The sequence below is a fragment of the Benincasa hispida genome, chromosome 5 (assembly GCF_027475165.1).
Source record: "Benincasa hispida cultivar pf3 chromosome 5, pf3_genome.v1.1, whole genome shotgun sequence".
In the NCBI taxonomy this organism is placed as follows: Eukaryota; Viridiplantae; Streptophyta; class Magnoliopsida; order Cucurbitales; family Cucurbitaceae; genus Benincasa; species Benincasa hispida.
The window spans coordinates 9,883,854-9,955,942 of NC_143482.1; the positions used below are offsets into that span (position 1 = coordinate 9,883,854).

The 72,089-nt window shown below is 31.2% G+C and overlaps 2 protein-coding genes across 6 annotated transcripts; both read left to right on the forward strand.

Annotated features, from left to right (window-relative positions):
• The first annotated feature begins 6,539 nt into the window (after nt 1–6,539).
• LOC120077488 (NAD(P)-binding Rossmann-fold superfamily protein) lies at nt 6,540–9,749 on the forward strand. Its single transcript, XM_039031386.2, has 7 exons — nt 6,540–6,937; nt 7,110–7,212; nt 7,296–7,384; nt 7,468–7,523; nt 8,657–8,803; nt 8,958–9,083; nt 9,276–9,749. The coding sequence occupies exons 1-7, from the start codon at nt 6,843–6,845 to the stop codon at nt 9,554–9,556; spliced, it is 897 nt and encodes a 298-aa protein (XP_038887314.1). The 5' UTR covers nt 6,540–6,842; the 3' UTR covers nt 9,557–9,749.
• Nucleotides 9,750–12,911: 3,162 nt separating this feature from the next.
• On the forward strand, nt 12,912–23,526 carry LOC120077812 (inactive poly [ADP-ribose] polymerase RCD1). Of its 5 annotated transcripts, none has more exons than XM_039031872.2 (8): nt 12,912–13,359; nt 13,627–13,735; nt 17,982–19,223; nt 19,594–19,841; nt 20,159–20,202; nt 21,324–21,509; nt 21,615–21,710; nt 23,250–23,526. In XM_039031872.2, the coding sequence occupies exons 3-8, from the start codon at nt 18,103–18,105 to the stop codon at nt 23,301–23,303; spliced, it is 1,749 nt and encodes a 582-aa protein (XP_038887800.1). In that variant the 5' UTR covers nt 12,912–13,359; nt 13,627–13,735; nt 17,982–18,102; the 3' UTR covers nt 23,304–23,526. The 5 variants fall into 5 exon arrangements, with proteins under 5 accessions (XP_038887800.1, XP_090169887.1, XP_090169889.1 ...); XM_090313761.1 differs by having other exon boundaries at nt 13,197–13,359; nt 16,866–19,223; XM_090313763.1 differs by having other exon boundaries at nt 13,197–13,359; nt 16,970–19,223.
• Nucleotides 23,527–72,089: the final 48,563 nt, after the last annotated feature.

The following is a 72,089-nucleotide window of genomic DNA, read 5'->3' on the forward strand; positions in this document are numbered from 1 at the left end:
TATATTTTGCGTCCATATCAACCAATCAACAGTGCGATAATCCTTCACAAATTGCTCGTAAGTACAGTTGGGCCAATTTACCGTTATGCCCCTGTAGTTACATACAACTCCTTAAGTACCACTGATTTCTCTAATGAACATAAGTCATTGTCCTACTTTGACTGAGTCCTCTCTTCCAAAGAGAGATCGTGGCCACTATGTTCAAGACCCGGAATTAGCCTTTAAGGGAGCAATCTATCTACTTACCCCTGCTTCGAGGAGGAGTGAATTCCATCTTGTGTAAATGAGTTCCCAATTCCCCAATCAGATAAATCCCCAAAAAGGTAGGCTTGTTAAGTTGGCAATCTGGCCACTCTCACCCATACTAATTAAATGACCGCCCTCAAAGGCAGGAGTTCTCAAAACACTCAGGATTAAGGTCATGTCACTTATGGTCATTTAGGTGAGATGTAAGTCTCAAGTATCAACGACATTATATAAAGAGACGAATCATCTCGTGGTCTGGTCTTATACAAATTCTTTGTATAGGACACCCTCGCTCGCATGTCTCCACATGAATGGTTAGGATCAACCAACTGTAGTAGTTCATAACACTTGTAAACCTCTACAGAGCGGGCCGTATCCGTAGTGTCACCAGGATCATGTATCCCTCCTTAATCTTTATACTACAGACCTTTTTAGATTATCGCTTAAGGCATGATCCACTTGTATACCTCATATACATGCTAAGTTTACATACATTAACCATGGAGCTTTGTTTATTGGATATGATTAAATGCAAAATAAAATAACTCTTATTTTATTCATAACAAGGTGTACAATGTTTACAAACTACGAGACTCTGGAGAAATTAGGACACCAATCCCAACACCTCATATCAAGAGGAACTTAATCTCGGTTTCTTGTCTGATTGAACAAGGTTATACTGTCTCCTTTTCTAAGAGTAAAGTGTTTATTTTCAAGAATGGTATAGAGATTGGTTTTTCAAGAATGGTATAGAGATTGGTTTTGGTTCAATAGAAATTAACTTATATATAGTAAGGCCATTAGTCATAAAAGCCTTACTTAAAACTGAAATGCTCAAAATAGAAACAACTGTAAAAAGACCAAAAATTTCTCCTAAGAAAAATGCCCATCTTTGATATCTAAGGTTAGGTCACATCAACCTCAATAGGATTGAGAAGTTGGTGCAATGTAAACTTCTAAAGGTTTAGAAGAAAACTCCTTGTCGGTATGTGAATCATGCCTTGAAGGCAAGATGACCAAATGACCTTTTATTGGAAAAGGTTATAGAGCCAAGGAAACCTTTGAGCTTATACATTTAGACCTCTGTAGTCCAATGAGTGTTAAAGCTCGAGGTGGGTATGAATATTTCATCTCTTTCAATGATGATTATTCAAGATATGGGTATCTATACCTAATGCAACATAAGTCAGACGCTCTTGACAAATTCAAGGAGTAGGATGAGGTAAGAAGATAAAGACACTACGATCTGATCGTGGTGGAGAGTATATGGATCTTGAACTCCATAACTATATGATAAAACATGGAATCAATTCCTAACTCTCGACCTCCGGTACACCTCAATAGAATGGTGTATCACAAAAGAGAAACAGAACCCTGTTAGACATGGTTTGGTCTATGATGAGTTATGCTTATCTTCCAGACTCGTTTTGGGGATTTAAAGTGGAGACTGCATGTTACATTTTGAACAACGTTCCTTCGAAAAGTATTTCTGAAACGCTTTTTGAGTTGTGGAGAGGCCGTAAAGGTAGTTTACACCACTTCAGAATTTGGGGAGTCCGGCCCACGTGCTTGTGGCTAACCATAAAAAGTTGTAACTGCGTTCGAAAGTTTGCCTCTTTGTAGGCTACCCCAAGGAAATGAGGAGTGGATACTTCTATAATCCGAGTGGGAATAAGGTGTTTGTATTGACAAATGCTATCTTCTTGGAAGAAGACCACATCAGGGATCATAAGCCACGAAGCAAACTTGTTTTACATGAGATTTCTAGTGAGACTACTAAGAGTTCAACAAGAGTTGTTGTACAGACTAATAGATCAACAAGAGTTGTTGATGTCGGTACATCTAGTCAACCATATCAAGAGTTGAGACTGCCTCGATATAGTGGGAGGGTTGCGAACCCACCAGAACGCTACATGGGGTTTGACTGAAGCCTAAAATATCATGTATGATGATGAAGTTGAGGATCCATTGTCTTATAAGTAAGCAATGGAGGATGTTGACAAAGATGAGTGGATTAAAGCCATGAATCAAGAAATGGAGTCTATGTAATTTAATTTTGTCTGGGAACTTGTGGATCAGCCTGATAGGTTTTGTGGATCTACAAGAGAAAACGAGGTGTAGATGGAAAGGTGCAGACCTTTAAGGCTAGACTCATGGCAAAGGGTTTTATCCAGGTCGAGGGAGTGGACTATGAGGAAACTTTCTCACCTGTTGTCATGTTGAAGTCTATCAGGATTCTCCTGTCCATGGCCACATTTTATGATTTGAGATATGGCAAATGGACGTCAAGACTGCATTTCTAAATGGTATTCTTGAGGAGACCATCTACATGGCTTAACCAGAAGGATTCGTTGTTCCAGATCAAGAGCAAAGAGTTTGCAAGCTTAATAGGTCCATTTATGGGCTGAAACAGGTGTCTAGATCGTGGAACATTAGATTTGACAGTGCGATCAAATCGTTTGGCTTTGATTAAAATGTTGATGAGCCTCGTGTTTACAAGAAAATCATCAACAACTCAGTAGCTTTTCTAGTGCTGTATGTGGATGATATTCTACTCATTGGGAATGATGTAGGTTTTCTGATTGACATCAAATCGTGGCTAGCCACCCAATTACAAATGAAAGATTTGGGAGAGGCGCAGTATATTCTAGGGATTCATATCATTCGGGATCGTAAGAACAAGAGGTTGACCTTGTCTCAGGCATCATACATTGATAAGATGTTGATCAGGTACTCAATGCAGAATTCCAAGAGGGGTTTACTAACCTTCAAGCATGGAATTGTTTTGTCTAAGGAGCAATGTCCTAAGACACCTCAAGAGGTTGAAGAAATGAGACGGATTCCCTATGCTTCGACTGTTAGAAGCCTTATGTACGCAATGTTATGTACTAAACCTGACATTTGTTATGCAGTAGGGATTGTCAGTCGCTATCAGTCCAATCTAGGATTAGATCACTGGACGACAGTCAAAACGATCCTCAAGTATCTTCAAAGAACGAGGGACTATATGCTCGTGTATGGAGATAAGGATTTGATCCTTATAGAATACACAAACTCTGACTTTCAAACTGATAGAGATTCTCGGAAATCAACATCAGGGTCAGTGTTCACTCTGAATGGAGGGATTGTAGTTTAGCAAAGCATCAAGCAAGGATGCATCACGGACTCCACTATGGAAGCCGAATATGTAGTCGTTTGTGAAGCTACTAAAGAGGCTATTTGGCTTAGGAAGTTCCTTACAGATTTGGAATTTGTTCCAAATATGTCTTTGTTGATCACTCTCTATTGTGATAACAGCGAGGCTGTGGCAAATTCTAAGGAACCTTAGAGTCACCGAAGAGGCAAGCATATTGAACGGAAATATCATTTGATCGGGGAGATTTTGCATCACGGTGATGTGATAGTCACGAAGATCGCATCGGAGCACAATGTTGTTGATCCTTTACAAAGGCTCTCATGGCTAAAGTGTTCAAGGGTTATCTGGAGAGTCTGGGTCTACGGGACATGCGACACCTTGTCTAGGGCAAGTGGGAGATGATACTGTGGTATAAAGTATGCCCTAGTTTATTGTATATTAGACTGTTTTATGTATTATACATTAGTCTCCCGAGGTATTAGGACAAGTGGGAGATTGTTGGGATTGGTGTCCTAATTCTCCCGGTGGTTTCATAGTTGGTAAACTTGTTGTACACAATGTTATTAATAAAATAAGTGTTATTTTATTTGCATTTACTCATATCCAATAAATTAATATCCGTGGTTATTTCATGTAACTTAAGCATGTATGTGAGACATACAAGTGGATCATGCCTTAAGTAATAACCTAAATGGTCTGTAGTATAAGAATAAATGAGAGATTCCTTATCCTGGTGACACTACGAATACGACCCGCTTTGTAGATATTTACAAGTGTTGTAAAGTGTTACAAATGATCTAATCCTGACCATTCATGTGGAGACATGCGAGCGGGGGTGTCCTATACAAAGAGTTTGTATAAGCGAGATGATTAGTCTCTTTATATAATTTCGTTGATAATTGAGACTTACATTTCATTAAAATGACTATAGATGACATGACCTTAATCCTGAGTGTTTTGGGAACTTCTGTCTATGAGGGCAGTTCTTTGACTAGTATGGGTGAGAGTGGTCATATTGCAAACTCAACAAGCCTACTTTTTTAGGGATTCATCTGATTGAGGAGCTGAAAACTCAGTTACATAAGACGGAATTCACTCCTTCCCCGAAGCAGGGGTAAGTAGATAAATTGCTTCTGTAAGGGTTGATTCCGAGTCTTAAACATAGTGGCCACACCCTCTCTTTGGAAGAGAAGACTCAGTCATAGTAGGACTATAACTTATTGTTCATTAGAGAAATCAGTGGTACTTAAGGAGTTAGATGTAATTACAGGGGAAAATGGTAAATTGGCTCAGCTGTACTTACGAGTGGTTTGTGAAGGATTATCGCACTATTGATTGGTTATATGGGAGAATAGTGCAGCTGTCGATCTTTAGTGGAGTGCCCGACAGTTAACGATGATTGATCTCGTGACTAAAGAGTTTACTCAATTATTCACGTACCGTTGGAGCTTCAAATACAGGTCCATGAGGTCCCCTTGGTAGCTCAATGAGTTCAAGTTGAGAATCAGATTTTGGGTTAGTTTGAATTATTCAAGTTAACAAGAAGAAATTCAATTATATGTGATATAATTGGTGTGATGTATTAGATACATTAATTGGAAGAATTAATATAAATATTATTTATATTAAGTACCATAAAATAGAAAAAGAACTATGGTTTATATGTTTCATATGATGAAATATAAAAACTATAAGTTATAAATATAATATGATAAGTTGGTTATCATATTTATTTATAATATGTTAATTATATGATAATTAATTCTTTTTCTCTAATAACCGATTGAATGAGATTTATTGGAAGTTTTATGGTAACCGTGAGATAAAAAGAAATTTTTTTTCCAAAATTAGTAGTTGATTGATTCAGAAAAATACTCACGAAAATAGGCTACCAAGTAAAAAGAGTTTTTACTAAGCGATAGCTGTTGAAAGCTAAACGATTGCTTAGAGTTGACTATACGATACTTACTCAGTTAATCGTTGCCACACAATCGAGTAGCAAAGTCCATGCGATAGGCTTGCGTTTTCTAAACGATCGAGTACATCGTCTATGTAATAGACAGTGTTTATATCTCCCACTTACTCGATCACATACCTCCTTTCTTCCTAAATCCAAGATCATACAGAGCCCACAACTCCTAGATTCTCACACTGAGAATACCAAGGTAACCATTGTGGTGGTGTCTTTACTTTATTCGTGAATCAAGTTGGACTCGATTGGGTTCGAGGAGCATCAAGTTGGTGGTCCGTTTGTTGCGTTTGAGTGTTATTCTGGACACGTTGGAGACTGATCGAGGGATACTTGAAGAATGGTTTTTCAAAGATACGTATACTCTATCCCTTGAATCTCTTGTAGCATATTGTAATTTTTGTTTATGCATGACTTGTTAATTTCCGTTTAAGACTGTAATTGTTTGTGTTCATTCGAATGAAATTTTGAACGATCACTGCTCATGGAGATCTCTGTTTGTGATTTCCTTCAATTTTTAGATTTACTGAGTTCAACAAATATGTATTTGGTAGACTACTCAAATTCTGTTTCCAAAAATTATTTTCGGATTTTGTGATCTAAATAGTGCAAACTCTGAAAACAACATTTTAATGTTTTCATTATAACCATATTTTGAATTTTAAATTTTAAAATGCAGAATTATATTAAATAAATATAAAAATATTTAAAAATACAATATGTCATGTTATAAAACTCAATTCGTTTAAAAGAAAAGACAATATGTATTATGTAATATTACAAAATAATAATTATATAAATTGTCTTACATAAATTATATTCATAAATAAATTAATAATAGTTTATTATCAACTAAATATCGATGGGTAACTACAACTAGTTTTATGATTTATAAATATATAGTATCAAACATATTTTAAATAATTGTTTAAATAAAAATCCAATTACTAAATTTGCTACCAAACATATATTTGAAAACATGAAATACAACAATGTTTTAATTGAATTTCTTGTTTTAAAATTTTATTTTCAAATTATCTATCAAACATGCCTTTAATTTTCCCTTCTATCTTTATTTTTTATATTTACCAAGTAACTCTATCCGACTTCATTGATTTATTTTTCACAATTATCGAACAACTTAATTTTACAACTTTACAACCCGAACGTAAACCTACCATCTTCTCCAACGTATTAACTCCGCAGTACCCCTAAATTTGGAATTTAATAATTTATTAGTTGTGGGTTTTTCTTTTTTTTTTCTTCTTCTTTTTTTGTTTAATGTCGTCGTCCTCGTGTCACTTCGAGTAGGAAAAAAAAAAATCTGTGACGAGCGTTTTAGGGGCTTCTGCCACCAGCAAGTTCTCAGCCATAGCTCCATAACCAACTCTTCGCCCGTCAATTTCTTCCTTCCACCATCTTCCATTTCCTTCCTCCATACTCCAATCCCTCACTGCCTCCTCACCACTCGCTTCTCCGATTCCCCCAATAATGGCGTCAATTTTCTTCTCACCTGCTGTCTCCTCCGCTTCCGCCCTCCCAAGAGCTTCCTTCCGACCTCGCTCCGACCTGCATTTACAGCCCCGGTATGCTTCTTTCTTCCATTACTCCCACTTGAACACTTTACCGTCCAGTTTGTTGCATTAATTTTTGCGCGTTTTGCTCTTTATTGACTTCTGCCGCTCGTAATAGCGTAATACGCCTCGAGTGAAGTCCGAATCTGTTGGTAATTAGGGTCTCTTTTTTGTTATATCTCAGTTCGTGCCGGTTTGGAGTTAGATGCAGTTATGCAGATGCGGGAGTGGGGGATGAATATGCGCCAAATACTATTGATGTAGTTGCGGATGTTAGGAGTGAGAAGGTATGCTGTTGTTGGATGAAGATCGATTATCTCAGGCAATTGATTATTTATCATTTCTCTGTTTGTGTGGCTTATCTTAGTAGGTTGTGGTTTTAGGAGGTAGCGGATTTGTTGGTTCTGCTATATGTAAGGCGGCAGTATCCAAGGGCATCGAAGTTGTTGGTGTGAGCAGGTCTTGTAAATGGTGTTGTTTTTAATCTTTCTTTATGACTGATTTGAACATATGTTGTTTCATACGAACGTCATGTTGTGCAGGTCAGGTCGTCCAACCATTACGAGTTCATGGGTAGATCAAGTTACTTGGGTTCCAGGCAAGTTTCTTTGGCATGTCAGCACACCTTGGAATTCTTTTATCAACTGTATCATGATCATAAAAATTTAGGCAGTTAGTTAAATATAGAACATAGAATTATCTCGAATGAAAAGATGGAATAACTGCTTCATCAATGACCTACATGTTAAAAAGTTAGTTTTCCAATCTCTTGGTTTGGCTTTGAGAAGTGAGAAATTCTGTACTTACTGACGAAGGTTTATATGTCTGGAGATCATGGAGAAAGGGAAAATAATTGGCTCAAGGCAAAAATTTTAAGTGGAGATCTCTATTAGGGGGATTGGAGAGGAAGATTTGTAAAAATATCATGTTAACGATGATAATATTCTGATCTCAAACTTATGCACCTTTTGGATATAAAAGAAAGAAATAAGGGAATTTCCTGACGAACAAGCATAAGATCAAATGAGATTCAAAAGAACTTTCCCTCAGTTTGTTCTCTGGGGAAAGATTAAAAACTGTGAAGTCTCGTTTTGGTATCCACTCACCTATGTACAAAGTCTATCAATTAGAAATGTGAGACAAAATCAATCTCATGTTGTAATAAACTGGCAATGGTTAAAGAATTGCTTTGTTGGAAATCAACCAAATTTCACTTTGCCTGAACTTGCTAATTGGAGTTAAACGATATTCATAGTTCAGAATTATTGGCACATTCGCATGAACGCTGTAGATGCAAACAGTTATTTAGGAATGGTCATTGTGGAATGCACACACATAATTTGCTTTCCACAGTCATATACTGTCTACATTTTTATCGGTCTTTCTAGGCTGTTCGTAAGGAGCATGAGTGTGTGGGCTATTCACAAGGACGGTTTGATGCATTTTAGAAAGAAATAAGGGAATTTCCAATTTATACGTTTTGCCTCTCTCTCCACCTGAATTTTCTTTATGTTATCTATTGTCATTGGCGTGTTTATCACATATGGTATTCTGGATGAATTTAGGAAGTCTTGTAATTTGTGGCATTCACAGTATAGAAATAGGAACAACGTAGAAGCTTGTACCTGATTGCTATGAATGAACTATACTATATTCACTTTCGTTAAAGGAAGAAAAAACCTTCCCCTCTTCGTACATAAGGGTATTAACGACGCATTTTACATTATTCAGGAGATGTTTTCTACCTCAAGTGGGATGACGTACTTGTTGGGGCTACGGCAGTGGTCTCAACAATTGGAGGTTTTGGCAGTGAGGAACAGATGAAAAGAATTAATGGTGATGCCAATGTTGCGGCTGTTAATGCAGCATATGATTTTGGTAAGCAATTTTTCGATTGCACATTTTGATGAGTATCTCTCTGTCAGTAAGCTTTGTAAACTTAAAATTTCTGTTGCTCAGTTCAATTTTTGTGATTCTTTGATCAAGGGTACATTATTCGCTGCACTGTTCTGAATGTTCTTGTCTCTGGTAGGAATTCCCAAGTTTGTCTTAATATCAGTCTATGATTACAATCTACCTTCGTTTCTGCTTTCATCTTCATACTTCACTGGAAAAAGGCAAGCAGAATCCGAGGTCCTCTCCAAATTTCCAAGATCTGGTAATTTCCTACTCGTCTTGCAATATTTATGAGGGCCAAAATTTAGGGCCATTATTTTTGTTCATAAACCAAGCAGGTAGTATAGTAGAAAAATTATTTCACTTAGAAAAATCTCTATCATCAGTCAAACTTCTCGACTGATATCAAGCCATATTCTATTCAATTTGATCCATATTCTTCGTTGATTTGCAGGCGTTGTACTTAGACCTGCTTTCATATATGGAAAAAGGAGGGTAGATGGTTTTGAGATTCCCTTGGATTTGGTTGGAGAACCAGTTGAAAAGTTTCTGTCTGTCTTTGGAAACTTCATCAAACCTCTAAGTTCCATTCCTGCTTCCGACGTTTTTCTTGCTCCCCCCGTCAGCGTGGACGATTTAGCACTTGCTACCATCAATGCGATCACCGACGACGATGTCTTTGGTGTATTCACAGTTGAACAGATCAAGGAAGCTGCAGCAAAAGTGAGAGCGTGACGTAATCCTCTCTCAATTTCTGCTGAAGAAACACATCTAATGGTTTGGAAAATATCATAATCAAAATTAGCTTCTTTAGTCATAGTTATTTGAGGATCAACCTACTTTTATAGTACACTTAAAACATTCTTCTATATTGCTATAGTTTCATATATTGAAATATATCTTACCAGTATTATATTCTTTAGTATTATATATAATCTCTTACAGGGCTTGTGCACATACAGAAAATGTGGATTGGAATTTTTCGGAAGGACGGTTGGATGAATTTGTAAGAAAACAGAGCAACCAGCTCTGATGATGTATTGATAACGAAATATGATGATATAGTCTCAATTACAATAACCAGAAAAGGAAACAAGTATGCTACGATATCTGAGAAAGAAAGAAAATAAAAGACCAGCACATTCGAGAGAATTGGTGATCCTCTTCTCAAAAGGTCAGCCTTTACTCAAGATATCCCCTCTCCACAGGCTCCCATACTCATGGCCCCCCATTCTAGATCTCCTCACGGTTAACGTCCCTTGCCATATTTGTCTCTCGTATATTCTCTTTTACCCTTTTGATAGAATACCAAACTAGGAATGGAGTTTTATTGAATTCAAGAACTGAAAGAGCACATATACTGAAAGTAAAGATAGTTCTACCGCTTTCCTTCACAGACGAGAGGTTCCTCTCTGCCCTAACCACACAACTACGAAAATATTCATAAACCCACCCAGCTCTCTCCCCTTCCCTTTTAATATATCACAAATTCCCTAACTAACTAAGGGTCCCCAGTCGGGGTGGTCTCCATCTTCTCAACCGAAGCACATTCATCTTTTCTAAACTTTCCCATATTACCCTTACTCTTCCTCCTTTGATACTGAAATAATATTGGTGGTCTATCACCTTTCTCTTATTGGTGTAAAGTATCAGAGGCCTTACAGAATCAAACGTCTTATATTAATACTGTGGAGGTAGAAGTATTGATTCTTTGTTTTCAACATCCCTAACTTTTCACTATATTAAACGGTATGGATTGCATAAATTATATTGTGATTCTTGGAAGAAATAGACAAACATGTATGGTATAGACTAAGGTTAAATTGTTTCATCTTCTATGATTGAGTCTATTTAGAGTTAATCATTCAAACGTTTTAAACATTTAAGTTTGTTATTAAGGATCCGTTGAGAAAAAATGTTTATAAAAAATTCACTTTTATTTAAATACTTTTTAATAAAAGTTGATTAGAATACATTTATGGTTGTCAAACACTTAAATTTCTTCTAAAATAACTTATTCTTTTAAAATAAATACTTAAAGATGTATTTCAAACACATCTTAAGTAAAAAATAATGATGTGAAATATCTATCAAGCTTGATAGGAAGGTTAATATAGCATGTCAAAATAGAGAGTGACATAGTTTATAAAGGATAAATGTTGTTTCTACACTAACAATTGTATCATCTAGCCAACCTGAGCATAAGTAAACTAGTGAAATATGCTTCAGGTGTATGTTTCAAGATGTTTGAGGTTCGAATTTCTCATTGTTGTGTTGAAAAATGGTTGTATTATATAAATTCTAATTGTAAAATTTAAGGTTTTGTCTGGTAAAGATTTCATCTTAGTTTTTTGTTTTTAAAATTTCAGTTTGTTTTCTTTCAATTTCCATACTATGATTTTCACCATTCTCTTAAATTCTTAATCGAATTTAATCAAACTTTAAGAAATTTCTCTACAAGTGGAAAGAAGTTGGATGCAAATGGCATAGTTGGTTGGTACGACTTAGATTCAAATAGGCATTGCAAGCATTGTTGACTCTAAGCATGTAGTGGTCGAGTTGGGAAGGCAAAATACAAAAAACTTGAAGGCGTATTGATTAGGTGCATCTTATCCTATATTGTCATTTTTTAATATACAAAAAAAAATTATTTAAAAAAAAAATAAAAAAATATAGAAACTATCATGTGGCAAATTTTATTGGACACCTCTCTGGGTTGCACAGACATAGGTGCTAACACATAGAGTACCTAAGTATTTTTTGAACTTGAAGAAGGAGCACAATCCTTATTCGTTTGGGTCTTTCTCCTCACCCAATTTTATTTATAACATTGGGCTATCAAATTGTTGGGAAACTAGGATTAGACCAAAGTTTCTCTACAAGTGTGTTTTTAATTTATTATTATTGTGATTATTTTTGTTTTATTCTTTTTTTTTTGTTCAATTTGCAATTGTGCCTAACAGTTTCATCTATAAATGTATGCACATATGAAGGTTAAATTATTAAGAGAGGTTATAATGTAACAATTAATGTATGAGAAAAAAAAGAGTGTAATAATTTTAAATTTGTATTTAATAGTTGCCATAGGGGATATGTCAGGCTTTTGAATCTACATCTATTGTGATCAAAAGATAGTCATGATGGTCTCAATAAATAATTTTTTCATACAAATAATTGAATGAAAAAAAAAAAACAATCACAAAACTTTCGATTTTATAGATAATTTATGAAAATACTTAGGTGTGTTGCCGCGTTGGGTGCTACATTTGTTTTTGTGTAGTCTATGCGGTTGTCAAACTACAATTTGCTATGTGGTAAACTTCTTTTATTTTATTGTATCATCAAAGTGAACATAACTGAAATGACATTCGAGATGCGTTAGCGACCATGAGGTCCATGCTTTGAATCTTCAACCCCTATTTTTCTAAAAAATAGATTATAATGGGATAGATATAACTAAGGATGTATTCAAATATTGCTCGTACATTACTAGGTGAAGGAGGAATACATGTCAGTTATTATTGAATTAAGACAACTTGAACTAATTGAGTAGTATATACTTAAATTAGTCCTTCAAATTTTACTTTTATGTTCAAAGCTTCTGATATATATAATCGAACCAACCCATTCTATTAGTTTGGTTTGACTTTTAGTATTAAATTGGATTTATAGTTTGTCTTCGGAGTAAACAACAAATTATTGGTTCATAACGATTTTTTATTAAAAAAACAAGTAAAAAATTGAACCAAACCCAACAAAGGGTAAATATATTTCATTAAAAATAAATTATAACCCTAGGTCCCTTTTAGCATTTTACTTGTTATTATTTAGAAAAAAAAATGGTAATAAAAGAAATAAACATGTTCAATTTTAATTTTTAAAAAAGCAAATAAAAACTTAATTAAAAACAAAAGTAAAAATTAAAATTAAAAATGAGAAGAAAAAAAAATGAAAAATTAACCTAAAATCGAGAATCAAAACAATAATAAACTAAATCGAATAGAAACATATTTATTGATTTTGTCCTTTATTTGAATATCAGACTAGTTTCATCTTTATAAAATTAATAAATTCAATTTGATTTTAAATTGGCCTCTTAAACGAAAAAATCGAATTGACCACTAAGAATCCTCCCATCCCCTCTATACTAACTAAATAAATAATCATGTACATTTCATTCAAGGCTCTGTCTCTCTAGATAAGGAAAAACCAATTAAACAATTATAAAAAGAAAAAATTTGTGTGGGGCCTGGTCTATATTGACGAAACGACACCGTTCGTGTAACGTTATCCTCGTGGAACTTCGGGCCCAAGCAAACTTTACTTTCGAGTTTCAAGTCGCAATCAAAAGTGGACTCAGCCGAGTCCACGAGTCAGAATCGGTTGGTAGGTGTCCGCTCGAACGGCGTCGTTTCATCTCCAATCTCCCTCTTTCTCAACGCTCTTCTCCTCTTTTCCTGAAACCGCCTCCGAAGACCTAGATTCCCTTTTTTCATCTTCTTCGTCCTCCATCTCTATGTCTCCTACTCAGAGTTTATGTAATTACTCTCTCAATTTCTGATTCTCCTCATTCGATTTGCTCGTCTTTGTATTTTTCTCTTTTCAATTTGAGTTTTTTTTTGCGACTTTGAGGTATTTATGTCGATTTTATATGTTCTCTTTCCTGCTCACGCGATTATGTTTTTGGAAATCGTGTACTGTATCTTTGATCTATTGATGTTGTTGCAGTTTGAAATATGGATAGTATGTGTATTTGATCTGTGGAATATTTTATCTAATTGCTTTCGGTTTCTTTTATGTTGAAGGATTTCATTGGTATGTTAGCTGCTTGGGTATAATTGGATTGATTTGGTAGCTGCAGAGAATGGGGAAAAGGAGCGGCTTGTACAGAATGACCGCTGACTGCAGACAACGGTATTTTCTGCTCGGATCTTGTTTTATTACCTTCAGATCAGACCATTGTAGTTTAGAAATGTTTAGAAATGTTATGTTTAAGTCGTTCTCCTGCTTTCTCTTTTGTTTGATAAATGATAAGAAGCAAGGTTCGTTGATAATCGTATTCTAAGGCTAAAAGCCCCTATAAAGCTTAGAACTAGAGGCTCGATAGGAGGCCATGAAAAATTAACTTCAGTCCAAGATTGTCCATTATCATTCTTTTCCATTTTTTTTTATTAATCTTTTCCCCATAATAATAATAATAATTATTATTATTATTATTTCTTCTTGGATAAGGAACTTGAATACATTAAGCTGTTGAAAGTAGAACTAGTTGATCATAGTTGTTCTTCATCGTTTTGTTCTTTTTTTTGTTTTCACCTCAATGGTTCCTCGATACATGCTTTTGATTTAATATTATTGTTATTTTTAAAATTTGATTTTTCCTTTGCATTTCGTCCTTTTATGTGATCACTTAGTTGGATAAATCCCTTATTATGTTGGTCATATGATACATATATATTTTTTATTTATTCCTTCCTTATGAAAACAAAACCTATCATTGGGGTTGACATGTGCGTCTATGCCTTGAGTTGGTTCCTTTTTCTTGATACAAATGTGGTTTATAAGATTAGTTGGGGTGTGCACAATGAAAGCGGTTGGAATCACTTTTAGTGGGTTTTTTGAGGGTTTGGTTCTAGTATGCCTTTGTATTCTGTTTCTTAAAAAAAAAAGGGTATCGTCCCACAAAATTCAGCAACCACAGAGAAACTAATCAAACAATTAGAACATATCGTACAATTTTGATAATGATGATTTTGAACGTCTCAATATGAGTAGCAGAATAGCATAGCAATAGCTCCAATCAGATGATTTCGTTGATGGACAAAGCCGAGCCTCAATCACAAGATCTTATTGATTGAAGGTTGATTCGAGTCCCTTTGGCTTCTGGCCTACAGTGTAACCTAAACATTATAGAAACTCATAATCACAATCCCCACAAGAAATTGTCTCACAAAATTCAACCACAACAGAAGAACTAATCAAACGATCAAAACATAACGTACAATTCTCACTTCAATAAATTTCCCATAGTTGGAAGCCTTTCTAGTGGAGGTTCGATCCCGATTCTCCCTTCTTTGCCTATGGAAATGTCGAGCACTAAATCTTAGCCAAACACGTTTTTCTCTCTTTTGTGCGGCCATATTAAGCAACTCAGCAAATTTAGAATGTAGTAAGCTCCAGAATTCTCAGTCATAAATCAATAACTTCATACATGAAACTCAAAGCTAAAAATTGGAGCACAATGGTGGCTTGGAACTGACCGGGGTAGATTTTATTTTGTGGCCGAGCTTGTACTCGCTGCTGATTAAGCGCTACATAACAAAAGATCAAAGTGGATTGGATTATGGAGATCGATTGAACCTTACAATTGTTAAGAACAAAAAACTATGATCAATTAAAAGCTTATTATCGTTAAAAAACATAAAATATTATAAATGTAATAAATGTATAAATATAGTTATATAACAATGATATATTATTTGATTAAATTTTAAGAAGTAGATTTCTATATAATAGAAACCATATTGTTAACAATATGACAAATATTTCTAAAAAAGAAGACAAATGAAAATGATGTGTGAAAAATCGGAAAAAGGAAAAGATAATACATAAAAGGGAATCTGAGAACAACAGAAGATAAATTTTGAAATTCAAATTTGATTGGGGAGAAAATTCAGGAATGGTATTTGATTTAAAGCTGCTAACACAAGATGCAATTACACTATATATGTTCGTGGTGATGAGTGCATTTTCAGAATTCATTGAGGGCAATTTCAGAATATGGGAAGATGCATGTGTTCGAGAGCTGGTTTGCTAAAAATCTGAAAGATTCTGGGTTTTGCCATATTTCCTAATGAGACCTTAAAAGTTGCTATATACTCAAATTTTTTTCCTCTTTAGCTCTTATAACCTCTCTTCTATTTTGGCCAATTGGAGAAATCTCTTTTGTAATTTCATACATAAATGAAATTTGTTTCTTATAATAAAATTAAATAGCTAACAATTCTCCTCCGGGCCATATACATATAAAGATATGTAGCTTAAAGAAAGCCCATTACTGAGTAGTCAGAGAAGAAACAAACCATTCACAAACCTTGGTGCCACATTTATACATAAGACACAGAGGTTGTACAGAATGACAGAAATATGAGGCCTTTTAATTTGTGTCAAAATGAGATCACCCGATCTTTTGGTTTAAGATGGTCTAAGAGTGCCATGAATTTCTGAATGGTTTGTAGTAGACTAGATTAATTGAAATGGTCAATAATAGTGGGAAGTATTTCGTTTGTTTTGTTTTCCTATTAAATCATAGGAAACAACCAGACTTTGACTCTGATAAGAAGGAAATACTGCAAAAAGGTAAAAGGTTGAAGAGAGATTGCCTTAACCATACCAATTGGATTACGTAAGATTCTCCCAATGGTGCTAATAAGAAAAGAATTATATTTACAATAGAACTCTTTTGAGAGCACCAAAGTGTCGTACAAGGAACAGGCACCCCTACAAAGATGGTGAAAAGCTATATTCTTTGTTTTCATTGAAGCATCTAAATAAAGTCTCTGATGGATAAGACCTCACTTTTGTTTTATATAGTGGCCTACCACTAATTGAGTCAAGCCTTGGATGATCGAAAGGGGAGCACACTACGGAACATTGGAAGTATTCGAACGACCAGCATCATAGAAATTGAGGGTAAGAGCAATACATGAAGAGGTGGTCTTGAGATCATGTACTTCCAGGACAGAGAGGGCAACAGTTAGGTGAAGTATAACAATGGGGGGTTCCTTCTTTTGCTAATGTTTCTTAGAGCATTAATCAAAGGAGAGATTTCATTCATCCCAAAAGGGATAGAGATCTTTGTGCCTCTTGGTTCCCACACTTCTTTGTACTTGATCTTGACTTGTATATCTTTATAATTGCTTATGAATTATGATGAGTTATTACGATACAGATTTGAAAGTGGTAAAGAAGTTTTTTTTTGCTCTATTGTCCAAACTATTTACTTAAAGCTGTGGATCTTATTTTGTTTTCGAACCATATTTAGATTGGACAGATGGCACTCCAATGTCCAATTTTGTTAGATCTGTGGAAGGCTGGATCTTGAATCTATTATTCATTTTCTGGACTTGTTGAATGGTGAATGAGCAGAACAGAAGTGAACAGATACAGAAATCAGTTGTGTATTTGTGAAGAGAACAGAAGAATATGTGTGGAACTCGATTGTTGTAAATACCAGTGAACTGGACAGATCAAATCAGATGGTAGATATGATTGTACCAGAAACAGGAGAATAGAGTTCTTTGTTGATATTTCATCGATGTGCACTGAGTTGGAAGCTTGATTATATTCCATGAACCAGGCATTTGTGAAGCCAAGGAGCTGTCAAATTGGTTCTCTAATGGTTCTTATAGAACAGTATCTCTCCACTCATTTGTTTACTACGGAGGGCTTTGAAGACCATGTTAATTGTTTTATGACAAATTTATTGCATTGGGGAAGCACGAATCCATTGACAAACTAAAAACTGATGCTGGTATTCTGGCTTATTGTTAAGGAGCTATGAAGACAGTGATACCCTTCAATTGAATATTATTCAAACTGCCCCATTTGCTGGAACTCACTTTATATTGACATTGGGATTTCTGGTCCAGGGAAGAATGTTTGATATGATGAAAGATTGTTTTTGTGCTGAACTATTTTTGTACCCTTATTGCTACTTTGCATGCTCCTCTTTCAGTTTTTCTCTTTTCCTCAAGCCTGCTCAAAGAAATGTTAAAAGTGAGATTTTTCTCGACTTTTACAGGACGCAGAAAAGTTGTATGTTGTGGACTTTCCGTTCCTGCAATAAGTTCATTTTGCTATGAACTCATGTGATACAGAATACCTTGAAAAACACTAGGAATAATTTCAATGATATCTTGTATCTGTGTCATGTTAACATATTTTCATTAGTTCTGTAGTCTGATTTTATATTTTCTTTTGTTAGTCATCTGTCTTTCTCCCCCAAATAATTTATTATCTGGAAGTGCTAAAATGTGCCAAATAATTTTCTATAAGATATTGATGCTCATCATTGGAGCATTATTGTAATTTTTCAGACCAAGAACAAAAATCTGCAAGTTAATAAATTGAAAGTTGAACAACTAAATTTGTTTTGCAGGGTTTTTGAATTTTCTCAATTGCATGGCTTATCTAACCCCTGGATAGTGAAGAAGAGATTTGTAAATATTCTAATAGTTGATCTTTAGGATATAGTTTGTAGATAAGGATTGTTCTTGTAGATGAATATGGAAACAGAGTTAACTAAGGTTCTGCATAATGGCCAAAAGATTGTTGTGGGTTTGAAGAGGAAAAGGGAAAATCAAGGCACGGCACATGCTGGAGCTGGCTACAAGGCATTTTTGTCCAAGTTGACCTCATCTAGGAATAGACATGCCAAGTCCAAGAGACTCGATGACTGTGAAGTCAGTTGTGGGCCAAACTCAAGGAGATCTTTTCTTAGAAACTATAAAAATTTTAGCAGAAGTGGACTTCCCCAGAGGTTTTTATATTACGAAGATGGGGATTGGGTAGATTACCCTCAGATAACTGTCAAGTTGATTAGGGAACAGTTTCAGATTAAAAATGCGGCAATTGAAGTTGAATTTAATGGTCGTCATTTGCTGCTAGATGCTTTGTATATGATCCAAGTGGAACTGAAAACAGCTATTCAGCAGCACATTGCCTGGATTGATGACAATGGTCGATGTTTCTTTCCAGAATTTTATTCGGGTGACAATGTGATGCATCAGTTCCACCAGTATGGACTGGAAGATGCTTCTGCTGTTGGATTATCAGACCATGAAGGAATGAGAGAGATCAATTTGCATCTTGAAATTGGATTAACTGAAGCAAATATTTCTCAATCAGAAGAGTATATTGAAGAGTCAAATAGAGATACCAAGATATCTAATATCAAAACAAAAACTTATGATAATGGTGGGGATTGGGAAGGCAGTGAAACTAGAAGTCAGAAACCAGCTGCTGAAACGCAGGAGGCTGTTGGAGGAATAAAAGAGATTGATTGTTATACAACGTCTCAAATTGAATCAATTCATTCAACTGTGAATTCGGATGATGTAAAAAATATGTTCTTAATGAGCATGGAATCTATTAAGAACGTTGAAATACTCGAGGTCAAACGTTGGTCTAGTCCTTTAATGCAGGATAGACTGGATCTGTTTCAAAAACAAATAGAGATAACCAAGAAGAGTCGTGGGAATGCCAATGTTCAGTATGGTTGGCTAGCTCTGAATAAGGATGTTTTATCTGGTAGAATGCCATATGGGGTAGGTCATTCTGGACCGAAGCTTGCATCCTCATATAGTGTTCATCTTTCACCTTCAAGCTGCGCAAATCTTAGGTATGCATTTCATCTTTCGTCAGTTCAATAGTATATGGAATTTAATGGGGGTTTACTGCGAGATCAGATAATAGGCTAATAGCTACCTTATAATGATATATCTTTTCATGTTTTTTATGAAATGGACCTCTAAACCTGGAAAAGAATGCTCTGAATAAACCCACACCTCATGTTAAAAAAATCACCTCCTCCATTTTCTTTTTCGTGATATGATCTTAAGAAAGAAAAAAAATCATATTATGGTCATCATGATACTGAAAGTTGAAACAGTATAATGGACAAATGTAGTATGTTATTTTTAGCTTTTAGGTGTATGGATAACTCTTTTGTTCTACTTTATTACTGGAGATTGACTTCTGCACTGGTTTAGTGCAAGCTATTGCGATGATGATGAAAAAGGGGTTAGATACATAGCGTTCTGTCATGTCATATTGGGAAATGTGGAAGTTGTCGCTCCTGGATGTGAACCATATCATCCCAGCTCTGTAAACTTTGACAGTGGAGTAGATGACCTTCATAATCCAAGTCAATATTTAGTTTGGAATGTGAATATGAAAAGCCACATTTTTCCAGAGTATGTTGTAAGTTTCAAGATATCATCAAGTCCTCTTGAACGTGGTAAGTTCTCTTTTGGTTGCCATTGTACATTTCTTGTATATGGGATCATAGTGTTTTTTTTTTTTTTTTTTAAAAAAAAAAAAAAAAATTTAATCTTTCATGGCTCACGTATCTTGATGAAAGTTGGAACTGATCAGGATGCGTGAATGACACTCTTTTTATTTTATTTTATTTTTAAATAATGATTATTTATATACTACTTTATTTTCCCCTCAATTCTCTCTCTCCCCACTTTTTTTTTTTTTTGTTGGGGGGGCTGGTGGAGATATAAGTTACCATTCTAATATATATATAATTTTTTGGAATTGATTCTGAAGGGCTGCAGGACCAGTTGCAGATAAATTGCTCATCGATTGAATCAGTAAGCCATTTCTTATGGGCTCTAATATTATGTTCTATATGGGATTTTCTGAGGTTTTAATTTTATAATAATCAGGGAATTCTTGTCAGTGGTCTCATTGCCACTCTTTTTTAGGTGTGGGCTTGTGTATGCATGTTTGTGAAAGCTGTTATTTATTCAATGAGTTGAGCTTAATTTTGGGCCAACATAGATTTCCTAAGGTTGCCTCCAATCTCGTCCAACCAAAGCTTTTATTCCTGTGCATAGTTAAGCTAATTTGTTTTTGTTTTTTCCCTGACCACCTTTAAGATTGTTTGCATTCACAATTCCTAGTTTGATGACTGGCTGGAATCAGTTTTCTTTCCGACTCATTAAACAAGTTTTTATTACTTCAATATTTGGATGACCTGCCTTTAAGGATTCATTGAATGTAATGGTTCTAACTCTTAGGTGGCTTCACTAGCCAATTTGTTTTTTCCTTTTAATTATTGTAGGATTAGAATGCTCTGTAATTATTTCAACTGGCACATTACATAGCATACTGGGCAGGCCAGATTACTGGGTTCTTTATAGGAAGATCACGGAAACAATCTTGTTTCATCGATGCCCTTAGAGTTAAAACTGTGAGCAAACTTTTTTCAGACCTTCGGATGCTGTCAGGTTTCGTGCAACAAATCATAAATTTGGAGTCCTTATGCGGTCACAGGTTCAGAAGAAATGTAAAAGTTCTTTTAGTTGAGCAATAAAAGCTATTGGGAGTATGGATGGGGAAGAATCAAAGAACATTATGGGGAAGGATGGGAACTGGGAAGAAAATTTTTATTTGCAAAGTATCATTGCTCTTGCTGGTGCTCCCCCCATTTCTTTGCAAATTATCAAATAGAGATTTTTTTTTCTTTGTTCTTTTTTTTCCCCCAAGCATAATTTTCTACTGTATCAATACAAAGTGTCCCCGCAACGCCCCCCCCCCCCCCCAATTCCGCAAAGAAGGGAGTTTTGCATAAGAGTTAAAAGAAATCCTCTTAGACCTTAGAAGATGTACATGTGAATAGTAAAGGAAGTTTGGGACTCTCAAATTTTTAAAGCTAGATTGTTCATTTTCTCCTTTCATCTTAATATTGAGGGAAGCCATTTACTTTTAGGAGGAGGATTGTGTGTCTTCGCCAGCTCCTGAAAAGAGATGCTCGGAAAAGGTTGACCATGGATCTAGCTCTCTGAAGATTCCAAAGTCCCCCTGGATGCCCTTCTCAATGTTGTTTAATGCCATTTCAGAAGACGTTTCTGTCAATCAAATGAAATTGGTGTATGGTAATTATGGGTTATTTAGAGTAAGTGAAAGTGTCTATAAGTGCTTTTCTGTAATTTTATTTGTTTATAGATAATCTTGATATATATATATATATATATATATTTTTTTTTTGGTACTGTAATAGGAAAAGAAGATCAGTAGGGACGAATTCATAAGAAGGTTGAGGTCCATTGTTGGGGATCGGCTACTGAGGTCTACACTAATGAGTCTTCAGTGCAAGGTATGTGTATGTTATACGTCTGATTGGTATTGCTAAGTTCTTGTATGGTGTAGAGAGTTCAGAGACTGGCTTTTGAATATGGATCATTTGCACATGGTCAACATTATAGTTTACAAATTTCTTTTCCTCGAGTGTGTATTTGTTTGATTAGAAGGATAGGAAATGTACTCAATAGGGTTGTTATAAAAGCTAAAATAAAGGCTACAATTTACAAAAGCGTTCCTTATCTTCCCCACCAAAAATACACATACCAGACAGCACTGGTAAATGGGCAGATTTTTATTTTTTATTTTTATATTTTTGATAAGGAGCAATTTCATTGATAGTATGAAATTACAAAAGGAGAGAATCCTGTCTTGTGTATTACAAAAGACTTCTGCGATTATGCTAAGTTTAGATTTTAAGGCATGTACAAAATTTATCCAGTTTCATCAAAGCTGCATGAATTTGCAGCGGTTAATTCATATCTTAAATGAATTTAGCGTCAACTTTGGGAACTACATCCATCCCCTTTATACATCTATTAGAAGAGGAAGGATAGTGAATCCTGTCTCTGTAATTGAAGTTGAGTCCAAAATGGATGTATTGAAAGTGAAGCATGGTGAGAATTAGCATTTCTCTGTCGTCTGAGAAACAGTTGAAAGGTTGAGAGTTGAGCTAACTCTTTAATCTCACATCCAACCATAAGAAGTCCCTGAATCACTTCAAAAAAGTGATACTTGATGAAGTTCCTATTATGCATCTTTGTCCTGTTCAGTGCTCTATACTCATATCCCGCCGTGGGGCTGATTTTTGTAAGGAATCAGATCTTAAGAATGCCGTCGTTTACTCTTCATTCTTGTTGAGGTTTCTCATGAAATTTTAGTCTTGCAAATGTTTCAGTATCACAGTCTAGCACTTATTTCTCATTTTAAATTCGCCGGAAATTTATGAAATTTCTCTCAACTTCAATGGGCAAAAATGTGTTTACCCTTAAAACGAACAATCTCTTCTAGGTGTTTGAAGGTCATACTTCCACACAGGAAATGTTTTGGTAGCAGTTTGCTAGAATCTTCTTGTTTATGGTGTTTAGGTTGTTGAGAGGAACAATAAATTCCATAGGAGAAAAACCTTCCCATTGAGCGTGTGTGTGTTGCCACCTACCACAGGGCATATTTTCTTATAATACTTGTAAAGATTTTGAATCTTCTGTAGGTTGGGGATGGGTTATTCTCTCCCTCATTTTTAATTTTTTGTACAGTTAAATCTTTAATACGGGAAAAAAAATTGCAAGCAAGTATGATCTTTTAAAACAGAATCAATATTGTAACCGTTATCAAACAGACCAATAAATGATAATTGTTGAATAGACATGTTTTCTTTTTTAACCTTGAATTAAAATGTACTGTACTGGGACATTGACATTTTAAATTCTCACAATATGGAAATAAGCACGTATTTTCACGAAACATACCAACACATTCCGACCACTGTCACATTTATGTATGGATTTTATAATGGACGATGGTTTGCAAATTAAGTAATCTCTTCTTGTTTCAGCTACCTGCAAAGTCTCCATGTACTTTCAAAGTTCCGAAGGAGAAAGAATGTTGAGGCTGTTGGTAAGAGTCTGTATTTAGGTGCTTTCCGTCACGGGGGTTGCTAATGTACATGGTGTCTTACTGTTATTTTGCCTTTGAATTTGTCGACCTGATTTGTGACATCTCGATATAGGCTTATATGAAACAGTTACTATTTCCAATGTACCTCAGTTAATTGCTTATTTATGTATACTCAGTCAATTGCTTCAATTCTTATATTATCGTTTGTTTTACAATTTTCTCCCTTTCATTTCTGTCCACAATGTGCTATTAACTTATGTTTCAAACTTTCTTCCATTCATCAATGGTCCATATTGGATATAATCACGATCAAGTTTCACAGAGGATTTGAAAATTGAGATTAAGATTATTCTTTAAGCAGTTATTCGCACGTGTAGGTTTAGATATCGATTCTTGATCGATTCTTGGTGTCGGTGTCTTTCACCAAACAATTTAGCTGATGTGTTCACTGGTTGAAGTATGTAGTCTGGCTGTGCTTAAGAATTCTGCACTGTTACCAATTTTTTTATTTTACTCTATTTGTCGTTTGTGAGCGAATTGGAAACTGTTCAAACTTTTTGCTGGTAAACTTGCAAGTGCTTTATTTTTCTTTTTTTCTCTAGTACGAATACCATTACTATTCACATGTTATGTGTATATTTGGCTCTGCTAGGTCAACGTCCTTGAATTATCAGACCCCTTTTAGCTCTGCTCAGTGGGTTTGATAAAGAAAAGGCAACGTTTGAACTTTAAAGGTCAATTGGAAAAAGCCGATCTGTCATAACTTTTCCAATTTACTTTCTTTTTAACATCTCACCTCTTTTACCCGTCGGTTTTATCTCAATTTCTTACTCAAAAGTTGAATTCTTGTTGCATATTTCTATTTTGTAGAGACAGAATGAACGTAAATTCTTGGACCATTTCGGCCATGGTAAGAGGCTTTTAAGTACTCGAATTCTTCTTGCATATTTCTTTTCTGTAACTGCAGATTGAGCATAAATTTTTGGATCCGTTTGGCTCTGGTAAGAAGTTTATCATAGGTACGAAGTTATCGGTTTACTTTTCCCATATAATATATATATGCCCCCACATGGAGCATGATATAGTTTCATTTATGACCTTTCACTATCAATCTCAAACAGGATAAACTATCTAGTTAGAGCCTTGACAATTGAAGGATTTCTTGTTATCCTAGTTCTTAGGGATATGAAGGGAATTGAAAGACAAAATATATCTTTAGAAAGTGTTTGTTGGGGAAACAAGTTAGTTGTTTCATTTTTAGCACAAATTGCGCTAAAGTTGAAATTTTGTGTAAGAATTGAAGAGGAACTTACTCTGAACCAACCAAATATTGACTAGAAGGTAATAACATATGGATCAAGGGACTTGGCTTGAAAGACTTTAGGTATTTGTGGATTACTTGGAAGTTTCCTAAAGGCTTAGTTTGTTATGAATTATTTTGAGAAATAGAGGATCACCGTCCCTTGTGTACATGGGTTAGATTGGGATGAGTTGGGGGAATTTTTTGGACCAACTTGAAAATTTGGGTTGGTCAAGTTGGTTACCCAGAATTGGGTCTCCAACCTAACCCAACCCTTAAAATTTGGGTTGGGTTGGGTTGTCGGGTTATTTATTTATTTTTCTTTTCTTTTTTAATTCTTTTTTTTATTAACTTAAAATACTTGAATTTGTCTACAACATATACTAAACTAAAATTTCGTAAAACTCAAATGTTAAATATCAAAATCCAAGATATTTATTACAAACTTCAAGCAAACACCATAAAAATATGAGTTATAATGTTTATAAGTAATAATATAACACATATATATTTAATATAAAAAATTCGGGTTGGGTTGGGCCAACCCGAATTTTTAAAAGCGTAACCCAAACCAACTTGGGAAAAAAAAATTGAATCCAATTCAACTTTTATAATTTGGGTTGGGTAGTCTAAGTTGTTCGGGTTGTCGGGTCATTCGAACACTTTTACCGACGAAGCCTTAATGAAAGAAGACAAAAGGCAAGATCACAAAATATGAAAGCTATTCCTTCTTTTATTTTTCTCTTCTTTTAGAATTTTCACTTCCCTTTTCTCTGTATTTGGTTACTTAAAAGAACTAAAAGTAGTTCTTTTTTTCCATTAAAAGTGTGTTTTGCAATTACTTCCAAGACCAGTATCTTTTAAATGAAGCATTTGTTTTTTTTTTTCAGATAAAAACACCACTTAATTAAGTGTTTTCTTCAACTAACTTTTAAAATGTTTTACAAATCATTCAATAGCATTATATGGCATAAAACCATACAATCAGGACAAAGTTAAATGAGAGATGAGAAGGTACTGTTCATTATGTACTCATTATTCTTGCAATAATTAGTGTTTTCCATAGTAAATATTATGTTGAAATTCTGCCTTCAGCAAAACAATTATTGGGATATATGTACATAAATCCCTCCATTGTATAAATCATATCAAGCCAATACAATTCAATTTGTCAATCTCTTATCTTTTTAATTAATTGATTTAGTAGACATGATTTCAAAATTTATGTCAAATTGATCTTTAAACTTTAGATCTCAAACTTTAAGCTCTTATTTAGTAATCATTTAGTTTTTGTTTTTAATTTTTAAAAGTTAAGTCTATAAACACTCGTTCCACCTCTAAAACTCTTGTTGGGTTATCTATTTTGTATTTTTTTTTCTTTTTTTAATTCAACTCTTACACTTAAGAATGCAAATCATGGTAAGGAAAAGAGATAAAATAAAAGAACAAAATTTCCGCTTCAAGTACAATTGAGTTTCTAGTCAAAATTTAAAAACAAAAACAAATTTTTAAAAATTATTTTTTTTAGTTTTGTCTTTAAAAACACGGGCAGAGACAGAGAGTAGATAATAAAACAAGAAGGATGATTTTAAAAACTAATTTTTTAGTTTCTCCATTAATGTAGATTAAAAGAAAGAAAATAATAATAAGAAAAAAAGGGATGGAAATAATTAGTTTTAGAATATTTTACTGAATTTGTTTTGTATTGTTGGTGTGTGTAAAGCAGGTAACACGTGGACGCAAAAGTCAGAGCGGACCATCTGCCAATACCCCATTTTTTAAAAAGTAAGTAATTATGAATGAATGATTCAATTTCGGCTTTAGGATAAAGCTTTATTTAAAAACTCTGAGTCTCTGTCACCTCTACAGAGGAACGTTTCTGATTTCTGACTTATTTTTTCTTTTTTTCTTTTAAATTTTTTTAAAATTTTATTTTGGCCTCTTATGTTTTCGAATTCCCATTTCTTACCCACCCAACAATTTCTTTTCTTGTCCCTCTTTCATTTATCCTTCCTCAATCTTTGCCAACTGCACCTCTCTTTTTTACCATCTCTTTCTTCCTTTTTTTCCACTCTCTTTTCTCTCTTCTTACTTTTTTGCCTTTCTTTTATACCTTTTTGGCTTTCTTTTTTTAATTATTATTTTTCTTTTGCTTCTTTGATTTATATGTATGAATATGATTTTATTTCATGTTTTTTTTTTAAAAAAAAATTTATGGTTCTTCTTTCAAATCACTTAGGGGACCTTTGAGGTAAAAAGATGGTTATTATAGTCTTAAGTTATGATAGTTTGTGTTTGAGATGTAGATTATTTTAGTCTGGATTATAATAGTATGTGTTTGAGGTGTAAACTATTTTAATATGAGAAGAAAATAGTAAACACTATAGCAAAGAATAAAAAAAATTATGAATGTAAAATAGTAAAAGTTGTAGTAAATAGTAAATACTGTAGCGAATGTGGATTTTGAAATAGTGTTGATTGTAGCTAATTGGGGAGTACAAAATATTATTTACTGTAGCAAGAGATAGTTATTAGAGTAGTATGATAGTTCTTGTATCAAATGTCCCCTTAATTTGAAGAGATTGACTTTAGTTATTTGAGTTTCTAAATTTGAGAAAGAGAGAAAAAAAAATCCTCATTAGACTTGATTTGTCTTTGAAATTGATCAATTGGGTCGTTATGACTTAATACCAAAAAAAGAAAAAACTTATAAGATATTTGAATTTTTAGTCCAATTACAAAATACAAATAAGTTTTTGAAAACTATTATTTTAAAGTTTTCAAATCATGGGTTGGTTTTTGAAAATATTACTAGAAAATAAATAACAAAACAATTTAACTTATTGAGTGATTTTTATAAGTTTAATTTTTGAAAACTTAAGGTAGATTTCGAAAAATAGAAAAAAAAAAAGAAAGAAACTATTTACACAAAATAGTAAAATTTAATCTTTTGTTGATAAAAGCTAATAGAAGTCTATAAGGGATAGAAATGGATAGAAATTTATCATTAATATTATATGATAGATGTTGTAGAAGTCTATCACTGAGACACTATAAAAGTCTATCAGTGTTTAACTGATAGCAGTCTATCATTAATATTATATGATAGTTGTTTTAAAAGTTTATCAGTGTCTATCAGTTTTTTTTTTTTTGTTATTTTTGTAAATAGTTTGATATTATTTCTATATATGAAATTTTTTAAAAATTAAATATCAAATGATTTTCAAACAGGAATTATGAGATATCAATTATTTTTCTACGAGTTAATCTTAAATTTCCAATTCTACAACCTCGATGTTAATGTCTATTATTAATTAATGGTTGGATGAGTATAACTTAATCGTTAAAATCTAAAATTACTACTCTTATATTTGAGATAAAAGTTTAAATTCTTACTCCATATATAGTTATCAAGAGAAAAAATAAAGTATTAACGCATTTCCATCAAATAGATATTATCTCTCCTTAACCTTCAATAATATATTATGAAAAAAAAAAAAAAAAAAAAGAAGAGTTGCAAAGAATATAAGGCTAGGGGAATAATTTAAAGCAATGTTTTGTCCAAAGGAACAAACACAAAACTAGAAACAGAAATTTGCAATATAGGCCCATTTGAAAATATTTAATTTTAATTAAAAAAAAGTAGTAGGTAAATATATATATATATATGTATGTATAGAAAAAAGGAGGAGCCCGGCTTGAATGCCGGGCAGACAAGGACAGGACTTTAGGGTGAAAAAAAAGAGTGGAAGAAAAGTGGTAATGTTACTGTCAAACCAAAGGTTTTTCGTTTTCCCTGCCCGGACTGCCCGTGCGGTCAGCAAACGAAGGTAATCATAAAGCAATGGATGGCAAAATCATTTTTTTTCCTTTTTTTTTCTACTTCGATTTTTGCGCCCACTTTTTTTTTAATTATTTTTTAATTTTCAACTCTCTGACAGTGGCCCCCACTCTCCTTTTGACTGTCTTACTTCTTTGACACATCACCTTTCCCACTTTATTTTTATTCACTTCCTACCTTTGGACAATTCTAAAAGAAGATTTTTAAAAATAGAAAAATAAGGAAAATTATTTATATGAAATTTTAATTTTTTTTATAGAAATTGATAGAAGACTATCGGTGATAGAAATTGATAGAAGTTTATTATTAATAAATACTGATGAAAGTCTATTTGTGTCTATTACTGTTTTTTTTTTGGTTATTTCTATAAAAGTTCAACATTTTTTCTCTGTTAACATTTTTTTAATTTTAAACCCATAATGCATATAATCCTTCCTTTCATATGATAATTTTAGGTTTAAATTCTATTTTAGTTCTTAAACGTTGGATCTTGTTCTATTTTGATCCTTTAATTTAAAAAACAATCGTTTTAATCTCTGGACTTTTAAAAAGTGTTTATTTTGTTTTCTACTATTAAGATTTTGTTAACTCTTTGATGAAATTGCATCTAGTATGTGTGAGCAAAATGAAGGTGAAGTAAAATGCTAACAACCAATGCACTAAAATACTGAACAACCAAAATCTTGAAAGTAAAATGACTTTTGAGTTCTATAGAAAATCGCTTGACCACCTAATTCAAAATTGATACTTTACAATTTTTTTAAATAGTAGTGACTAAATTAAGCACTTTTAAAAGTTCGGGGACTAGAATATACATATTTAAAAGTCTAGGGACCAAAAAAGAACAAGCTTCAAAGTTGAAGGACTAAAATAGGATTTAAACGTTAATTTTAATTTTTTAATTTTTCATATTTTATTTTCCCCAAAAGTTTTGAGCTGTAAATGTGTTTGGTCTCTAAGTAGCATTTTATTTTGAAATTTTAAAGAGTAGGTTTGAGGAGTTTATGAATAAATTTTCTATGGTTGCTGAAAATGTTTAAGTCATCCTCTTCCTTCCTCATTTCCTTTTTTTTTTCTTTAGTTACTATGTTTATTCAAAATGTCGTGCTAATATTTAGTATAATAATAATAATAATAAAAAAGTACTTAGGGACATTTTAACTCTATTTTGAAAATTTTGGTGATTGAAAGGATATATTTTTTAATTTTAGGGATTAAATATATTTATTGCTCAAAACTCGAGGACTAATAAAAATAAGTAAAATGTTCAAGTATTAATTAATAACGAGGTTAAATTAAATATGGAAAAATCAAATTGAAACTTTGAAAGTTGTGTAAAAAATTTAGTTAGAATTGTATTAATAAAAATAAGTAAAGAAATTTGAGTTTTGTTTCAATTTAGTTAAAAGATTTCAAGACTCATACTTTTAAACTAATAATAGAAAATTATAAAATAAAATTAATAATTGTATTAATTAGTACGTTTGTGGTGGAGCAATTGGAACATATATTGCATATCCAAAAATTTTGAGACTATTGGTCTAATGTGTACAATGTTGGAGTTGATATCCTAAATCTCGTAGGGTAGTTTGTAAATATTATTGAATAAACTCATTGTTTATTTAATAAAATATATGATATTTTATTCAAATTCATTGTCTATTTAATAAAATATATGATATTTTAGTTGCATTAACCACAAACCAATAAACTAACATCCAAGGTTATCTTGTAACTTAAACATGTATGTATAGACATACGGGTGGATCATGTTTAAGTGATAACCTAAATAGTTTGTAATAGATAGATAAGACTAGACACCTTATTCTGGTGACACTATGAGTATGACCCACTTTGTAGGTGTTACAATCGTTGTAAAGTACTACAAATGATCTGATCCTGATCGTTCATGTATGGACATGTGAGCGGGGATATTTTATACAAAGGAGTTTGTATAAGACCGAACCACGAAATGTTTAGTCTCATTATATAACACCGTTCATAATAGATACTTACATTTCACGAGGATGACTATAGGTAACATGACATGCATCCTGAGTGAGTTGTGAACTCCTGTCTATAAAGGCGATCGTTTGATTTATATCATTCATTAAATATTTATTCATCTTATACTCTAAATTTCAAAATACTACAATTTTATAATGTTATTATTAGCATGTTCGTCATAAATTTTGAAAACATATTTGTATATTATATTTTCTTGCATGAAAAATATTAACATTATATTATCAATTTCTATAAAAATGAGGATGTTTAAAAATAGATAAATTAAAATTAAACAAAGCTAAAAAATGGCCTTAACCTCATTTTTTTCAACTAATGTGAAACAAAATCAAAACTCGAGGTCAAACTAACCAATGTAGACCATTAGTTTTAACCTACATAGATAATTTAAAAGAAAAAAGTGACTGCATGTAAAACAGTAAAAATAATAGAAAAACCAAGGAAGGATAAATGTGGATAAACTCAACTCAAGGTTTGTTGTGTGGCTGTAAATACTGTAAATATTATTATTACTATTATTTTTTATTGGGAAGGAAAAAAAAAATGTCAACTTTGAAGAAACAAAATACAAAAGGACAAGAGTTATCCTAAGATGTGATGGGAAGATAGGGATAGGGCCCTATAAATGTAGGGAAAGAAAGGGGTCCCTTTCACCTCTGCCCCAAAAACTAAATCATAAGTGTAATGATGCACAAATTATTTCCCTTCTCATTCTATATATTACCCTATTTTCTCTCTCCTCTCACCCCTATTCCTTTTTATTTTTCAAAATTATTATTATGCCTAAATTATTTTTAAAAAATGTCTTTTTATTCTCTGTCTCAAATATTCTTAAACTTTTAAAAATTTCAAAACCGGTCTTAAACGAGTTCAAAAATGCTTTTTTTTTTGTTAGTTTTTAAATTGAAAAGTATCAGAAATACCTTAGAAAAATGTTAATACTAATTATGAATAAATTATCTACAAATTAACGATGTAAGGGTCTATTATTATCAGCTTAAATTTTCATTTTTGGTAATTTCTATACTTTAAAGTTTGTTTAATTTTAGTGTTTACAATGTTAGTTTTCCAATTTTAATATTTGTAATTTAGTTCTCAATAATGCTAGTTTATTGTTGATTTTTTATTTTTATTTATTTATTTATTTATTAACATTTTTAATATAGATTTTGAAAATATATTCACATATTACATTCCTTTACATGAAATTTTTTATTATTATTTAACCAATTTTTGAAAAAAAATTAACTTTGGAAAATACATGACTAAAATTGAATAAAGTTCGAAGTATGAGGACCAAAATGATAGTTTAATGTAATCTTATAAATATTATTTTTGTATCTATAGTTTGAATTCTATTTCGTTTTAATCTTGGTAGTTTCAATTGTTCAATACTTGTGCTTTCAATAAAACTTAAATTTAGTTATTTAAAATTATATTTCATCGAAATTTATTGAATAATAATAATAATTTTCATGCAATAAAATACATTATATGAATATATTTTTTAAGTTTGTAAATCGAATGCTAATATTGACTATTTTTAAAAAAAATATTAAGTACAAGTTTAGAATGCCATTATCATCGATATGTCGAGGTCTCAAATTTACAAAAATATTGATGGAACTATTAATGAAATGTTGATGTCGATGGATATTTATGATTTTTTTTAAAAAAAATTATAATAGTCATTTTACTCTTAAACAAGTCAATATGCTTATTATTTACATTATATTTACGTTAGAGACATTTTGTTATTTGTTTTGGAATGTTTAAGGAATTTTTTTAATGATATAATGAAAAATATCGATCCACCTTTAATGTTGAATTGAACCCCATGAAAATGTAGAAATATAAAAAAAAAAAAATATCAACATGTTGACGAGAATTGAATACCTTGAATGTAAAATCTATTTTAAATATTTATTAAAAATGGAGTGACTAAAATTAGACATTTGAAAGTACATAGATCGAAATGCATATATATATATATATGATATGTTTTGGGTAGCTCAAGGCTTTGGTTTTGTCAGTCATTTGGACATAAAAATGGTTAGGAGGAAAATGTGCAATAAATTTGGAGTACCAAACTCTTATGGGTTGGTTTGTTCAAGTTTTGTCAGTCATTTGGGCATAAAAATACTTAAAAAATGCATTTTTCTTCCTCTCTCTCTTCATAGTTATGTATAGCCCAAATTTAGTATTAAAATATATAGTATAGGCTTATTTGCTAGAGAGAGAAATGATCTTATTTGAAAACCCTAGTTTTTTGTTTTGTTTTTTTTTTTTTTTTATAAATTTTGAAAATATATTTACATGTCTTATGGTATGAAAGTTGCTCTGTGATAAATAATAATTTTGGTAGATTAAATTAAGATTTACTGAAAATATATGAATTAAATCTAAATGATTGAAAATACATAAATTCAAATGAAATGAAATTCAAATAGGGTAACCAAAATAATAATTTAACTCGGTTTTAATTATATGAGTTGAAATATTTGTTTGGTGGGACTAATTAGGATTTTTTAATAGCATGCTACAATAATTTTTGTAGAAATTAAGGAACACAACAGATGTGGAGAAAATATAATATATATATATATAATACAATATAATAATAATAAAATAATAAAATATAACTAAACTTATAAATAATTATTAAAGATAACTAAAATTATAATTTTATGGAAATAGGAATAATAGAAATAGAAAATATGATTTTATGGAAATAGGAAATATATGAAAATTTCTTTTTATTCTCACCAATGTGCGTAATTTTAAGATCCACCAAATGTCACTATTTATAGGTAAAGTAGCAAGTAGGATGTGGACTTACATGCATGGACACTAAGCATGAATAATTACAAGCCAAATGGACAACATGAAAAATGACACATGACTTTTAGGACACTAAACATTGGGTATCTGTGAAAACCTCAAATCCTATTTACCCTATTTAACTATATTAATTAATATGCTGAGTAGGTTTAAATATGAGTTAATGTTATATTGTAGGAATAATTGAAGAATGAAAAATGATGATTTAAGAATAAAGGAAAAGTTCCAAGTATTGGAAATGAGGTCTCGGGTAGTTTTGAGTTTGGCCTTAGCAAGTGGAAATTTTGACCAAGTATGGGAGAAGGTGTGGATGCCATGAGGTTTTGGTGTGAGGATTTAGTAGGCGATGATCTTGTCAATAGAGGTTAGGTGAGCACCTAGAAGAGCTAGCGTTGTTGGCTAAGTGTTGGACGCATGAGGACACCATGCGTTGGTAAGTGGTGTGTGGCTAAGCATGGCACCAAGCGATGGGATGTTGTGCTCAGAAGGCATGTGGGCGTTGATGAGGCCAAGAGATGAAATGAAGACATTGGTCGGGCGTTGGCATGAAGATGTTGTCTAGGCAATGGTGCTGCAAGTTAGGGAAGTCAAGGCGACGACCTTGAGCAAGGAGTTGGGCTTAGGCAAGCGATGGTCTTGAGACATGCGGCCAAAAGAGTGTGCGATGGTGCAAGCGATAGTCTTGAGACATGTGGCCAAAGGAGTGTGTGATGGTGCAAGTGATGGTCTTGAGGCAAGCGGCCAAGGGGTTGTGCGATGGCAAAGGAAGTGAGTTGCGATGGAAAGTGTTGATGTCAAGTAGCTATACATTGGGAATTATGGGAAGATAATCAGCTTAACCACCATTTTAAGTGGCCAACTGTCACGATCAGATAAATTAATCCCATTTAAGGAATGAGGTGGCAACTTAATAATTAAAGGTTAGCAAGCATACTCGAGTATAAGAAGGAGGGTTGACTTCAGATGCATGGTTTGAGCAATCTACTCATGATATGAAGGTAATTCCAAAGCCATCTGAAAGCTTGGTGAGTCTAGTTGATGAGATAGGGCTGCCGGAAGGAAACTCCAAAGGAACAAAGCTGGAAACTGAAGAAATTTCAAGAAGTTCGAGTTCTCGAGTGAATATGGGCCAGTGATGAAGATTTGAAGTTTCTGGCTAAACCACGAGAAATTTTGAGCTCAAATTTTAAGATATCAATTTTGAATAGGTTGTAAAAGAAAATTTTCTGAGAAAAGGTCTGGAAAATGAGTTATTTGAATTATAAGTTGAATCTGGAAAGTTTGAACAAGCAGGCAGCTGCTTAAGATGAACAAGTAGGCATCTTGTTGGTTGACGCGCGTGCAAGTGAGCACCAGCGTGCGTTGAGCTAAGTGTGGGGCTGTGTACGCAAGCATGAAAGGCTTGGATGCATAAGGGTAGGGCTGTGCGATGAGTTGTGGCCGTTGGAGCACCTAGTCATGCGTTGAGGGCAAGTGTGGTGTGCGTTGATGGTGTGTGACTGCCGCATAGACAAAGTTTAAAACCTAAAGAAATTTCTAAGTGTTCAATGCATGGTAAGGTAGGTGTTGAGAGGTAAGACCAATGTGTTAAGGAAAATGTGGGCTTAATTATGCAAGTTAATCTCAAAAGGGAGATCATTGCTAGTAGCTAAAGTAAGTTGCTATGTTCACAGGGCTGACACCAATAGGAAAAGCTTATCAACTCTAGGAGGATTGCCCAAAGCTGTAAGTGAATATGATTGTTTTATAAATGTTTTAGGAATCCATGTTTTAATGAATGTTTATTCTCATGCTAATTAATTTACAATAAGTTTCCAAGCAAACAAGTTTTCCTAAGTTACGAACGCATGCTAGTTTACAAAGTTTATGAGCATGTTTCAGTAATGTTGTTTAACACATGCTAGTTTTAAAAAAGGAGTTTTATAGCATGTTTTAAGCTATAAGCAGATGTTATCATGTTTAAAGTGCATGTGCTTTTAATATTTATAAGCATGCGTTGGAAAGTCATGTTTCACTAAAGGCTATGTGTTATGATACCATGTATAGTAAGCTTATATAATGAAAGTTATGTTAAGCTCGATACTGAAAAACTTAGAGAAGGTATCTGAGCAGTTGTACCTTGCACGTAGGTAGATTTGACGTCAAGGGATTGTGCAAAAAGGTTCGGTTTTATGCACCTGTTTGCTTGACAAGTTTTCAGATTTCAGTATTCAGTTTTCTAGCTTTCAGTTTTCAGCATGAGAACTAGTTTTTATTAAGTCACTAACTAGGCTAGTAGCTCACCCTGTTTTTAAATGTTTGCCCTTCCCAGGTAGTAGTCAACTCCCCAGAAGTTAACTCTGCTGCTACTCTACCATTCAAAGACTCCAACTTGGGAAAGATTAGGTGTTTGTTTTATAAATATTTGTACATATGTTTTGTTCATACAGAGACTAGTTTAGTAAGCTGGGGCACACAAGATCTTGTATGTACATATGTCATGTATATGAATGGTTGTTATAAAACCCTGTTGAATGTTGGTTACATCAGTAAATGTATGTTTGTATAATTCAGTGTTTCTAAGACAGGTTAAGCATGTTAGTAGGCAATACTGCCAACAAGAAGATTGGTAACTGCTGTTGTCACATTCTCTTTTAGGTTAAGAGGATAATCTGGGAATGGTGTGACAATCTATTTTTATGATATTTATAATACTCCCCCTTAGATGCCCAAATATTAAAATATGTCTCGTTAAAACCTTACTAGGAAAGACCCAATAGGAAAAAAGCCCTAGCGAAGGAAAAAGAATACACATTTCATATAATACATACTTCTAAAAGAATATAATATATTTACTCCCTCTCATGAAAAAATCACTTAAGATCTCTGAGTTGTCACATTCTAATGTTGTGCATCAATTTTTCAAAATTTTCAATTGGTAATGCCTTTGTAAATAAGTTTACCAGGTTATCCTTTGAACAAATTTGTTGTACAGTGATGTTGCCATTTTCTTCAAGATCATGAGTGTAGAAAAGCTTCGGTGAAATATGTTTTGTTCTATCCCCTTTAATATATCCCCCTTTCATTTGGGCTATGCAAGCTGTGTTGTCTTCATATAATATTATTGGAAGATTTTTTTATTAGAACATAAGCCACACGCTTCACGAATATGCTGAGTCATTGACCTTAGCCATACACATTCTCGATTAGCCTCGTGAATTACAAGAATTTAAGCATGATTTGAGGAAATAACCATTATGGTCTATTTCACCGATTGCCATGATATAGCAGTTACTCAACATGTTTGTTTGAGATCTAGCTTTGTGTAGATCAGATAAATATCCAGAATCTGCATAGCTAACTAGATCAAATTTTGATTTCTTTGAATAAAACAAACCCATATCGATTGTTCCTCGGAGATAACGGAGTATATGCTTAATTCCATTCCAATGTCTTTTTGTAGGAGAAGAACTATATCTAGCCAATAAATTTATTGAAAAATCCAATATCTGGTCTTGTATTATTAGCAAGATATATAAGTGCACCAATTGCACTAAGATATGGTGCTTCAGGACCAAGAAGTTTGTCATTATCTTCTCGAGGTTGAAATATATATTTCTTTATATCCAATAAACAAATTTCCATTGGAATATTTAATGGATGTGCTTTGTTCATATAAAATCTTTTCAATATTTTTCCTGTATAAGTTGACTGATGAATAAATATGCCATAGGCTAAATGCTCAATTTGTAAACCAAGGAAAAATTTTGTTTTACCGAGATCTTTCATCTCAAATTATTTCTTAAGATATTCTATTACCTTTGAAAGCTCTTCAGGAGTTCCAATTATATTTAAGTCATCAACATATATAGTTATAATTGTTGAGGTTGATGCCCTAAAGTCTCGTGTCTTGTAGTTTGTAAATAGTTTGTACGAACGCTTGTGTTGTTAATATATGGTATTTACTTTACATCTTGTATTTTTGCTCGGTTACTTGTTTTATTTGCTTTACCACAAACTAATAAACATAAAATCCCTGGTTATCTGTATGTGACTCAAGCATGTATGTGGTGACATACAAGTGGATCATGTCTTGAGTGTTAACCAAAATGGTTTATAGTATATGGATTTAGGAGGGAAACCTTATCCTGGTAACGTTACAGACGCGGTCCGCTTTGTGGAATGGTCACAAGTGTTGTGACTTGTCATAGATGGTCTGATCCTAATCATTCGTGTTGGGGACATGCGAGTGGGGGCATCCTATACAAAGAGTTTGTATAAGACCTGACCATGAAGTGTTAACGTCTCATTATATAACACCATTCATGAAAGAGACTTCACTTCACTAGGATGATCATAGGTAACATACCTCAATCCTGAGTGAGTTAGGAACTTCTGCCATTGAGGGCGGTCCTTTGATTTGTATGGGTGCGAGTGGCCAGGTCGAGGATTCAAACTTACCATTTTGGGGATTCATCTGATTTGGCAGCTGGGAACTCAACTACACAAGATGGAATTCACTCCTTCCCCGAGGCAATGGTAAGTAGATAGATAGCTCTCTTAAGGGCTGATTCCAGGGCTTGAATGATATGGAGCCACACATCTTATCTTGGCCCAAGAGATGTTCACACATAGTTGGACTATGTTGTGTTGTTCATTAAAGGAATCAGTGGTACTTAAGGAGTGAGATGTAACTATAGGGGCAAAACAATAATTTGGCCCAACTGTACTTACGAGCATCTGTGAAGGGTCATCGTACTCATGATTGGTTATATCCGATAGACACAGAAATATATCTATGGTAAGAAGAGTTTAGCTATTGGTCTTTAGTGGAATATCTGACAGTTAACGAATGGTGGATCTCGTGGCTAAAGAGTTTAGTCAGCTATTCACGGAGCGTTGGAGTTTCGAGCCACAGATCCATTAGGTCCCCTGGGTAGCTTGGATAAAGTCGTGAACTAGTGTTTGGGTTAATTTGAAATGTTCAAATTGACAAGAGGAAGTTCGATTATATATGATATAATTGAACTGGTTAATTATATATGATATAATTAGCTAAATGTATGAGATACATTATTTTGGAGGAAATAAGATATAAATATGATTTATATCAAGTAGAGGAGAAAATACTATAGTAGATATGTGATATCAAATCATAGGTTAAAAATATAATATGATTATATTAATTAATTAATTAATTGGTTAATTATATGATAATTAAGTCAAAAATCAAGTTTGGACATGGGTTAGTGGGAATGAGTCGGTTATTATAACTGATGAAATAAAAATGAAATTGTTTCATTTTTTAATCGTCCGTCGTAGTCGTCCAAAAGAAATAGAGAGAGCGCATGTTGGTGAAAATCTAAACGATGCTTATGTAAAACGAGAGCCTCTACGATCTTTGGTGAAAATCTAAACGATCGCTTACATAAAATCTAAACATCTTTCCTTCTTCTCTACCAAATTCACGAAAGACCATGTTTTGGGTTCTCACTCTGAGAATACCCGGCTCTTTTCTAGTGGTGTCGTCTCCACAGAGTTCGTGTTCGCGGTTGTTTGTGCTGCTGCAGTCGAAACTTCCGCTGGGTATTGGTAGATCGCGTGGAGGTTTTCCGTTGCTTTGAATGCTGAAGTTTGAAAAACGTCTTCAACTGGTATGACACTTTTTTCCTTGTTATTTTGTTGTTCATAGCATGCCGATAATTAGTGTTTGTTTGCATAACTGTATGTTTTGAATGTATAATGTGTATTTCGGTCACGGTGAGGTCGGAGCGATCCGAACGCGCTCATGGAACTCTTCGGTAAGAGATCCTTCAATAATAGCAAATCCTGATTATGATTTCTTTATAAAAACACACAGACAAATTGGATTATTTTGATATCCTTCTTTTAATAAATATCCACTCAGGCGATTATACCACATTTGTCTTGATTGTTTCAATCCATATAGGGATCTCTGTAACTTTGTTGAATACCATTCCCGGGAATTTAATGTATATATTTTAGATACCTTAAATCTTTCTAGAATTCTCATATAAATATGTTGTGACTATATCCATAAGATGCACATCCAGACTTTCATATATAGTCAAGTCAATTAATTATCTTAGTGTAATTGCATTCACCACTGGAGAATATGTCTCCCCATAATCAATATCAGGTCTTTGTGAAAAACCTTGTGCAACTAGTATTGCTTTGTATCTTGTGACCTCGTTATTTTCATTCCTTTTTCAAACAAATACTCATTTGTATCCCACAGGTTTGACATCTTCTAGTGTTTGGACTACTGGTCCAAAATCTACTGTTTTTAAAGTGAGTGTAATTCTGCTTTAATTGCTTCTTTCCACTGAAGCCAATCTTTTCTATGTCGACATTCTTCAACACATTTTGGTTTAAGATCCTCACTTTCAAATATAATATCAAGAGCAAGATTATATGAAAAAATGTTGTCAATAATTACATTAGTTCGATTCCATCTTTTTCCTGTCATGACATAGTTTATTGAAATCTCATTATTATCTTTAGTATTAAAATTTCATTATTATCATTAAGTATTTCACCTTCCTCACTAGTCATGTTGAGGATTTCATGGTTATTTACATCCTCAACCAAGTCTTTTTTACTATTAATTATTTTTCATTTTTAGGATTTTTATCGTCGGAACCCACTGGTCTACCACATTTCTAGCATGTTTCAGACTCATTACTCATTAGTGAAAACTTGTTATGTTGGGATATCAATTTTTTATGGAACATTTGCAACTGGTATATGTGATGTAGTTACTTTCTTTGCATCTATAAATGCATGGTAATTGATTTGCTATATTTTGCATATAAATTATTTTCTAAACTTCAAGTTCACATTAATATGTACGGGGATCTAAATAAGACAATAACGATGCATTCTATGCAATTTATTTTTCCAATTTCTTAATTCCTCCCCCTAATGTTGGGAAATTTATCTCATTAAAATGACAATTAACAAATCATGCAGTAAATACATCACCCATCAGGGATTCAAGATATTCAATAATTGATGGAGAATTAAATCCGACATATATTCCTAACCTCCTTTGAGGACCCATCTTAGTGCGTTGTAGTGGAGCGATTGGAACATATTGTGCACACTAAAAAATTATCATATGGAAAATATTTGGCTTATGACCATAAGCTAATTGTAACAGCGAGTACTTACGATAAACTACTTGTCTAATGCGTACAATGTTGGGGTTGATGCTCTAAATCTGGTAGGGTCCTATAGTTTGTAAATCTTATCGAACAAACTCATTGTTGATTTAATAAAATATATGATATTTTATTTAAATTCATTGTCTATTTAATAAAATATATGATATTTTAGTTGCATTAACAACAAACCAATAAACTAACATCCAAGGTTATCTTGTAACTTAAATATGTATGTAGAGACATACGGGTGAATCATGTTTAAGTGATAACCTAAATGGTCTGTAGTAAATGGATAAGGCTGGACATCTTATCCTGGTGACACTACGAGTATGACCCGCTTTGTAGGTGTTACAATTGTTGTAAACTGCTATAAATGATCTGATCCTGATCATTCATATATAGACATGTGAATGGAGATATTCTATACAAAGGAGTTTGTATAAGACCGAACCACGAAATGTTTAATCTCATTATATAATACCGTTCGTAATAGAGACTTACATTTCACCATGATGATCATAGGTAACATGATATGAATCCTAAGTGAGTTGTGAACCCCTGCTTATGAAGGCGATCCTTTGATTTGTATGGATGAGAGTGGTCAGATCGCTGACTCAACAAGCGTACCATTTTGGGGATTCGTTTGATTGGGGAGCTGGGAATACAACTACATAAGAAGGAATTCAATATTTCCTAGAGGTGGGGGTACGTAGAAAAATTGCTCCCTTAAGGGCTGATTCCAAGGCTTGAACAATGTGGCGTCATACCTTCTCCTAGCCCGAGAAGGTTTAGTCATAGTTGGACTATGATCTATTGTTCATTAGAGGGATCAGTGGTACTTAAAGAATTAGATGTAACTACAGAGGCTAAACGGTAATTTTGGCCTAGCTGTACTTACGAGCAATTTGTGAATGATCATTGTACTGTTGATTGGTTATATCCAATGGACACAAAAATATATCTGTAGTGCAAAGAGTGCAACTGTCGGTCTTTAATGGAATGTCTAACAGTTAACGGATAGTGAATAATTTAATTAAAGAGTTTAATTAATTATTCATGTACTGTTGGAGCTTCAAGCTATAGGTCCATGAGGTCCCCTTGGTAGCTCAATAGGATTAATTAAGAATTAGTTTTTGGATTAATTTTGAATTGATTAAATTAGTAGAGGGATTTATTATATATGATATAATTAAGTTATTTTAATTATATATGATATAATTATTATAATGTATTTGATATATTATAGCTTTAGTGAGAGGAAATGAATATTTGAATATGATTCAAATATTAATTCTATGAATTGGATTCATAATTGTTAAATTTAATATAAATGTGATTTATATTAAATGTCATATAAGAGAGAAAAGAAACTATAGGTTATATTGTATGTGATACAATAATAAAACTATAGGTTATATGTTATATTTGATATAACATATAATTATATATATATATATATATATATATATATATATAATATGATAAGTTAGTTATCATATTTATGTTTATATCAACTCATTTCCCCCTCTTTTCTCTCCACCCACGTAAGTGGGTTGTTGATATATTTGGCATGTTTAAAAAGAGAGTCTTCTTCTTCATTGAAGTGATTGGAAAAGAAACAGAAGAGTTTTATGTGTGGTTTGAGTTGTTGGTGAACAATTTCAAACCTTCCTCCTTACTACTAAAAATTCTCCCAATCCAAAATAGCCAAAGCCCACCTCTCCTGGATTCTCTACCTGAGAATACCAAGGGAGCCTTTGTGGTAGAGTTCGTGCTCTTGATCGAAGTTTTCTTAAAGAAAGTCCTCAAGACGTTCATGTGTCGTTCGATGGATTCTTGAAGAAAAGTCTTCAAAAGTAAGGTTTCTAAAACCTCTTTTAATAGCATGCTGTAATTTATATAAATACATATCTTGTTCTTTATTTACTGTAAAATTTACATTCAATAAAAAATGGATTTGGATCGATCTTGCTTCCGCTCAAGGTTCTCTTCAGTACGAGTTCCTTTATACAAGTAACACTGCATGCAAAATAGTATGTCCCCATAAAATGAAGGAAGCTTAGCTCTCATAAGTAATGATCTTGCAATTAATTGCAAACGTTTTATAATTGTTCTGCTAAACCATTTTGTGTATGAACACGAGCTACAGGATGTTCAACACTTATCCCAATTGACATACAATAATTATCAAAAGCTTGGGATGTAAATTCACCAACATTATCAAAATGAATGGTTTTAATTGTATAATCAGAAAATTGTGCTCTTAACTTAATTATTTGAGCAAGTAATCTTGCAAATGCAAGATTTCGACTTGATAATAAGCACACGGTTGACCATCTACTGGATGCATCTACTAACACCATAAAATATCTAAACGGTCCACTTGGTGGGTTAATAAGTTCACATATATCACTATAAATTCATTCTAAAAATACAGGTGTTTCAGTCCCCACTTTAGCTAGTGATGGTCTAATTATTAATTTGCCTTGAGAGTAAACATCATATGATAATTCATTAGATTAAAGAATCTTCTGGTTCTTCAATGAGTGTCCATTTGAATTCTCAATAATTCTCCTCATAATTATAGATCCTAGATGACCCAATTGGTCATGCCAAATTGTAACTATGTTTGGATCCATGAACTTCAGGTTGATTGTTGCATATATTTGAATTACTCGTATATAAGTATAATACAATCTAGAAGGTAAAGCAGACAATGTTTCCAACATACGTTTTTCATTTAAGACAATAGAGATAATATATAGATCTTCCACGTTATTCTTACTATTACTCTCAATAAGATAACCATTGCAACGTATATCTTTAAAACTTAGTAGATTTCTCTTTGATTAACTAGAGAACAATGCATTGTCAGTTGTAAATTTGTTCCTCTAGGCAAAATAATATTTGCTTTTAAAAAACATTTGATCAAGTTTGTAGAACCTGATATTGTATTTACTTTTGCTTTCAGCATTGTCAATTTGGAAAAATAATTTTTATTTGTAAGTATTGTGTGTGTAGTTGCACTGTCTATCAGACATAGATCTTCTTTGCTCATTTTCTAAACACCCAATATATGAAAATGATCCACGTTTCTTCATTAAAAAAAAATAATAATTACAATAAGAAAAACAACACTTAAAACATATAAGAGTTACTAAAAAAAATGAAGATAGATAAAAGAAAAGAACAACATTAAGTCTAGATATTCTCAAAATCAAAAGAAACACTTGATGTTCCATTGACTGCACCAATCTTCTCTTCAGGAGATTCAAAAAAGTCCGCCACATTCAAATTTGTCATATGGGATGAGTTAAATATCTCATTATCCTGGTATACAAAATTTGCTTTCACATTTCCCCATTTTTTCTTTAGGGAGTCTTGATAGAGGTCAACTAAGTGTTTTAATGTACGACAGGTACTGCATTGGAAGCATTTATTTTCAATACTTTTTTAATTCTTATCTTGTGGAGATTTTCCTTTGTGATCCCCAGTTTGTGTAGTTCTTTTGAAAATTTGAATGATTAAAATGACTACCACGAAAATCATAATTATTTCTTCCTCTGCCACGATCACAACCTGAACCGCGGCCACAACCTCGACCATGATTATTATTAAAATTCACAGCATTCACTTCAGGGAATGGTGTCGTTCCAAGTGGTTGAGATTCATGATTTTTCATCAATAACTCGTTATTTTGTTCAACTACAATAAGACATGAAATTAATTCAGAATACTGTTTAAAACCTTTCTCTTGATATGCTACTACAAGAACATATTCAAGATATGAAATGTAGAAAATGTCTTCTCTAACATATCAGCATCAGTAATTTTTTCTCCCCATAACAACAATATTGAATTGGTTTTAAATAATGCAGAATTGTAACCGTTACTGATTTAAAATTTTGTAGCCTCAAATGCGTTCACTTATAATGGGCTTTAGGAAGAATGACTGCCTTTTGATCATCATACCTTTCTTTTCAATTTTTTCCACAAGATGCAGGAAACTTTTATTGTAAGATACTCCAAGTGGAGATGATGACGAAGAAAAATCATAGCTTTGGCTTTGTCTTGGTTGGATGTCGTATTTCCTTCTTTAATTGTTTCCCCCAAGTTCATGGTATCCAAGTGAATTTCGGCATCGAGCACCCATGACAAATAATTATTGCCATTAATGTTAAGAGCTGCGAATTTTAATTTTTTAAGGTTTGTCATGGAAACACTATCACAAAATATTGTATTTATATTAGAAATTTAATATGTACTATATATGCAAAATAACATTTAATTTATTAATTATAATAAAGAAAAAAACTGACCTACCTTCAGCGATGAAAGCAACAAGAGCTCGTGCTGATAACATGTTATGAAATTGAGGAGCACAACGGATATGGAAAAAATATAATATATATATATATATATATATATATAGATATAAATATAATAATAAATAAGTAAATATAATATAATAATAATAAAATAATAAAATATAACTAAACTTATAAATAACTAAAATTAAAATTTTTAGATAGAAATAATAGAAATAGAAAATATGATTTAACGGAAATAAGAAATATATGAAAATTTCTTTTTATTCTCACTAATGTGCATAATTTTAAAATCCAGAAAATGTCACTATTTATAAACAAAATGGTAAGTAGTATGTAGACTTACATGAATACTAAGCCTGAATTATTACAAGTCACATGAATAACATGAAAAATGACACATAACTTTTAGGACAATAAACACTGAACATCTATTTTTATGATATTTATAATATTGGGGCATTTTCACATGTCCAACTATTTCTCATTACTCATATTCAAACAAAAGCTACATTGATCAATTACATAGACATTTAGTCAGGATATAAAGAAACATGCTACAAAATAAAGAAGATATTCAATATCTACATGGTCTATGAAGATTTTTTTCCCCTTCTAATAACACCTACTATTCATATTCACAGTTGACTAATTCTTGACGGCCTTTAAAAATTTGTCAACTATTTTTTATTATTATTATTATTTAAAAAAAATCTCTTCTTCTCCTTTTCACCTTCCTTTTCTTAAATACTTTATTTTCTACCGATGTGTGGATAAAGATTCAAATATTTAAAAATTTTGACAAATGTATAATGCATTAACCAACTGAGTTAAACTCATTTTAGCCTTAGTCTAAGATAAATATAAAAGGTGTTCTTCAAAGTGTATATATATATGGTATGGGTGATTTTGGATTGAATGGTATAATTGACATCTCGAAATGACAAAGTCAAGAAGAGCATGATACATATTAAAACTGTCAACTAAAGACCAAAATAGACCTAGAAAAAGGGGACTGGCTTGGGTGACCCTTGCCAAATTCCTAATGGGGTATGTTTTACACATGCCTTGGTCCAAAGTAGCAGTTTAGGCCCAAGATATAGCCTAAGGAAGACGCTCGACCTCGCCCTAAACAAACACGAAACCAGGCTCACCCCTTGGCTCGACAATTATCTAATTATCTTAAGCCGACTCGAAAACCATAGAGAATACCCTATATCAACTTTCTCTATAAATATATTATTATAACTTCATATGAGGTAACTTGAGTTTTACTCTCAAACTCTCTCTAGCTTCCACACTCTTTCACTCTCTGACTTAAGCATAGGATCAGAGTGTGTGTGGCAAGTACCACATCAATTTGCAGATTTTCTCTTTTGTAGGTTACGTTCTTCTCTTTTCAAATAAATTCATTGATGGTATCATAACGATTCAAACCTCTCACATTTCGAGAAAATATAATATCTTCACTAGTTAAATTATATTCAGGTTGATATGTGTAATTGAAATAATTGAGAGATGAAATGGGGCCATCTTCTTTTGTTGTAATTGAATGATATGTATCATCAAGTTATTTAAACCACTCAAACAAACCATACCCTTCTTTTTGTTGTAATGAACATTTTCATTATCATTATTATTATTATTTCTTTTGACCAATCAGGACATTTCAGATACTCAGTTCTGAGAGATGATTACTGAAAACAAATATGGTAAACTATAAAAGAGACAAATAAAACATTGGTACACATAATATATGCATGGAACATTTATATTTAGAGTGCCCATCACAATTTGCTATGAATGCTTTAGTAAGGACTTAGAAATTGGAATCTTTAAGGGGAAAAGTATCTTTTTAATCCCTAAATTATAAACATGTATTTGGAATTTTTTTTTAGAATAAATATATTTGGTCCGTGAGTTTTTAAAATATACATTTTTAATTGTCGAATTCTTAAGATTAATAGGTTTAAGCACCTTTAAGTAGTTTTTTTTTTTTAAATAATTATATGTCATTTGAATTGGAAAATCAATTTTAAAGAGACAAGTTAAAATTTTAAAATTATTTTCTCTTAATTCAAAAAATACAAAAAAAAAAAAAATAATGTAGAGACCTTTTAAACCTATTTTTTTAAAAAAAAATTCAAAAACTAAAAATGTAAGTTTTGAAAACTTACTGCATGTATGGTAGGTAATCTGAAAACAGAAGCTTGAAAACAAGAAATTTAATGAAAACAGAGTTATATTTCATATTTTCAGATGAGTTTAGTAACAAATTCAGAAATTAAATTTCAATTTAAAAAATTTTCAAAATGTGATTGAAAATATATTTAGTTATTCACTAAATATTAGGTTGAATATAAATCATTGCTAATTCATTTCTAAACTTGTTTTATGTTAAAATGTTTGTATAATTATTATTTAGTAATATCATATAATATATATAATATATTACATATTTTAAATTTAACAAAAATGATTGAGTTTATTACATGAAACAATATAATTGTTATTATTATTTTCTTTATCATTTTTAATATAGTTATGCATTTTTAAAATTTTGAATTCAAAATCTAAATATACTAAATACATAATAAAAGTTGTTTTCAAAATTTGCACAGTTTGGGAAACAGAATCCAGAAACAGTTTTCGAAAATAGAATTTTGACTATCAACCAAACACATATTCGCTCAACTCAGTGAATCTAGAAATATAAAACAGAATCTGAGTTATCTACCAAATAGGTTTTTAGGAACCTAATGCATATTTTTTCTTTCGGAATAAATGTATATATTCTTAAAATCTCGAGAACTAAAAGGATACAATTTGAAAATTCAATGATCAATTAATATACACAATTTTCAAAACTCATTGATTAAAAAAATAATTTTTCCTTTAATTTAGAATCTTGAATGTGTCAAAAAAACAAGTAAATAAAAGGCAAAATTTCAAAAAAAAAAAAAAAAAAATCAAACTTTATCATTTGTTTAAAAAAAATACTCATATTCTTTTTTAAAAAAATTGTAATTAACTTTGACATTCCATAAAGATTTCAAAATTATTTTTGAATAAACGAGAAACCATTAAAACTTCCACTGAAAATTGGAACGTAAAAAGGTCTAGCAATATTTCGATATCCTGATTTATATTCTAGGTTATTGCTACATTATTTCAAATCTATTTTTTTTCTCGTAACATTCTGATGAATTTTTACTTAAAAAAGTAATTTTGCAGAAAGATTAATAACTAGAGATGTACATGGAGTGGGACGAGGTCGGAGATGCCATTCCTCATCCCCGTCCCCGCTTCCCATTTCATTCCCCATCCCCATGAAATTTTCCACAAGAATCGGGGTGGGGATTCTCCGCGGGAAATTTTTTTCCCGTTTCTTTTTGTTTTTATAAAAAATAAATTAATTTAAATCATTAATGTGAAAAAATTTTAATTAAATAATTAATTTTATCACTAAATTGTTTATTATGATTAATTTTATATGCAATTTGAATTTAAAGATAAATTACTCAAATTTTGGCCATTCCCCACCTAATCGAGAAATTTTCGTCCCGTTCGAGGTGGGATGCCGTCCCTAAGGGAAAATTGAACATCTCTATTAATAACAATATTGCAAGTTTTAAAAAAATTTAAGTAAATTTTCAAAATAAATAACAAAGTTTAGTTTAGACTAGAGTACTATTTAAAAAAATTGTGGAAATTATGAGAAATTAATTAGGGTGTTGAATGAGATGGGCACTTTGAAGAGGACAAAGAGAGTGGTTTTGAAAGTGATTGATGTGATGATTTTGTAGACAAAGGAGGGAGAAATTAATATCATTATTAATCATACTATATAATATAACTAAAAGGGCTAATGAAGTTCAAATGCATCCTATGAACCCTAGCTATTGGGAATGTAATAGGCAAACGCAGCCATATTTGAGGGCTTTATTGTTTTTTTCACTATTGAATTTATTGCTCGTTGACCAATTTTGTTGGAGATATTTAAAGGGTCTTTTGTTTGAACTTTAAAATAATTATTGGAAAGTGTGATTTTTGAAAAAATCAACTACAAAATAAAATAAATTAGTATCGGATAAATTTCGATTTTGAACGGAAAAGGGTTTCGTTGATAGAGGTTTGATTGATTTTTTTAGCCATCAATAAAGGCTTTTTATTATTAATTTTTTTTTAGTCAACAAGTCCAAATTTGTAATAGTGATAAATAATGTTGATTTGTTGTGATTAACAATAATGACTTACATAGACCCACTATCAAAATTTACACAATTTTTTTTTGTTGATAATTTATATTTTTAAATCATTATTTAAAATGTTATATCTATGTGTTGAACTTTTTTTTTTTTTTTTTTTTTTTTGAAAAATTATGTTATAAAAAATCTATTTTTTTTTTTTTTTTTTTTTTTTGAAAAATTATGTTATAAAAAATCTATTTTTAGAAGTTAGTATGGAACAAATTTTAAAAATCATGAGAATGAATTTGTGTTTAAAAAAGTCATTTAACATATTTGTTCACATCATGGTCAATTTTAGTGTTATTCAATTCCATACGCAACTTTAGTTTAAGGACTCTCAAATTGAGCTTAATTCGTTGTATTTTTATTCGTGTTTTTTCAGTACAACAAATATGAAATATTTGACTTTTATGATCACATAAATATAATCTCATAATTTTTTATATTTAATTTATTTAAATTATAAGTAAAATATATCCTCATGAAGGCTTCTAAAAATAGAGAAAAAGGGCATTTGGAAAGTTTGTAATGTTATTTTTAAACAAACAAGTTTACTAAATGAAGTGTAATGATAATATCTTTATTTGAGAATGCAATTTTTAAGAGTAAGTGTCTTTTAATCAATTTTAAGAGAAGTCTAAAATTAAAATATATATTAAAACATAAATCTTTGGTAAACGTCTACATATTTGGGGTAGTTACAGATATAATAATTAAGTCCAAAGTATTAACAAATGACACAAATACAAAATAATTTACAGATATAACAAAATTTAGACAAGCTCTCAAAGTCTATAAATGGTAGACTGTATCATTCATATAGGAGTCTAACCAATAGAGTCTATTACGAATAGATTTGACTATATTTGTAATTATTTAAAAGTACTGTTATATACTTAATTATTAGTCCTAAAGTATTACCCATTGCAATTATCTTATATGTTACTTTGAATTTCGTTCTATTCTAGTCTCTATATTTTCAAAGGTCAAATTTAGTTTCTATACTTTGAATGTTATATAGAATTTTATTTATTTTTAAGATTAGTATGTATTAATTAACTTTACCTTTATAAATTTTAGAATTAAATTCACACATGATGTCTTTATATATATATATATATGAAAATTATTATTATTATTATTTACCAATTTTCAATAAAAACTAACGTGTGGAATGACTAAAAATTTGTTAGAATTATATACCAAATTTATATACTAAAATAGAATAGAACGTACCTTTTAGGCACTAATCAAAACAATGAATATTACACATTTTTTTTAATTAAAAAAAGTACATTTTTTATCCTTAAATTTTGGTCTAGTATCTATTTAGTTCCTAGATTTTCAAATATTATACATTTGATCTTTAAGTTTTAAATTGTATTTCAATTTAGTCCTTAGGTTTTAAAATATTATAATCTTACCTTTGAAATTTGAGGATTTTTTTTTTTTTAAAAAAAAAATTGTCTTTAGGTTTCAAGATTTTACATTTTTAACTTCAATTTTTCATTAAATACTCGTTTTCAATCATTGACGTAAATTTCTATTAATTAATTAAAAAAATTATAAAATGAACTTTTAAATTTTATTTTAAAAGGATAAAAAAAGTGAAACTTAATTAAGTATAATCCTTTTAATGATTTTCAATTTGTTGACATAAATAAATCCTAAGGATGAAAAATGAGTATTTAGTGAATAACCAAGGTTAAAAGTGTGAATATTGAAACATAGAGACTAAATTGAAGTAAAATTGAAATGTCAATAGTAAGATTGTAATATTTAGAAGTTCAGAGACAAAATTGAATCGAAACTCAAAATTTAAAAATTAATTGTGTAACATTTTGAAAGTCGTGAACTAAATAGAAATTAGATTCGAAATTTAGAAGACTTAAAAAAAAAAAAAAGTATTTTTCCTATGTAATAAGTTGTAAGAAATAGTTTACATTTTGAAGAAGTTTTAAAAGCTATAATAGCGAAGTTAAAAGAAATTCCATGAATGGTATTTGGTGTGGACTAATTGTCTATGTGAAAAAGAGCAATAATAATACAAGAGAGAGAAAGAGTTATCTTTTCCAAACAAGAAAGACAATGACATATCATAATTATCAACATTAAATTCTGTTGGCTTTCTACTTGGCTCATACTTCAAAGGTCATTTCATCACTTTGGTCTCTCACCATTTTAGATCTTCAAATGGTTGTTTGGCTATTGTTTTCACAAGTATATTCTTTGCATAATTATTTTCTTAGTTTTTTTCTATTTTGTTATTATATTTTCATTCTTAAATCTTATATTTTTTTATGTTACAACTTTTAATTTTATGTCTATAAAAAATATTTAATACCTACTTAAACTTTTAAATATATATTTAGTAGTTAGATCTATTAAATTTTAAAACGTCTAACAGGTCTTTCGACTTTTAAGTATGTGTTTAATAATTTTTTACCATATTCAAAATTTTTTAAAATTAACTAATTTAATGTATATGAAATTGAATTTCGTGTGTAATGAGACCTTAAACTTTCAATTTTGTATCTAACACGTTAGATTTTTTTTTTTTTTTTCAAATGTTGAATATGTCAATGACTTATTAGACACAAATTTAAGAATTCTGAGATGTATTGGACGTGAATTGAGAGGTTAAGGGATCAAATAAATGCAATGTTGTAAGTTCAAATATTAAACAAAATTAACCATTTTTTGGTTTTATAAAATTAACTGTATTTTTAATTAGCTTAATAAACCTTTTAATATAAATCTAACATAAAAACACTTTTTTTTTCTTGCAATATATAGTAATTCTATAAGCATCTACTTAATAGTTTTATATACAATAGTTAGATACTAAAACTAAACATATTAGGACTAAATTTTTAGAGTGAGTATAACTCAACTGACATTCGGATGTATTCGTAGTAATAGGTTTGTAGTTCAAATTCCTCTATCTTATTATTAAAAAATTGAGGGCTAAATTAAATTAAAAATTTGATGATTTTGAAAAAATAAATACAAAAGTTAGTATTTTGCATTTAAAATAATTATTTATTAACGCTATTTTCAAATATAAAAAATAAATCAAAATATTTGTATATATAGTAAAATATCAATGTCTATCAGTGATAGACACTAATAGACTACTATCATCTATCATTGATAGATGTCTATCACCGATAGATTATGACATTTTATTATATTTGAAAATCTTTCCAATAGTTTTTTCATTTAAAATAAATTTCTATTTATTTATCATCTCTGAAATATTGAAAGAAAATTATTTCTTATTATTTTTTTCTTTTGGAAAAATATATGTCACCCACATTAAATAATTATGATAAAAGAATACTCAATAAGAAAAACAGTTATACAAACATACTACCATTAAATTTTTGTTCTAACGAATATTAGAACATTTTCAAACAGCTTATTTTTTGTTTTCAAAAACATAGTGGGATGGATGGAAAAAAAAAAGAAAAGAAAAGAAAAAGAACCTTCTTCCATAATAAAAATATAATATTATTTGGTATTTATTATTTAACTCACTATATTGGATACATGAAAGGAATAATAATATTATATCAATTTTCAAAAGAAGTTGATTGATTTGCTATGTCTGGAGTTCATTTAATTCCTTGTTTATTATTCCAACCAAACTTCTAAGGACAATTTGATAATATATTTTATATTTTCTTTTTCTAATAAATAAGCATGCTGAATATCATTTTCCTTTTTGCAAAAATAATAATAATAATAATAATAATAATAATAAATAAATCATTTTCTTTTATATGTTTTTGCTCATCCAAGTTTATTATTATTTTTAAACTTTTTTAAAAAAAGTTCAACTACCTTTATTAATTTTGAATGGAAACCGTTAAAATCGTTAAAGTTTTGCTTCAAAAATATCATTGTACATTTAAAAGTTTCAAAAATATCCTTAACTTAATTTTTTTTTTATAAAGAAAATATACATTCACTATTAGTATATGAATAGAAAATGTTAATACCTCGCTGCAAAAATAACTTTAAAATTAAAAAAAATTAAAATGTTCCTATCATTAATATGACGATCAATTTATTTGAAGTTTTCTTAAATTCCAAAAGAACCAATTTGAAAACAAATTATAAATATATCCTCATCTTTTTTTCATATAGATGCTCTCATTTTTTTCGTAATTTCATGATCCTTAGCTTACATCAATTTTCTTAGCAATCAAGATAAAAAATATAAATAAAAAATTAAAATATAAAATCTCAAAAAATTCCAAAATAGTCAAATAATTAACAAAAAAGGGAGTAAGAGGATATTGAAGGGGGAGAGGGAGTGGAAAATAGAGAAGTAAGACGGTATTAATGGTTTTTGTTCATCCAATAGTAAGATCATTTTTTTAAAAGTTTACTAGTACTTTTTAAAAATTTTGAAGGTTCAGGGATATTTTTGACACAAAATACTAATGGATTTCATCCAAAACTGACGGCAAAAGATATTTTTGAACTCATTTTGAATGTTTAAGGATATTTTAATACAAACTATAAAGTTTAAGGATATTTAGTATAATTTATTTTATTTTATTTTATTTTGATTTTTTTACATTAAAACTAAGTCTTTATTTATTTATTTTTATAACTTGGATCTATACTCTCATATGTATAACTAAATGGGTTAATTTTTATTTTTCTAGTTAAATCACAATTTAGTCTCCAAATTTTTAAATTTGTATATAGTGATGTCTCCAAATTTTTAAGTTTCTATCTACAAGGTCCCTTTAAAAAGTATTGTACAGATTTTAACTTCCAAATTTATGTTTAATAAATTATTAATTTACTTATAATCTTTCGATAAACATTAAAATTCATGAACTTACTACCATCGTATTAAATTTTTAATCAACATATCGACATTTCTCCATCAATATTTCTACATTATATAGGATAGATATCATCATGAGAGATAAATAAAAAAGTTTCATTATTCGTAACAAAATCTAAGATACATAAAAAAAAAAAAAAAAAACAATAAAATGTCATTTATGTAAATAAAATATGATTAATAAACATGTCAAGTTGTTTAAAAACCATAGTAAATTGTTCATTTATGAATCTAAATAATGTTTTTAATTTTGTTGTTTTTATAACTTTTTTTTTTTTTTAAATTCACGACATCAACATTTTATCAATATTTTCATTAACATTTTTTTGTAAAATTAAGGCTTCAACATCTCGACATATGTGTTTTAAACCTTGGTAATTATACATAAAATTGAAAGTTAAGTTAAAGGTCCTATTTCATAAGATGCAATTTTAAATTTAGAGATCAACTATTTTTTTAAAGTTTCTAGATATGTAAGGAATTTATTAGACACAAAATTGAAGGTTTTGGAATCCAATAGATATTTTTAAAATTCGCAAATTGATGGAGTCAAATTTGAAAAATAAGAATAGAAAATTTTCAAAAATGTCAAACTATTTATAGAAATAGCAAAAAAAAAAAAAAAAAAAATATACAGACTTCTATAGCATATATTACATAATAACAATGATAGACTTCTATTAGTTTTCATCATTGATAGACACTGATAGACTTCTATTAGCGTCTATTAACCTTTATCAAAGAAGATTAAATTTAAATAGTTTCTCTTATTTTTCTATTTTTGAAATCTCCCAACAAAAAGATTTATTAAACACTTTTTAGAGTCTAAGACATTTTAGATACAAACTTTCAAGTTTATAGAGTATAACATTTTAAATATAATTGTTAATGTGTGCATAAATCAATTGACATAAAACTTATATGATTGACCTTAAAAATTAGAAGTTCGATTCTCCCCTAACAAAAATCTAGCCTTATTTTATTTATAAGTTTGTAAAAAACTAAAACAAAATTATTTTTAGAAAAAGAGATTTTAAGTTTTTTTTTTTCATTTTTAAAGAAAGAAATTATGTTTTTAAATAGACGAAAATAAAGATAATTATTTTAAATAGTAAAATTGTTGAAATTATTTTCAAGTATAACAAAAATGTCACTGTCTATCAGTGATGGATCGTGATAAACCTGATAGACATCTATCATTGATATTCATTGATGTTAATCACAATAGATATATATGCAATGTATGTTTTGTTATATTTATAAATAATTTTGTCATTTTTCTTTTATTTGAAAATTTGGTAAACAAAATCAAACAGATTAAAAGATCTTAGTGTTTTACTCTCGGGTAGGCGCGTTTAAACAACGCTCTCATTAATTGGGCGAGAAAATTTAGTAATTTTCTTTTCCAAAGTGTAGGAGGTGAAACTATAGAACTCCATAGCGCGTGCAGCATTTTATTGAATTATCTTGTATTTGTGCTTGCTGACAAATTTCCCATCAAAATATGGTAAAAAGAATAAAAAATACACTAATATGTGATCACATTTACTTTGATGTTGACATGACAAATGGATTAGATTCATGAATAATGATTTACCCCATAATGAATTAATTAACTTTTAAGTTATAATTTTATTATAAAATGACTTTTTATACTTACATTCCAAACACAAACTATCGAAATCTATAGTGCATATACAGTTTTCTTAAATATAGTTGTCTAAACCCTAAATTTAACATTTCAAGACTTAAAATTCTAAATATGCATCCTGATTGGAGTGGAGAATCTCCAATTTGATCGGAGATAGGATCAAATCGGAGATTATAACTGGATCCCTGGTTGGGAACAGCAAGATATTCCTACCCCGTTCACGTCTCCGACCCTGATTTCGATTAGTTTTTTCAATTTAATTTTATATATATAATAAAAACACAAAAAAGAAACCAAACCCATTTGAGAATACAAATTTCTTGAAGAATCACAAATCTATGATCATAAAAACATAACAATCACAAACAACAACTCAAAACAATCACATTCGTATCATTACCAACACCGATCCATCACAAACATAATAAACCAATCAAAACCCGATAAGAAAACACCAAAATCAAAGCAACCAAAATCTGCAAAGAAAAATGGTGGGTTCCTGTTCCTTTTGATGTGGAAATATTTCTTTGGCTCTGAAACAAATTTTTTGAACAAGAACAGAAGAGAAGAAAATGGATCAATATCTTTATGGGAGAGCAATAAGGGAGACCCCCATAAGGAGAAGGACGGACAGAAATGTGCCGACTGAAAATGGAAAGATGAAATTTGGTGAAATGGGTATGCTTAGAAACTCGCTATTTTCTATTTTGGAATCTCGGCCCCGTCCTCGATTTCAATTGGTAGGGACGGGGATGGAAAATACCTCGATCCCGTTGCCAACCCTATTAACGATAGAATGGTGACATTTAAAGAGGTTGAAATATTTGTTCAAAAGGAAGAAAATGGTGATTGTGTTCCAAAAAGGAATAATAATGAAATTAAGGTAGAGAAATTGAATAATCAATCTACTAATTTGTACCTCAAGATGATTCAAAAGAACTGGTTGAAAAATCTACTGAAAATGAAGAGATAGAGACGATATGTTAAGAAGTTGTGTATTGACAATATTTGTTTCAAGTTTGGTGTGTGTTTGTTGTCTCTCATGTGGAAATTCTCATGTGCTGATTATTTAATCTGTTGGAGGTTGTTGCTTTAGGGTTAACCATTTTGTAGTTTTTTTTCCTGGTTGTTCTCTATGAAGTGGTTGATTGTATAACACGAGCTTATATGATATGAAACTTATGTATGAGAAGATCGTCGTATTATTTGAGACAATCACGAAAACATGTTGAGATTAATTGGTTGAATGTGTGAGGAGAGTCACATATTTAGGGAAGCCTAAGTTTATGCAAGTGAAGTGGACTTCATTTGAAAGTAGAAAGATTATAATTGAGAGGGAGTCTCAAACTTAGGGGTAGTCTAAGTGATTGCTTACTAATACATTCAAGCTTAGGGAAAGCCTAAATTCTTTTGAGAGTAATTCTTGCACTTAGGGGAAGCTTAAGTGATTATTCAATAAGTTGAGCTATATATATGTCACTTTAATTGCAATTTATTTATAGATAAGTTTTATGTTGTAATTGCTTGATTTCATATTAGTAAAAGTATTTTTCCTAGGCATACTACCTCTCAAACATAGGTGGCATATCATCGAACCGGGTTACTAAACTTTGTGTTATGTCTTTTATCTTTGTTCTATACTATTTATCTTTACAAGTGCTGAAACATTTTGTGTAACATCCTTCTATAGTGTGTTTGAAAAACTTAATTTCACACTACAACCAAATTTGGGTGGTTATACTCTTGTGAGAGATAGAAAAATGGGAACCATAGTGCTTCAATTGAGGGGAATTTGTATGGATGGCTCCTATTTAGGGGCCGACTCGAAATTTGGCCTCACTTTAAAAAATGCTTGAAATTTTCCATTCTACTGACGACATCCACATGTGAAAGTACCAATTTGACCTTAAAACGTGCATGCGGGCTTGTTTCTAACTCCTCACTCCCGCTCCCTGCTCCCGCTTCCCATTTTGCCCTCCCGCTTTTCTCTCCTTCGTCTTGTTCTTCATCAGACACACCTGCAACTTTTTTCTTTGGGAAAAAAATTGTAGAACAAAGAATAAAGAGAGAAAACTGAAAAAAAGAGGGCGACATAAACAAAAGTCGCTAGAGAAGAAAAAAGAGAAATCGTCTAGAGGATAGCGTAAACGAAAGAAATCGCCGGAAATGAAAAAAGAAAAAAGTATAAGAAGAAAAGCAGGAAAAACAAAAAAGAGAAAAAAGAAATATAAAAGGTGCTGCAAAAGAGACGAGAAAGGAGGAAGAAGAAAGAAGGGTTAAAGTGGTGAACTCATAATGTGATGACATTAGCAAAAGACCAAATTTCATTTATTTGTAAAAGTGAGGCCAAATTTCGAGATTTAGGGGTCATTCATACATATTTCCCTTCCATTGCGATACCTTAAACCTGACTATATAATTCCTGTTTTGAATGCTTCAAGGATTCTGTTGATGATGAACCATCTTCTTTTGAAAAAATAGTGAATGGCCGTATTGCTAGAAGATAGATTGGTGCCATATGAATGAAAAGATGGAGTCACTAAGTATGAATGAGCGAGACTTGGCCTTTAGTTCCTTTTCTTAAAGGGTGCAAGTCTATTGCATCCAAATGGATATACAAGCTGAAAGAATATGGGATTCCTAATGTCTAAAAACCTAATATAAAAGTAGGTTGGTAGCTAAAGGCTACATACAAAGGCAATGATCGACTATTCAAAGATTTTCTCATTACTGGTCAAGTAAACCTTAATTATTATCTCTGGGTGGCTCAATATAACCTAGAGCTGGATCAACTAGATATCAAAATAACTTTCTTCCATGATCATCTAGAGGAAACTATCTACATCCTTCAACCTAAGAGTTTTGAAGTCCAAGGAAAAGATGACTTATTTTGTTTGCTAAATAAGTCCATCTATGGACTTAAAAAAATCTCCTAAGTGCTAGTATCATCATTCATTTTGTGGTGGCATTGATTTTCAGATGAGCTCTTATGATAATTGTGTTTATATAAGCACAAAATCATTCATGGAAAATGTTTACTTACTCCTTTATATAGATGATATGCTACTAACTCGAAGTTTTAATTAAGGAGAATTTTAAGCATGTCAAAGATCTTCTGAATAAAAAGTTTGACATGGAAGATATCAATAAGTCTAAAAAGTTCTTAGAAGATTGAAATTAACAAAAAAAAAAAAAGAAATCAATCTCCGCTCTACATTAGTCCTCAAGATTATTGTGACAAAGTGATCAAGAGGTTTCATTTGAATGAATTTGTTGGCCATGTTTTGCAGAATTTCGAATGAAGCCCAATGTTAATCTGATCCAAAACTTGAAATGGAGGTTGTCACCAAGTGTGGAGGAGGAATGGTCACGTCTCACAGTTTTAGTACGTGGAAGAACCTTTTTTGTAAGCCGATGGATTAGCTTTCCTTCTTGCTGGATTGATCCCAACAAAAGCCGATCCTAACCCAGGGAAAAAAACGCAAGTCTTATTCCCTATCAAAATCAAGCAACCTTCACTTCTGGCTAAAGAACTAATAAGTATTGAGACTTAAAGTAAGAAAGGACTATACCTATCTAGCTATCCATTTTTGTAAATAGAAGAAAGCTATATTCTCATAAAGTTTGCAGACAAGGCATTGCTCCGCTCTTAGCTAGCATCCAGACTGCTAATTATTGGAGTTGATGCCCTAAATCTTGTAAGTTTTATAGTTTGTAATTGTATTGTACAAGTAGTTTATCTATTTAATAAAATCTGATGTATTTTATTTGACATTTAGTAGCATTAACCCACAAAACCAATAAACAAATATCCAAAGTTATCTTCTATAGCTCAAACATTTATGTGGAGTCGATAATGTTTAAGTGATAACCTGAACGGTCTGTCGTAGATGGATATGAAGGAAATCACAAACACAGATCTCCATGAGCAGTGGAAGTGGATCGTTCCAAATTCCATTCAGAATGAACATAACAATCACAGTCTAACTGGAAACAAACAGATTATGCATAAACCGAAATTACAACATGCTACAATAAGATTCAAAGAATAGAGTATGCATACTTTTGAAGAATCATTCTTCAATTATCCCTCGATCAGTCTCCAATGTGTCCACAACAACAATCGAATGCAACGAACAAAATACAAACAACACATACAACCTCAAACCAAATCGAGTCCCACTCGATCTACGAATTAAGATATAACACCACCACAAGTGTTACCTTGGTATTCTTGGTGTGAGAATCGAGGAGTTGTAGGCTCTGTATGATCTTGGATTGAGGAAGATAGGAAGTCTACGATCGAGTAGATGATCCAGTAAGTGGGAGATATGAACACTGTCTATTGCATAGACGGTGCACTCGATCGTTTAGATAATGGAAACCCATCATATAGACTATTCTACCCGATCGTATAGCAACGTTCAGTTGAGTAACTATCGTATAGTCAACTCTAAACGATCATGTAGACTCTATCAACACTATCGCTTAATAAAACTCCTTTTACTTGATAGCTTTTTCTGTGGGTTTTTCCGAGTGAATCAACTCCTAATTTTAGAAAATTTTTTTCCTTTTATCTCACGGTTACCATAAAATTTCCAATAACCTCCCACTCAATCGGTTATTAGAAAAAAAGAATTAATTATCATATAATTAATATATTATAAATAAATATGATAACCAACATATCATATTATATTTATAACCTATAATTTTAATATTTCATCATATGAAACATATAAACCGTAGTTCTTTTTCTATTTTATGGTACTTAATATAAATCATATTTATATTAATTCCTCCAATTAATGTATCTCATACATCATACCAATTATATCACATATAATTGAATTTCCTCTTGTTAATTTGAACACTACAAATCAACCCAAAATCTGATTCTCAACTTGAACCCATTGAGCTACGTAGGGGACCTCATGGACTTGTAGCTTGAAGCTCCAACGGTACATGAATAATTAATTAAACTCTTTAGTCAAGAGATCCACCATCCGTTAACTGCCGGGCACTCCACTAAAGACCGACAACTGTACTCTTCGCACAACAGATATATTTCTGTGTTCATATAACCAATCAACAGTGCAATAACCCTTCACAAATCGCTCGTAAGTACAGTTTGGCCAATTTACCGTTTTGCCCATGTAGTTACATCTAACTTCATAAGTACCATTAATTCCTCTAATGAACAATAAGTCATAGTCCTACTATGACTGAGTCCTCTTTTCCAAAGAGAGGGTGTGGCCACTATGTTCAAGAGTCGGAATCAGCCCTTAAGGGAGCACTTTATCTACTTACCCCTACTTCGAGAAGGATTGAATTCCGTCTTGTGCAACTGAGTTCCCAACTCCCCAATCAGACGAATTCCCAAAAAGGTAGGCTTGTTGAGTTGGCAATCTGGCCACTCTCACCCATACTAATCAAAGGACCGCCCTCATAGGCAGGAGTTCCCAAAACACTTAGGATTAAGGTCATGTCACCTATGGTCATTTTAGTGAAATGTAAGTCTCAATTATCAACGATGTTATAAGAGACTAATCATCTCATAGTCCAGTCTTATACAAACTCTTTGTATAGGACACTTCCACTCGCATGACTCCACATGAATGGTCAAGGTCAGAACATTTGTAGTACTTTACAACACTTGTAAATATCTACAAAACGGGCCGTATTCGTAGTGTCACAAGGATAAGGTATCCCTCATTTATCCTTATACTACAGACCATTTAGGTTATTACTTAAGGCATGATTCACTTGTATGTCTCACATACATGCTTAAGTTACATGAAATAACTACGGATCTTAGTTTATTGGATATAAGTAAATGCAAATAAAATAACACTTATTTTATTAATAACAATGTGTGTACAAAATATTTACAAACTACGAGACCACCGAGAGAATTAGGATACTAATCCCAACAGGATAAGGTTGGGTACCTTATCTGGTGACACTACGAATACGACCCACTTTATAGATGTTACAATTGTTCTAAAGTTTTACAAATGATCTGATCCTACTCATTCGTGTGGAGACATGTGAACGAGGGTGTTCTATACAAAAGGGTTTGTATAGGACTAGACCAGAAAATGAATAGTCCCACTATATAACACCATTAGTAGTAAAGACTTACATTTTACCAAGATGACCATAGTTGACATGACCTGAATTCTAAATAAGTTGTGAACTTCTGCTTATGAAGGCGATCCTTTGATCTGCATGGGTGAGAGTGGCCAGTTCGTCGACTCAATATGCCTACAATTTTTGGGATTCTTCTGATTGGGGAGTTGGGAACACAACTACATAAGAAGGAATTCACTCATTCCCTACCGTCAAGGTAAGTAGATAAAATTCTCTCTTAATGGTTGATTTCAGGGCTTGAACGATGTGGTGCCACACCCTCTCTTGTTCCGAGAGAGTTTTAGTCATAGTTTGACTATGACTTATTGTTTATTAGAGGGATCAGTGGTACTTAAGAAGTTAGATGTAACTACAGGGGAAAAACGGTAATTTTTACCCAACTGTACTTACAAACAATTTGTGAAAGGTTATCACACTATTGATTAGTTAAATCCAATGGACACAAAAATATATTTATAGTGCGAAGAGTGCAACTGTCGGTCTTTAATGAAATGACCGACAGTTAATGAAAGTTAAGTAATTTAATTAAAAGAATTTAATTAATTAACTAAAAGAGTTTAATTAATTATTCAAGTACCATTTGAGCTTCAATCTATAGGTCCATAAGATCCCCTTAGTAGCTCAACTGAGATAATTGAGAATCAAATTAATTTTAGATTAATTTGAATTGTTCAGATTAATTGAGGGAATTAATTATATATGATATAATGTGATATAATTAGTTTAAATTAATTATATGTGATATAAATGCATTTGATACAATATTTTGAGAGGAAATAAATATTTGAATATGATTCAAATATTAATTATATGAATTAGATTCATTTAAATAAATTTGATATAAAATTGATTTATATTAGATACTATAAGTTATTGTGATAATTACAAACTATACGTTATATTGTATTTGATATAATATGAACTATAGGTTATATGTTATATTTGATATAACATACGGTTACTTATATATTATTATATTTTATTTTATTTTTCTTAAAAAAAATTTAAAACTGAGAGGGAGTTATGTTACTCCCTCCACAATTCTCTCTAAATCCTTAAGTGGGATGCAGGTGGTTTTTGGGACAGAAGATTTTTTTTTCTTTGTTTGAAATGGTTACAGAAGGTTTGATGGCAATTCCTCTCAATTTTACTACTCTCTGCCAAGAAAACACACAGAAAAATTCTCTTAAAATCTTTCCTCTCCATCTTTCTCAAAATTCCGATCCCTGCTTCCATTTCAGACTTCACAATCCTTCACTAGCTCCATCCCTTAGAGTTTAACATCTAGAAAGTCATGCAAAGAGCTATCAAACAAGAAGTCATGAACTCTTGAAAAGAAAGAAAGACGAAAGTTCAACACATGGATAAGCTAATTTCTATTTTGAATATTGAATGAATTTAGCAGCAAAATGAAAAGAAAATCTTTACTCTTTCTCTCTTTTACTCTCTTTCTCTCAAGCTTGGAAAACCTTTATAATGGATATTTGATGCATGCAAGGGAAGAAGAAAAAGAACATCAGGAATTTTGTGGTTCGACCAAGGAAGTGTATGCATCCATAGAATAACTAATTTCTTGAAGAAAATAAAGATAAGTACACACTATGTTTTTTAGTACTCTATTTTCTTTTCTAAAACTCCTTTATATATTAGGTAGATTTAGTTACGTATTGGTGTGTTTTACTTAAAACAAAAATTTTACCGTTGGATTCAATTTGTACAAATCTCCATCTTGAATCAACTTTCAAATTTCTTCAGGTACCTTCTAATTTTAACTTTTTTTACCCATTTTCTAGTAGATCAAAGCCAATTAACTTGAAACTTCTTTGGAGCTTGAGCTTTGGTATAGGTTTTGTGAGCATGTCTACGACGTTATGCGAGGTATATATTTTTAACACCTCTATTTCTCATTTTTCTATTTTATCACGAACACAATGGAATTTTACATCGATATGTTTAGTTCTACTGTGGTATTGTATGGATTTTTAGAAAGATGAATGACGCTTTGGTTGTCACAGTAGATTTTAACGACTGTTTGATTTTTACCAAAGTCTTTCATCAAGCTTTTAAGCCACAATCCCTCTTTTATTGCTTCTGTCAATGCTATGTATTCTGCCTCTGTTGTTAATAATGCCACTATTAATTGTAATGTAGCTTTTCAACTGATTAAATCTGGTCCATAGAAGAAAACATAACTGGATAAAGATCCTTCTTTTGTCTAAATCCCCTGTAAAGTCAAAGTTAACGCAACCATACAACTCTAATTCTAATTCATTTGAACTTTGGTAGGTTATTTAACATTTTTGGACCAGAATAGATACCTTAGTATCCATTTAGTGGTCTTCTAATGTGTTTTACCAGGGATAGATATGTATCTGCTTACTAGGTCTTCAATATAGGAGAGATCTGGTCTTGTTGAGATCATAAGGTATACTAGCCTGTCTACTGCTTGGCTATATGAGACTGTAGCCATTTGGTTTAGGTGTTCTGAGCCTGTTTTTATAGAAGAATTGGATGGGGATAGCTTGAAATGATATGCAGTAGGTATGTTACAGGTTTAGCATCACTTAGATTGAATCTTTTTATCACTTTCTTATAGTAGCTTGATTGATAATATTTATGGAATATTGTTCTCTTTTCCTTGTAGTTTCAATTCCTAAGATATTTCTTGACTCATCCATGTTCTTCATGTCAAATTCTCTCTTTAGAAGATCTTTGACATGAGTTAAATCTGCCTTAGAGCTCCCAACTAATAACATGTCATCAATATATAAGAGTAAATACACTTTATTCTTGTAGTATGATGAACTAACATAGACACAAATGTCATAGGAACTCATTTGAAACCCTATGCTAGCAATATAGTTATTATACCTTCTAAACCAGCATCTAGGTGACTACTTAAGCCCATATATGGACTTATTTAGGAGATAATAAAGATTTTTTTTCCCTTAACTTCAAAACCCTTAGGCTGCAACATATAAATTGTTTCATTTAGATGTCCCTGTAGGAAGGTCGTCTTGACGACTAGTTCATCTAATTCTAGATTGTTTTGTGCAACCATTGATAATAGAAGTCTAATAGAAGTTTTTTTTTTTTTTTTACCACTGGTGAGAATATTTCTAAGTAATCAATGCCTTGTTTTTGTGCGAAAGTTTTAGCCACCAGCCTAGCTTTATACCTAAGCTTCTGTTCATTGGTTATTCCATCCCTTAACTATGTGTCATTACATTCAGTGACTCCATTTCCTCATTCATAGTTTCAATCCAATATCTTGCATCGGGGCCACTCATAGCCTCTTCAAAAGTTGTTAGTTCTTGGTCATTAGGAACCATTATGGTATTCAACACTAGGTTCATGTAATTAGTTTCAGTATACCTAGCTGAAGGCATAATCAATCTTCTTTGTCTGTCCCTAGCTAATGAGTATTGACTCAAATCATATTGAGCATAAAAAATTTCAACTTGCTCCCATGTTATTTCCTCTTCCTCTTCCTATTCTGAATCATAATGAGGGTTAGCCTCAGTAAGCACTTCAACAAATTTCTCACCTCAATTTTAGTGGTAATTGGCTTTGATTATTCACCTATTTTCTTTTCCTTTTGCATAAACATCTAATTCTCTCTGAAGGTAACATCCCTACTAACTATAAATCTTTTCTCAATAGGGTGCCATATCTTAAAGTCTTTCACACCTTCAGTAAAGCTAACAAACATACACTTGGTTGCCCTAACTTTAAGTTTACCCTGATTTTGATGCACATATCCAACACACCCAAAAACTCAAAGGTCATCTAGTTTAGAGAGTGTTTAGACCACTTTTCTTCAGGGGTTAGATAGTCTAAGGAAGTGTGAGAACCCTATTTAAGGTGTTACTGTGTATGTAGCAGCTTTAGCCCAATAGTTCTCTTTGAGGATAATATCAAACAGTAGGTACCTTACCTTTTCCATGATTGTTCTTTCAGTCTTTCTGCAATTCCATTTTGTTGAGGCGTGTACCTTATTGCATGTGTTTACTCTCTACAAAATTGACAAAATTCCCCACCACAAAATTCTAGCCCATTGTTTGTTCTTAGTTTTTTTCCCCTAGTGGTTTACTTCCATATTATATTTTCCGCTTTTTAAACCTCTTAAATACTTGGTCTTTGGCTTTAAGGAAATAAAACCAACTTTTTCCAGAATAATCATTAGTTAGAGGTAGTAAATACTTTCAATCACTTAAACTTGAAGTTGAAGCTGGCCCCCTAGGTATGAAATGAATATAGTTTACAATTTCTTTAATGGTGTGTTGTGCCCTTCTAAAACTGTGTTTTGTTGCCTTGCCCATTACACAATGTTCACAAAAATTGCCTTGTCCATTCTAAAACTGTGTTTTGTTGCCTTTAATGCTAATGTGAGATAGCCATTGTGCCAAATGCTAACCTTTGTTAACTTTTTTTCAAACACTGTATAAGCTCCATTCACTATCTATATGAAGGGATTGAAATTCCCTGCAGTGGAAGAAATTGTGTCCCAATTTTAATTTTATAGAATAATAATAATTAGAGGACGAAAACACGGGATAAACAAAACTAATTAAACATGCTTTCTACTGTACAAGAAGAAGAAGAAGGGTTAGAATATCACATACCCGTTGAAGACCAATTCTTCGCATTCCTCTCTAATTCACATCGTTTTCTCCCAATCTCACAAACACCACAATCGGACACCATCATGAGGTCTTCTCCATTCTCAGGGACGAGAATTGTACAGAGGTGTGAGCTTTCACTTAATTTAGAATGAGGGAAGGAGAAGAGAGCTGAGAGATTATTCTAAGAAAATTTGTTTTATGCAAAACAAAGAGAGAAGAAGATGAAGATGTGACATAAATTTTTTTCTCTCTTCTTTCCTTTACGTGATCTTAGGAGTTGAAGGGATTGAGGGAGTTGTAACTCCCTCCCCTTTAATAATTCAAAATTCAAATTCAAAATTTGAATTTTAATAAAATAATATATATATATATATATATATATTAACTAACTTAATATATATAAATAATAAGCTATATTTTATAGCACATATAACATGTAATCTTTAGATAATATAACCTATAGTTTTTATATAAATCACATTCATATAATAAATATTTGAACCACATTCAAATAACAACCCATTTCATCAAACTATATAAATTTAATATGAATCATATTCATATTAATTTTAACATATTATTTCTATATGAATCATCATATAATTAATATTCGAATCATATTCAAATATTTATTTCTCTCATAAAACTATATAAATTTAACATAATCATATTCACATTAAATTTTAACATATGAATTTTATATGAATCATATTCATATAATATAATATATGAATCATATTCAAATATTTATTTCTCTCATAAAACTATATATAAATTTAATATGAATCATATTCACATTCAATTTTAACAAAGAAATCATATTTATAAAAATAATATTAGAATCATATTCAAATATTTATTTATCTCATAAAATTATATAATATATCAAATATATATTGTATAATGTATCTATATACATTATTTAATTGTATCTCATACAATTAATTCTCTTTAATTAATTTGAACAATTCAAATTAAACCAAAATTAATTTAATTCTCATCAGTCTTCATTGAGTAACGAGGGGACTTTATGAACCTATATATTGAAGCTCCAATGATGCGAGATTAATTGATTAAACTCTTTTAATCAAATTAATCAACATTCATTGGCTTTCGATCACTCCATTAAAGACCGACAACTGAACTCTTCGCACTATAGATATATTTACGTGTCTATCGGATATAACCAATCAATAGCACGTTAACCCTTCACAAATTGCGGGTAAGTATAACAATGTCAAATTATCGTTTTACCCCTGTAGTTACATCTAACTCCTTAAGTACTACCGATCCCTCTAATAAATAATTAGTCATAGTCCAACCATGATCGAACCCCTCTCGGACTAGGAAAGGGTGAGGCGCCTCATTGTTCAAGCCCTAGAATCTGCCCTTAATGGAGCAATTTATCTTTTGATTCTAACTATAGTGAAGGAGTGAATTTCTTCTTGTGTAGTTGTATTTCCAGCTGCCAAATCAGACTAATCCCCAAAATGGTAGACTTATTGAGTCGATAAATTTGTCACTCTCACCCATACAAATCAAAGGATCGCCCTTATAGGCAAGAGTTCACAACTCACTCAAGATTAATGTCAAGTCACCTATGGTCATCCTAGTGAAATGTAAATCTCTTCTAGCAACGACGTTATAAAGAGAGACTTAACATTTCGTGGTCTGTTATTTATACAAACTCTTTTAGGAAAAATATACGTGTTTTTGGCAATTTTTTGGATTTTAAGAAAACAAAAGGGACATTTTTTTTTAGAAAAAGACATAAATGTCTGATTTTTTTAGAAATTTATGAAATTTTTTAGAGTCACCAATTTATGACTATGATTTGCGGTCATTATATAAACATTTTATAATTAAGAAAAAAAAAAATAAAAAATTGCATTTTTTGCGAGAAAGACCAAGACCCTACTTGGTAACGATTTGGTTTTTAAGTTTTTATTTTTGAAAATTAAGCCTATAGACATTATTTCCATTTCTAAATTTCTTCATTTATCATCTGTTGTTTACCCATGGTTTAAAAAACTAAACCAAAATTTGAAAACTAAAAAAATAGCTTTTAATATTTGGTTTTGGTTTTAGAATTTGGCTAAAAATCCAACCATTGTACTTAATAAAAATACAAATCATGGAAATAAATTTAGAGGAAATAGACTTATTTTTTAAAAACCAAAAACAAAAAACGAAATGACTAACAAATGGGGCCTAAGATTTTTGTATTTTAAAAAATTTTCAACATCACCAATTATGACTATGATTAATAGTCATTAAATAGAAATAATTAATTCAGAATTGTTTTTCATTTAAGAAAAAATAAATAATTGAGTTTTTGATGGAAAATAGAGATTTGTCGCATTTTTAAAAATCTATGACATATTTTTAGTGTCACTAATTTTGAGTTTGATTAACGGACTGTTTTCAAATATTGAAAAACGAACCAAAATATTTACAACTAATAAAAAAATATCCTAAGTCTATTTATTATAGATTGCGATAGACAACATCGATAGACTACTATCTATTAAAATATTTTGCTATTAGTTGTAAAAATATTTACAACTAATAGCAAGATAGACATATATAGTAGTTTATCGTTGTCTATTGCAATCTATCACAGATAAATCGTGATATTTTGCTATTAGTTATAAATATTTTTAGCAGTTTTGTTATTTAAAATAATTTTTCAGGATTAAACATTATTAAATATAAATAATTATTTTATACGATTTTTTATTTAAGAAAAAAAAATACACTTTTAGGGCGGAGAAAGAAAGATTTTCACATTTTTGGAAAGTTATATTTTGGACAATCTATCTCTGTTCTTAAAAAATGGATTTTAAATTCATCCAATTTTTTAAAGTGTTTTTTATTTATTAAGATTTAAAATAACTTTTGATCACTTAATCATCAAAAAGAGTTGTACTAAACACATTTAATATTAATAGCTTTTTCTTCAAAGGTGCTTATACATTTATTTTTTTTCGTAAGAAGTTCTTTTTCCCTCAAAATTATTCCCAAGCCATGATTCATTTCCCTACACTTCAAATTTGATTCTTAAAAATTCTATTCAATGGAATAGAGGTGAACAGAGATGGTCGAAAAATCGAACATTGAAACCGACCGAATCGAAAATTGGAGGTCGGTTTTTTCAAAAACTCGGTCGGTGTCGATTTTCTCAAAATGTAGTTAATAACTAACACGACTCCGACTGACTATAACACCGAACTACTCGAGCCCTGACTGATAATAATTAATATTATAATTATTATAATTTATAACATTTATTAATAATAATACACTTTTATTATAAATAATAAAATTCAAATATCTTATTACTTTTTAACTTTTCTCAAATTTCCAACCTCCGAAGTCCAAAGGTCTTGTTTTTCATTTTCCATTCCATTTTCTTTTCTCTTAAATCTTCAATCTTCCTTTCTTGTTGGGTGTTCTTCTTCTTCACCTTCCTCAGCAAAGTGCGTCCTTTGGCCACACACAACAGTCTTCATTGACCACGTAGCTGTACACACACCGTTGGCCACGCACAGCAACTTCACACCCACAGTCACGATTTTTGTTTTCCTTTTTCTTTCTATTTTTTTCTTAAACACAACAATCTTTATAGTCCGCCATGTACAAAATCTTTTTTTTTTTTTTTTTTTTCAAGTTTTGTTTGCATTTCTTGTTTATCTTTGTAGGTATATCCAAAAGTTTTGATTTTTTTTTTTTCAATTTTTTGCTTTAATCTAATAGTGGAGATATGTAACTTTGTAACATTTAAGTGAATGCCAATAGTGAAAATATTGATTTTGTATTTGATTTTTGTTCTATTTGATTTTGTATGGATAATGGATTATGTATTGTTATCATGACATTGATTGGATAGTATCATAGTACCAATGGATACAATAGTGGATTGGACACCACTTACTAATTTTGTATTGAATATTGGACACGACTTAATACTTAAAAATTTTGTATTGGAACTCTAACATTGGAATTTTGAAATTTTCTATTAGTATTAATTATAAATTATGTTGAGATTTTGTAATTAGTCTGGCTATTTTACAAGGTATTATTGTATATATTAAAATAATTGAAACACGAAAATTATGAGTGGAGTTAAAAAAGAACAAATAGAAAATGGGAAAAAAAAAACAAAGAAACAGAAAATGAAAAAAAAATAAAGAAACAAAAAAATGGAAAAAGATATAAAGAAACAGAAATAAGAAAAAAGAATAAAGAAACAGAAAATGGAGGAAAAAAAGGGAGACCGGTCGGTTGAACCGAAACTGACCGGTCCTGAACTGACCCCGACCGATTGGTTTAAACTACCTAAAATAGAATGACAGTTTGGATCTTTTTAAACCGAATATGGCGTAGATTTTGAATAATCGACATGACATATAACATAAAGCATAGTAACGACTCTAAATAAATAATCAGTCTCTCATTTAGATTTCATAAGAATGTACATTTATTCTGACAACAATATCGTAAGTTCTTTCTAAAAAGTAAAATGAAATGGAAAAAAAAAAAAGAAAAAAAAAAATAAAAATAACAATAAATTTTTAATATATATATCACAAGTCTAAGAAATATCGTTTTAAGTAATTTTTTCTTTGTTGTTATTTTTTTTGGGTATTTTAAAATAGTAAACTAATCAACCAAAGTAGTTTTAAAAATGTGTTGTTGCTTTTAAAATTTGACGATGATTACTTATCATAATGGTACACAAAGTTACGAGAAACCGATCACAATTTTCAAAAACAAAAAATAAAAAAATTAAGAGCTCGTTTGGTAACAATTTGATTTTTGGTTTTTATTTTTGAAAATTAAGCCTATACACATCATTTCCACCCCAACTTTCTTCATTTGCTATCTATTCTTTACCAATGGTTTAAAAAACTAATCCAAAATTTAAAAACTAAAAAAGTAGTTTTGAAAACCTTATTTTTATTTTATTTTATTTAAAATTTGGCTAAGAATTCTACTTAAGAAAGATACAAATCATGGTAAGAAATGGGAAAAAAAATATACTTAATTTTTAAAAAATAAAATTATTATCAAACGAAACCCAAATAATTATCAAATGAAACCTAAATTTTAAAATTCAATTGAAAAACGTTAAAATTAAAAGTTATAAACCTACATTCAAGGTAATTAAAAAAAAATCTTAAAAAAAACAATGAAAAGAAATTATTAAATATATTTAAGATCGTAACGGAGAATTCAAACATTTAACCTTTTAATGGGAGGTACATTAGTGGGACAATATGAGGTATTTATGATGTGATGAGGAATAATTAAAGGGATAATGTGGATGGAATTAGAAGGTGAGATGGGCCAAAGAAAGGTACAAAATTAAAATGGACCATTGGGGTAGGGGTGCACCTGACAATGGCATAACCTAAATTGTACAGTTACTGTTTTCTTTTCACTCAAGTGGTAGTGTTGGCCAAATATGTTGCCAAAAGACAACTTATGGGTGTATTATCCACACAAAACCAACTTATGGCTACAAAACAAAACCTATTTCTTCTTCCACCTTCTTTTTCTTTTTCCTTTTCCTTTTCAAATATTCCCTTTCTTTTCCCCTATAGTTTTCATCCCATTTTGTTAGGATTTACTTAACCTTTTCGTTTCTCCTAACAATAAATATCTAACCCGTTCTTCCTTCTTATTCTTTTCAAAATGCTATACTTTTACTTCTTAAGTTTTGAGTTTG

Bases quoted from the DNA above. Each gene is read 5' to 3' on its own strand.
- LOC120077488 (XM_039031386.2), top strand. From the start codon at position 6,843: ATGGCGTCAATTTTCTTCTCACCTGCTGTCTCCTCCGCTTCCGCCCTC. The intron at 7,524-8,656 runs GCAAGTTTCTTT...TACATTATTCAG, and splicing joins TCAAGTTACTTGGGTTCCAG to GAGATGTTTTCTACCTCAAG. The intron at 8,804-8,957 runs GTAAGCAATTTT...TGTCTCTGGTAG, and splicing joins TAATGCAGCATATGATTTTG to GAATTCCCAAGTTTGTCTTA.
- LOC120077812 (XM_039031872.2), top strand. From the start codon at position 18,103: ATGAATATGGAAACAGAGTTAACTAAGGTTCTGCATAATGGCCAAAAG. The intron at 20,203-21,323 runs GTAAGCCATTTC...ATTTACTTTTAG, and splicing joins ATTGCTCATCGATTGAATCA to GAGGAGGATTGTGTGTCTTC. The intron at 21,711-23,249 runs GTATGTGTATGT...TTCTTGTTTCAG, and splicing joins TAATGAGTCTTCAGTGCAAG to CTACCTGCAAAGTCTCCATG.